At 36.2% G+C, this 72,089-nt stretch overlaps 5 protein-coding genes across 5 annotated transcripts; 3 read left to right on the top strand and 2 right to left on the bottom strand.

The window, feature by feature from the left end:
- Positions 1-6,917: 6,917 nt before the first annotated feature.
- On the top strand, positions 6,918-15,056 carry LOC135155063 (ficolin-1-like). The gene is made up of 3 exons (XM_064103598.1): positions 6,918-7,068; positions 7,694-7,958; positions 8,399-15,056. The coding sequence occupies exons 1-3, from the start codon at positions 6,973-6,975 to the stop codon at positions 8,662-8,664; spliced, it is 627 nt and encodes a 208-aa protein (XP_063959668.1). The 5' UTR covers positions 6,918-6,972; the 3' UTR covers positions 8,665-15,056.
- A 3,011-nt stretch (positions 15,057-18,067) lies between these two features.
- LOC135155214 (histamine N-methyltransferase-like) lies at positions 18,068-22,145 on the top strand. The gene is made up of 3 exons (XM_064104112.1): positions 18,068-18,266; positions 18,615-18,938; positions 21,793-22,145. The coding sequence occupies exons 1-3, from the start codon at positions 18,068-18,070 to the stop codon at positions 22,143-22,145; spliced, it is 876 nt and encodes a 291-aa protein (XP_063960182.1).
- A 1,753-nt stretch (positions 22,146-23,898) lies between these two features.
- Positions 23,899-56,940, bottom strand: LOC129266783 (limbic system-associated membrane protein-like). Its single transcript, XM_064103599.1, has 12 exons — positions 56,555-56,940; positions 51,660-51,741; positions 50,258-50,383; positions 46,854-47,060; positions 39,911-40,114; positions 38,188-38,310; positions 36,981-37,143; positions 31,097-31,197; positions 30,536-30,699; positions 27,833-28,016; positions 27,260-27,313; positions 23,899-26,542 (listed from the first exon to the last, which is right to left on the bottom strand). The coding sequence occupies exons 2-12, from the start codon at positions 51,730-51,732 to the stop codon at positions 26,433-26,435; spliced, it is 1,509 nt and encodes a 502-aa protein (XP_063959669.1). The 5' UTR covers positions 51,733-51,741; positions 56,555-56,940; the 3' UTR covers positions 23,899-26,432.
- Positions 56,941-64,255: 7,315 nt separating this feature from the next.
- Positions 64,256-65,815, bottom strand: LOC129267158 (uncharacterized). The gene has a single exon (XM_054904895.2). It carries the CDS (start codon positions 65,813-65,815, stop codon positions 64,256-64,258), a length of 1,560 nt encoding a protein of 519 aa, XP_054760870.2.
- Positions 65,816-66,949: 1,134 nt separating this feature from the next.
- On the top strand, positions 66,950-67,687 carry LOC135155215 (uncharacterized). Its single transcript, XM_064104113.1, has one exon. It carries the CDS (start codon positions 66,950-66,952, stop codon positions 67,685-67,687), a length of 738 nt encoding a protein of 245 aa, XP_063960183.1.
- Positions 67,688-72,089: the final 4,402 nt, after the last annotated feature.

Genomic DNA, 72,089 nt, shown 5'->3' on the forward strand with positions numbered 1-72,089 from the left:
GAGGCCGGCGTCGGAGGCGGCATAAAACCCGACGCATGTGTATCTTGGGCCTTCTTTTTTTCTGAGATAATTGTCAAATAAAAACTAGGGCCTATAAAAATGAAGTAAGGACAGACGGTCCAATGACCAATGCACGTCTTTGTTTACAAAATCATTATACAAATCGTGTTGATTCAAAATAAATCACACGAAATATCGTATATTAAATAAAACAATGAATCTGTATACTCTTTACATATCCAATCATTGTTGCACTAAACCGTTAATGGCTGAGAGAAAACAATGTTTTGTGCCGCATAATTATTAAGTCATGAAAAATGGTTCGCATTTATTTACTATTTATTTATATTTATTTATTTTGTTTTATTTATTTTATACTGCAGGGTAGGCCTGTTCAGTTCTTAAAACTGCTTTACAAAGGCGCCCTGCAGTTTAAAATACATGTCAAGATAACTATGAACAACAACAACAACAACAAACAACATCAAAAATACAAAATACAAAATATCTAACATCAGAAACAATTAACACCAAAATATAGATTGGGAAGTGACAATTTAAACATACATATAGCATTGTAAATCAATGGAATATCATTTCGCTCTTTATCAATTCGTATGAAAGGCTTTGCATATTTTTTTAAAAACTAACAAGGAGGTACAAACTTGTAAATTTGAAGGAAGTGCATTAAATAATTTGGGTCCGACATATGCGAAAGATTTTCTTTTATGTTCAATTCTAGCTTTGTGAAGCTGAAGGGGGCATCGTAAAGAATACCGTGTCCTGTATTTCACGGGCCGTTTACATACTAAAGGTTTTAAATAATTTGGAACTAAATCATTCATTATTTTATATACAAGAACACAATACTGATATTTTATACGCTGATCTACTGATTGCCACTTCAGTGACTGCAACAAAGAAATTTGTGATGTATTATAATCTTTTTTCAAAAGCATTCTGGCATATTTATTTTGAAGTTTTTGTATCTTATCTAAATGTATTTTTGCACTGCTTCCCCAAGATGTAATACAGTAATCAATGTAAGGTAAAATCATAGAAAAGTACAGCTTCTTCATAATATCAAAGGACAGTAAGTGCTTAATCCGCCTTACACAACCTATTGCCCGATATATTTAACAAACGATATTAGTAATATGTTCGCACCAAGTCAAGCCCGTATCGAGCATGACACCTAAGTTTTTAATCTTTTTTACATTTTCTAATTGTATGTTCCTGAATTTCACTGACAAATGAGCACCCCTCAACTTTTTCTTTTGACCAAATACCATGGCTTTTGTTTTTTGCGGGTGTAAATGCATATTATTTAAGTCTAGCCATTTACTTATTGAATCAAAATCATCTTGCAAATACTTTTGTACCTCCTTAATTGATTCACCGTGATTAAAAATGGCGGTATCATCAGCATCAAGAGACATTTTAGAATGTACATGCAATTTCAAATTACACATGTCATTGATAAAAATACAAAATATCAATGGACCCAGTATAGATCCTTGTGGGACACCTGATTTTATCTTCAAAAATTCACTGCGACAACTGTTAATCATTACAAATTGCCTTCTGTCTGTTAAATACGATTCCATCCAGTTGGCCTACTTATAATGTTGCCAATTTATTAGATTCAATTATTGAATTAAAGGCCCTATTCTAAAAAATAAAGACAATCTTATACACTTATCGCACACTTGAAGGAATCGTGTAATGTCTATCGATTCGTTTTCCCTTCATTTTTCTGTGTTAAAAATCGAATTTTGGCAACACCACTGGACCAATCTCCATTTTGCATGCAGATGATGATATGGACAAATGCAAAGCAGTCATTCTGGACTTAAAAGGTAAGTGTAGGCTAACTGGAAAAAAAATCAATTGAGGGAAAGTCAACATGCTAAGTTGGACGTAAAGTCTTTAGTAAAGAATTGAAAAATTTGCAAGAACATAACTTTTCACTTTCCTTAAATGAAGATCGAACTGATCAACACTTTGTGTGGCCTCTCATTCATGGGACTCCAAGTGTAAAGCGTATGTTGTTACAAAATCAATGATTTGTATCGAAAACACCCTGCAATTCCTTTTTTTTTTACAAAATCAAACGACAGCAATTATTTTGTTACAAATTAAACCGACAGTAATGATTTTGTCACAACATTAATCCACGGGAATGATTTTTTTTACAAAATCAATTGGCAGTAATGATTTTGTTACAAAATCAATTTACAGGAATGATTTTGTAACAAAATCAATTGACAGAAATGATTTTCTTACAATATAAATCTGCTGATTTCCCGCGCAGGCGCTGGCCTGGAGGCTCAACTATCATGCATGTATATCACAATGTGTGCCATCATGTGGCTGAAAATGGTTTAATGACGCCCCTGATTTCGGGTTTAAAGGGTTAATATTATTTATTCATTCAGTCTTATTTAAAAACAGGGTAATCCTTTCAGAGCCAAGAGGCCTTTTTTGAAAAGAGCCCTGTTACATACATATTACATACAAATGAGAACTTATAATGTACAAAACCATAGAGATAGAACTACACAAAATAATACAACACATATGTAATTAAACTAAATTGAACTAAAATAAAGTAAACTGAACAAAACTGAACTACACTAAAAGCATAACAAAACAAGACATGAAAAAAGAAAAGGAAACCGGTAACCAGCACGACATAAAAAGTTTGGCGTCTATTAGTACGATTATAACAGAAAATGACCCAGGAATTTCCTGCATTATTTTAACAATGACAGGTTGATTGTGCGTATTTGGGTCTTAAAAGAATTGAGTGTAGTTGCCGTACGAATATAGGTTGGTAGTTTGTTGTAGATACTGGGGGCTACGAATGAAAATGACAGTTTTTTAAATTTAGTACTGGGTTTTGGTATGAACAGTGGATTTAATGTAGAATGGCGGGTGCCATAATAGATTTTGTAGCAAGACCATTCAAGTAATAGGGTGCTAATTCATTAAGTATTTTAAAGACAGAAATACAATACTGATAGTTAATTCTACTGTCAACGCTTTGCCATCCGATACTATTAAGTAGAGTTTCTTTGGTAGTTGTGTTGTCTGCGTTAAGAACTAGTCTTGTATATCTGTTCTGGGTGCGTTGCAGTTTTATCAAGTCCGTTTGTTACATTTAGAAGAAGAAGAAAAAAAAACTACCACACCAATTGTTATGGGCGTTACACTTTTCAGAACTCAATTTCCTTGAAATTGGTATTTAATTTCAACAAGATATAATTTTTATGAGTAAGTCATACCCTTGCAAAGCCCAAGGTTTATTGTTTATTCTCTTTGTGTAGCGCTGGTATTTGTGCTTAAACTGTGGAAAAAAGTGAAGTGTCCTCTACTCAAAAATAAATCACAGACATCTTGAACCAATTCTAAAGTTAGAATAGATCTATATTTCAGGTAGAATTATTGCCTAAAATCTGGCTAATTTCATAACATATTCTGAAGCAACAATTTTGGAAGGCATACCACGTGGGGCTAAATAACCAGATTTAGGCGTGAACTTTTGGATGTCTCCTGTAACGTATTTTCGCAATCATTACCTAGACACCTTCTACAACGCACCAATTCCATTGAAAATGCAAGTTAGATCACGATAAATGGGCAGCTGAGAGGTTTTTGTCAAAAGTTGATTGGCAGGGATAGCAGATCGCAAGAAAAATCGCAAATATATGGTTTGTCCAGAGTCCAGTATGCCACTGCTGTTATAGTTCACCGATTTTCGACCAGGGGTTTTGTCATTGAGTGATTTTGAAAAGAATATTCTTTGCATTTATAGAAAGCATCTGCGTAGTTATTGCGAAAATGCCCTAATAACAATACTTAAAGGACAAGTCCACTCCAACAAATAGTTGATTTGTATAAAAAGAGAAAAATCCAACAAGCAAAACACTGAAAATTTTATAAAAATCGGATGTAAAATAAGAAAGTTATGACAGTTTTAAGTTACGATTAATTTCACAAAACAGTTATATGCACATCCCGGTCGGTATGCAAATGAGGGAACTGATGACATCACGCACTCAATATTTCTTTTGTATTTTATCGTATGAAATATTCGAATTTTCCTCCCATTGTCCTGTGAAACAAAGGTTTATTTCTCCCTGAACATGTGAAATTACCATTGTTTAACATTTAATGGTTCAGTCATGTTGGTCCTTATTTTCAAATCTGTAAAAATTGATATATTGCATAATTCAAACAATAAAAAACAAAAGAAATAGTGAGTGAGGGACATCATCGATTCTCTCATTTGCATGTGACTAAAATGTGCATATAACTATTTTGTGAAAAATAAGAAAATTTCAAAATGTCATAACTGTCTCATTTTACATTCGATTTTGATGAAATTTTCATCATTATTCTGATTCTGATTTTCTTCTATTGATTTAAATCAACGCTTTTCTGAGGTTGACTTGACCTTTAACATCAGGGTCCCGTAACACAAAGGTTAGCGAGTAATCGTATGCTTGATTTTTACGATTGATTGTACATTTTTAGTCAATGCAATCAATCGTAGTAAAATGTTCTATGATCATTACTAAGCTTTGTGTTACGGGCGTATAATGATGATGATAATAGTAATAATGATTATAAAGATTTACCAGAAATCTAACCTCACACTTCCCTGATGTTACTACTACTGCTACTACCACTACTACTAACTATACTACTACTACTACTACTGGGCGTTGTGGCGTGCGCCTGTAATCCAAGCTGTGGGGAAGTTACAAATTGATGCAGAGGTTCGAGGTTCGAGCCCTGGTCACGTCTTTCGGATGGTGACGTTAAAGGTCGGTCCCAGACGTAAATAATCATATCTGATTGATACACGTCTGACAAAACTCAAATACACACACACACTACTACTACTACTTCTACTGTACTACTTCTACTGTACTACTTCTACTACTAATACTACTGCTCCTACTAATCGGATCTAAATGAGAAATCAAGAAACACAATTTTAGATATGTACTGTTAAACACCAGCCTTATGTTTTTATGAAATTATCAATGCGAATAAAGCGTGACTCCAGCCATGGTTCTGTAAAACGGAAAGTTGCAACCCAAGTGAATTTCTATATAGGCGGCAATGCGAGTATTAGCTGAATCATAAGTTTTCAGCACTGAAATGATTTGTTTCCATTGTTTTAGATTTATGATGACAGGGACTCTTCACACATTCAACTTGACATTTAAGAAATCAATACGTGTATTAGGGACTTGCAATTGTTGTTTTATTTTCAGTTGTAATTAACGACACCGCCTTCTTGCAACGGACCCCCAAGATACAAAACTTCTCCAGAGTTTTTCGCAATGTCCCCAATTAGAGATTAAAGGTAGACGCTTTACTATTATCCAAACGAAAATAAATTCTGCATTAAAAAAAAACTCTTTTCAGATCCGAAGCTTCCCCTTGCTAGTATCAGGCAGATGACTTCTTACTCTGTACCCGACAAATACTCCGATACAGAACGTCAAAATGTTTCTCATCAGGGGCTACATAACTGCAGTAGGCCAACCCTTTGCATGGAAATGACTCCATCAGGTAAACCGATATTTTTTTTTAAAAAAGAAGTCTTTCATTGTAAAACCAAAGCAACAAAGCCACTTTAGCTTTGCCTGAGCATGTATTAAACTAGCTTACATGTATATCCTAGGCCTATCATACGAACTCTTATAGGAGTTACGCGAGGTATGGAGAGTTTAAAAAGACAGCAAATATTTGGAAAATGTCCGTCAAATGACATAAAAAAAGATGGAGGTCTTTGTCGAAAATTGCTAAACCAGAACAGCAGTTTCCTCCTAAGTTCTGGAGCTGATGAAAAATTGCACTTATTTCGTTTGTCTAGAGTCAAGGACGATAGTGCTGTTTTGATTTCCCATGCAATTTTCGAAAAAGTATTCTTGGTTGTTCTTTGTCATAGTATTAAGGCATTTGACAATGCATTTACTCAGCTCTTGAACCCGCCGTACATCGCGGAGTAAAAAAAAACCTTTCATCAAGGTTCTTGTAACGCCCACCAGACTTTTTTCTTCGATCTTGCCGAGTAAAAGCTAACCTGGCGGCCAAAAAAATATATTGAATGGTCTGGGAAGATTCATTTAATATGTAGTACACAATATTTTTTTTCCCTTTTTTTTCTACAAAGTAGAAGAAGAAATAATCATAATATATCCATATCCAGTCTGAGAAAAAAAGGTATGACCCAATACATAACAAGTTAAATATCAGACACATTTGCATTCATTCAATTTTTACTATTCTCAAGTTTCATACAATTGAACCAAAATGCAAGACAACCTTAAAAAAGAACCTTAGTAAAAATGCATAGTATATTCTATCCTATCTATTGTTTCTGGAGCAAGTCGGGCATTGTTTACACAATCTACCTAGGACGGGGTCAGTCAAACTCAATTGGACGGCGTCAATCTCGATACTTCGTTTGCACTAAGAATGTTGGCTGATCCAGATTGTCATGCTGAGAAAAGAGTTTCGATCAAGTTGATCTGTTCGGCGCTAGTTCTAATATTATAGGGCTTCGTTTTTCTAGTTCGGCAGGTAGGCTTATACGCATTCTTTGGTCAAATACCCTCTTCGAAGTAATTCTACAATTTATTACTATAGAAGAGAGTCTACATTGAGGTATGTCTTTTTCCGCACCGATTTGCTTGTCCTTATCATTATTTTCTTTTTACTTATTGTAATGTTACCATTACGGTCGCATTAAGGAAATCAGCTCCAGACTGACCAAATGTACTTCGTTATTTCCAATGGCATTCCTTTGATCGAATTGCGTTCGGTTCCACCGTGTGACTTGGCACAACCATTCATGCATACCTGTATATTGCATTTTTACAAGGTCCAAGAAGATATCACCTAGTGTTTTCCAAGGCTCTAGTGGATTGTGCCGATGTCCAGGCAAATGGGATGAATGCCAGTGGAATCTACAGTATCCATCCTAATGGGATCAAAGAACCTCTAAAGGTCTACTGTGATATGACCACTGCTGGAGGTGGCTGGACGGTAAGTAGATCCTATAGCATGTATAAGGTGGTATTACAGAGTTTTTGCATTTCCTACGGAGCCGCCCTCTACAACGCACCAATTCCTTTGAAAATGCAAGTCAAATCACAATGGAGAGCTGAGGGGCTTTTGTCGAATGTCGGTGGACTGGGACAGCAGCGTAGTCTCTTAATTGATTCTGGACGACATATTTGCAATTGTTCGTCCGGTGTAGATCATCGGATGATCCGCTGTCCCGGTCCATCAACTTAATTTCGGCAAAAGCCTCTCAGCTCCCCACTGTGATTGGACTTGCATTTCCAAGGAATTGGTGCGTTGTAGAGAGCTGCTCCGTAGTAAATGTGGAAACTCTCTATTGTTTTGTGCGTCCCAGAAAAAAGGAAGCCAATCTTTAAAGACAAATATCATCATCATGAAATATGTCTTGATTTGTATGTTAAACAGTGGAGCTTTATGTTTGAAAAATCATGAAATTACTGGGTATAATGTGCGGAACATTTTTCTGAATGTACGTTGCACCAGTAATGTGGACGATATTATGTCCGATTTTATTTTATGTATAGGCTCGATAATAAGGATAGGATATCTCCAACAAACTGAAACAAATATTTTATTCAAACTGTAGGTCTTCCAAAGGCGGATGAACGGGTCAGTTGATTTCAATGCAAATTGGTCACTCTATAAGGATGGTTTTGGGAGTGTTTGGGGAGAACATTGGTTAGGAAACCAGAATGTATATCACCTGACGAATCAGCGCCCTTGCGAGCTTCGGATCGACCTCTACGACTTCAAAGGGAACACGATGCATGCGACCTACAGTCACTTCAGCATTTCCAACGAGACCATGAAATATGAATTGAGGCTTGGTTTATTTTCTGGAGGAGGGGCAGGTAAAACAGCCTTCTCTTCTTTCCATTTTCTTTTTTCCCCACCATTCTGATGCGATAATGTGTCACAAACGAACGTTTGGTATCTATATCTATTTTCTATAAGATGGATAGAGCTGTAACTTCCTCGTTTGAGCTCCCCACCCCCTCCCCCCCAAAAAATACCCAAAAGGTGAAAGGTCAAGCGTTGCATGAAGTTCCCTATGGACGTTTCACAATTTTTTTTCTATTGCGTGTGTGCGTGCGAGTGCGTACGTGGAGTACTTTACGCGTTGGTACAGCCTCATATATCTTTAATTGTGTCATGAAGTACTTTCTTTCCCTAATTTGCCTCAAAGTCGTACGTGCAGCATCGCACAAAAAGCTTTATCCAGCTTATGAATATCCATATCGATGCTTTAAGTCGAGTTCTTACGATCTCGACCCTCGATTTTATCCTCCAGGAGACTGCCTTACACAACACAACGGACACAAATTCAGCACCAGAGATCAAGACAATGATTTGTATGACGAATTCAACTGCGCTGAGGTTTACCAAGCTGGATGGTGGTATAAAAATACGTCGGAACGGATGTGCAGACTGAATGGGATTTACATTAATGAAGACGCTACAATTATAAAATTTAATAAAGGCATACTTTGGTCTTGTTGGAGTATGAACTCTCTTAAAGGAAGTGAAATGAAGCTCCGTCCGTTTTCGGAGGCTTAAACGTCACAAGCGAAAGCCAACCTAGTTAGGGCCAATTACATAAAGTTATATGTTGACTACTAATTCGGCCTCATTAAAATTTTCAAAGGGGAGGATAGCTCTGGGGAACTTCGATTTAAGCTACGCACATCCCCATCTCTATCCCAATTTCTTTCTTTACACACACACACAAATACACACGCACGCACACTTACATTTAAATGCTGTCGAGAGTAGATGGAGAAACAATAACATTGGTAATAATCCGTGACAGCGGCGGAAACACATTTATAGACCTTAAATTCATTTACGCAATCACGCAGCAGCTAATTGCCTTACGTTGACCTGCAGCTAGCCTCTTGTCGAGTCCCTGGCGGCTGCTTCCCGAGCGAAGCGAGGGATTTCCTAATTCGCGAAGCGAATTAGGCCTGGCGAGCGCAGCGAGCCAGGGCCTCTTGACATCTGAGCTGAATTATATATTCATGAGGAACATCTTCCTAATGAATATACATGAGTCATGAATATTACCGGTCACCTAGTAAACCATGTCAAAGCTGTTTCGTCCGGGGTTCGGAATACTAGTAGTCCACTATTCTGCAGGGGATTCATTTAATTGCGGGACCCTAAACGGGATTTAACCAGCAAAATGCTACATGTAGTGGTACTACTACTACTACTACTAGTACTAGCCGTAACAGACCCATCACCGCCCCGAAACTTCCCGGGAGATTGGCCTGGTCAGATTCGAGTCAAGGGGAAGCACCACTAACTGCAAAACCCGACTTCAGCATTCCCTCACTGCACCGCGGAGATCGATAATCGACGCAGAGTGGAATCGCATGAAAGATTACATTTTTCCATATCTTGTTGGGTAGATTTACAAAAACATCTCGTCCTTTCAGTGCAGATTTAATTTCATCGACTTGCAAATCCTTAAATCGGTCAATATTCAGCATTTTAGAGGCATATTCAATGCTCTTTGATATTTCGTCGTCACTCTTCGCCAAGAATACACTGGTCGCCATTCAAGATGAGCTCATGAATATTCAATATGTCGTCATAGCAGCCCGCGCTCTCATTGGATAATTTTCACCGACCAGTTTTTGGTCGGAATATTGGTAAAAACAATAAAAAACTAAATAAAGTCGGTCAAGAGGCTAACCTGCAGCTGGTGCATCTCTGACAAACTTCCGTTTACGTGTCCTCTCAGCATGGATCCTCTCCGGGAGGGCGCAACGATATTTCGACCTCAAAGGCATTACTCTCTATAGTGAGTCACAGAAAAAGGGGAAACCGAGACTCCCATGTTTCTTCCTTCACAGGCAAATAAATTATGATGTTTTAATTTACATCATCATACAATTTAATTATTCCTATATAATTTTGATACCTAACATGAGACGAACACGTCACGCGTCAATGAGCAAAACGAGTTTAAAATTCGAGTTGCGCAGTAAAATTGGACAAGATTGGTTCATAATACGACGACCGTGGTAATTCGATGATATTCATGATATTTGTTAAGTTTCTCTCACTGATCCATGAAAAGAGAGTGGATTCAGATTCACACATGATTTTCAGCTGCAATCGTTTCTGCGTGCCTCATCTGTCAATGCGTGAACGATTTGCAAAGCTGTTGGTCCAGATAAGATTCCACTCTTTTCGTTAAAACCAAATTTATAGCAAAAACACATTTAACAATTGTGAAATCTATCACTGAAAACGGATTTCCCTGATTTGTGGGACGCACTGTATTTCGAACTTGCTTCTTGGGATGTTTGTGCCTGTATGTGACAATTAACCTGAAATCGAGGACGTTAGGGGGAAATGCAAATTTATTTATTTTTCTTCAAATTATTATATTTGCAGCCAGTTGGGTGTCTGTAAGTTACTTATGCTGCAATCTCACCAGCTAATAGCTGCAAATAGCTTTTGCAGGTCTGGGCCCCGTCTTACAGAGAGTTACGATTGACCGTAACCCTATGGAAATCAATCGCTGTCATTTTTTTGGTACAGGAAATTTGCAAACTGTCCTTTGTAAAAACAGAGGCGAACACACCAAAATGTCAAGAAATCACTGAATTTATAAATATACATCAAATCTAGAATTATTTTTATGGAACAAACATGCATTTTTAGTTGTGGGCGTTGCTGGCGTTCCATAGTTGAGGTTGATCAGATTAATCTCAACTCTTCGTTAGACGGTGCCAGGTGTGTGGAATGTGATTGCGAGGTTACCGATTACATCGTACGTGAAGTTCCATAACAAACAAACAGATAAACAAAATGTACTCAATTACCAATGTGCAGCCTACTCATGCCTTGTGTACTGAAAGCTCTCTCTCCTGTATCGGAACAGCAAGTTTTGTATGTGCTAGTCTTTTGCTAGTCTTTTGCTATATACAAAACATGAATGACGATGCTCTCCTCCTGTGGCTGTGATCTTTTAGATTTGTGTTTATAAAAAATCTGATTATCAAAGACTGGATTGTTACCAAGAGCCCTTTCATCTTATGGAATATACTGGCTATCGAAATTAGGAAAGATCGGTGCAGGATGACAAGTTTTTGAACTTGATTTCCATTTTCCTGTGTCTTAGCAGTACTATGCTATTTTACAGTACAGTCCCTCTCATTCCTTTTTGTGTGAAGTGGATTTTACTTATGGCATTAGCCCTCATACTTGACTGTGTTGGCTGGTTATCCTTGATCTGTCATCATGGCAGGTGGCAGCAACCTTGTTGCGCCTGAAGTGTTTAAAGGGGCAGATGGAGCTGTGTTTATCATAGATGAACTGTTATGTTTTCTTTCTAATAAGCTGAATACGATCACGACTGATGAACTAGTCAGACTGATTTCTTCTTCCTTTAAATCTGAGGAGATTGAGGAGTAAAAAAAAAGGCCCTATTTGATTCGTGTGGTGATTTTGGTTCTCAGAGGAATGTACAGCATAAGGGCCCTTCAAAGGACATTAATAACATTAAGCAATGATCAAATTGCTTCTTGAATGTGGTGACAGGGCTCCCACGTTTGTTGCCCTGGATTTGAATAGGCTTCCACCTGTGAGCTTTGATAGTTTGGATGTGTCTGCCTTACTTGGTAGACTCCAAAAGTTAGAGGGAGAGATGTCAGCTCTGAAACAATCTGTGTTGTGTCAGGCAAAAGTTCCAGAAGATCTGCAGCTAGTTGCTTCACAAATGGATTTGCGAGTGTCTTCGTTCAGTGCAGCACCAAAAGCTAAATTCACGTCTACGAAGTCTGATGTTCCTGATGTACCGGTGCCGAATATACCGGTGCCACAAGAAGACCAAATATATGATTCTTGGAGCCAGGTAGTACGACGACGTGGTGGGAGGCGTAGAGCTTCACCTGAAGAGTCCGTCGACAGGCAAACCACAAACGTTCGGGTGACGAAACAGCCGGAAAAGAAGCCCGGTATTGTGGGGACTGCCTCTGTTGGGGGAATACTGGCAGCCAAGACCAAAGAGGTTAATGTGTTTGCCACGAGATTCGACCCTGAGCCGGATTCCTCCACTCTCCAGGGATATCTCCGTGAGAAGATAAACGATTCTATTACGTGTCGAAAAATAGTTAAAGAGAATGACCGTTTTTCCTCATTCCATACCACTGTCTTATGCAATGATGTGAATGACATGTATGCGCCTGATATCTGGCCAGATGGTATTTTTGTCAGGAGGTATTTTGAACCTCGAAAGCAGAGACCTGGCGTGCATGATGCAGGGTCCTCTGGGCCTGGCAGAGAGAACTGAAACAGACCTAGCTAGGTTTTTGCTTTTTTTGCTCCTTTTTTTCTTCCTTAGATCCAAATTCAAAGTTATCAGTTATAATTGTCGGGGAATGCGTCTTGGGCAGAGTACTGCTGACAAAAGCCGTCATTTTGTCATTGAACTTTTTTCAATGAAGATGTAGATATCATATGTCTTCAAGAAACGTGGCTAGCTAAGCAAGATTTAAATAAAATTAACTCTCTACATCCTTCATATCATGGTATTGGGGAATCTACCACAGATCTTAGAAATGGTTTTGTCCAAGGTCGAATACCTGGAGGAGTTGCTATCCTTTGGAATACTAGATATGAACACCTAATAAGTGAAATCAGATTTAATACTGATTGGGCTGTAGGTATTAAAATTACTTGAGATGATAAAAAAATTGTTATTATTAATGTATACACCCCTTTTGAAAGTCTAGATAATGAAAGTCTTTTTCTTGAGAAATTAGGCTACATTTCTTCTGCTGTGGCAGAGTTGGATACCACAAGTGTTTTTATAGTTGGTAATTGGAATGCGGACATCTCTGATCATGGTTCGCTTTTTGCAAATCACTTGAAGGCATTTTGTAATTATAATAATAATGTTTTATCAAGTCTTGATTTTTTACCAGGTGGAAGTTATACATATGTTAGTGAAACTTGGTATACTACTTCTTGGTTAGATCAATGTATTAGTACAGCAGATGCTCATGACTCCATCGAGGATATTAAGATAGAATACAAATTTGCTACCCCAGATCATATTCCAAATAGTATATCAATTGATTTTGGGCACTTGCCAGGTCAAATGAAGACTGGTTCGAATAATATTAGAAAGGGGAAGATAGATTGGATGAGGATTAATGATAGTCTCAAAGATGAATATTGCCGCCGAACTGAGTTAGGGTTAAATGAAATAAATTTGGTGTCTGATGCCTTTTCTTGTAATGATCCTAATTGTACAACTTGTGGTCACATAGGTGAATTATGTAATTTGTATAACAGTATTGTAGATGTTTTATGTGATGCAAGTGATTGCTTGTATAAGTTTAAAAGGGTCCAGGGACATTCAAAGCCTGGCTGGAATGAACATGTTGCACAGCTTCACTCACAGGCTCGAGAAGCTCTTTTGCGTTGGTAGAGGATGGACAAATTATAAATGGCCCTCTCTTTGAGTTGAAAAATAAGGCGAATGCGCGTTTTAAATATGCTTTACGTTTTGTTAAAAATAATGAAAACACTATGTGTGCAGATTCAATTGCTAGTAAACTGCAAATTAAGAGTTATGATGATTTTTGGAAAGAAATCAGGTATATGAATAATAGTAAGTCACCCTCACCTACAAACATTGAAGGTGTCACAGGAGATAATGAAACATGTGAACTATGAAGAAAGCACTATAAGGATCTGCTAAATTGTGTTAGAAGTGAAATGCTTTTAGTTAAATATGTTTCTTTTCATGATGATATGATTGTTTCCCCGGAAGAAATTGTAAAAGCCATTAAGAAGCTTGATGGCAATAAGTCATGCGGGTTAGACGGTATAACTGCAGAGCATTTAAAGTATGCTTACTCCAAATTAGGTCCTTGCTGTATGCTTTTCTGGTTTTTTAATTCATGGAATACTACCCGATAGTATGCTATCTGTTATTTTGGTCCCTGTGTTGAAGGACAAAGCGGGCCGAATTGCTAGCAAAGATAACTATAGACCCATTGCGTTAGCAAGTGTAATTTCTATAGTCTTGGAGAAGATAATTCTGTGTAGGTTAGAAAAATATATTTCAATATGTGATAATCAATTTGGCTTTAAAGCGAAACATGGAACTGATATGTTTTTTTTTTTTCTAAAAAAGATCATTGCGAGCTATCAAAAGAGAAATTCCTCGGTGTTTTTATGTTTTATTGATGCCTCCAAAGCATTTGATATATAGAGTCAATCATGGAAAACTCTTCCAAAAATGTATGATAGTTATTTGATCAGGATATTGATATATTAGTATGGTAACCAAACTATGATGATTAGATGGGGTAGCTGCCTATCCTACTCGTTTACTGTTGTTAATGGTGTTCGACAAGGAGGTATATTGTCTCCATACCTTTTTAACTTGTACATGGATGACTTATCTGTGAAATTGAATTATTGTAGTACTGGCTGTTTAGTTGGTTGTACCAAGATTAATTACTTGATGTATGCTGACGATCTTGTAATTTTTAGTCCGTCAAATACCGTGTTGCAGAGTCTGTTAAATGTTTGCACTCAGTTTGGTATGGATAATGATGTCAAATTTAATGCGAAAAAAGTCATGCTATGTTTGTAACTTGTAAAGATCATAATAGATTAGTGTTTCCAGATTTCTATCTGTGTGGCGCCAAACTTGGAGACCAGATATCTTGGTCATTTTTTTACAGAGGACCTATGTGATTATAGAGATATTTATAGACAGTGTCGCAAACTTTATGCACAAGGAAACACACTGTGCAGGAAATTCCATATGTGCTCCCATGGAGTAAGGATTGCATTATTTCGAGCATATTGTACACCGTTGTATACTGCAAATTTGTGGTGCAAAAATAAAAAGAGCAGTTTAAAGGAAAATGAAACCTTTGGAACAAGATAGCTTGTGTGAAAATAGAAAAATCAAATAAACAGATCAACGAAAGTTTGAGAAAAATTGAATGAATAATAAGAAAGTTATGAGCATTTGAAGTTTAGATCATTGTTTTAATGTAGATCCTCCTATTGGCAATGCGACAAAGATGTAAGATAGCCATAGAGATAATTAGTATACATCTCTATGAAGATAGCACATGTGAACAACTTTCCCATTGCTTTTGTATATATTTCACTTAAAATGCCTCTTTATCACATCTATCAGTAGATAATTAGTTCTTTCTATAGGAGGGCTTGTAATACATATTTTCAAAGAATATATTATGGACAAAGAGTTTGTATCACCATAAGAAAGAGCAAAAATATAAATTTTGGGGGTATTTTATAGTCCATCAAAGGGAAAGTTGTTCACATGTGACATCACACATATCTGTCGCATTGCCAATAGGAGGATCTCCATAGCATTAGTGATCGAAATATTCAAATGCTCATAACTTTCTCATTATTTGTCCGATTTTTCTCAAACTTTCTTTGATCTTATTCTTTGATTTGTCTCTTTCCACACAAGCCCACTTGTTCCAAGGGTTTTCATTCCCCTTTAAGGAATCTTATGGTAGCCTATAACGGTGCTATGAGAATGCTTCTTCAGTTACCTAGGCACTCTAGTGCTAGTAGAATGTTCGCTGACGCTCATGTACCTTCATGTCAAGCCGTTCTTAGAAACCTCACTTTTAAGTTTATTGAGAGAATTGACATTTCTGAAAATGCTATTGTAAATATACTGGTTAACCCTTTACAGAGCTGTACGAGGTACACCTCGGAACTGTGGAAGCGTTGGTATGACAATTTGTTAGCAGAGTCATAAGTAACTAGTGGTCTACTAATATTAGTCTGTATCTTTGTCTTTTTCGAGACAAGTTACTCATTTTGCCATATGTAAATATTTCCATTGTACTATTCACTTATTGCTTAACCACTTAGTGTGATTTGTTTTTCTCCTTTCCGACTGTTTATACTTTATTTGTTCTTTGTTTATTCCAGTATTATCTTTGTATGTTTGTCTTGATGTATATTACATGTATGTTATTTGTTGATATGGACCTCTGCATATGCAGCTGTGTCTGGAATAAAGCTTTTGAATTGAATTGAATTGAAATAAGAAACAACTATCAGATCATTTTCATATTGAATTAATAATAATGATAATCCGCTTTTATAAATGTATAGCGCTTAATACATCGGAACAACGTGTCTAAGCGGTTAACAGATATATCATTATCCCGGTCATCGGATTCAATCAGTAATTCCCGCACGTAATGTGTGCACATACTCCACTCCCTGGGGAGTATTCTAGTCAGTCGCCGGTGAGACGCACACAGTACTGGACAATACCTTTGAATTTAGAAATATATTCTTCAATGACTATGGAATACGATTTCCATTCGGCACATAGAACAGTTACGTCGGCTACTTAATAATGAACCTATCCATTAAGTATATTTTAGATATGAATAAATTTTAATTGAAGTAGAAAGAAAAAATGATACAAACTCAACGACTTACACTAATAATGATTATGATCAATTCATCAATCTCATACAAAATAACATCCAACTACATCTACAATAGGAATCTACGAGGAATATGAAAAAGAGGTAAATAAAAGAAAAGAGAAGTGATTATTGAAAGATAGAGAAATAAGATCTGAATGAAGAGGGAAAGGAGGACAAGAACAAAGAAGAGGAGAAAAATATAGAAAATGAAATCAAACGGGAAGAATAAATAGCAAAAGAAAGTAAAGATGAGTAAAAAAAAAATCAAGGGGCACGTTTCATGAAAAGCATTGTCTGTAATTTCAAGAAAAAACTACTGTTAATACTTGCATGTGATTGACTGGGGGAAACTTGTAAGCGAAAATCCCCGACAAAACTGTCCATGAAATACTCCCGAGTTACATGTAATTTTTGTTGAAGGTAAACGACAAGTTTAAAACACTACAAATATATACGTTACGAGGAAGAAGACAATTCAGAATATAATTACCCAATGACATTATACACCATAATATTCACAAAAAAGAATATGATACGCATATTTCGTGTGAAATGTTTATGATTCATGTATATACAAAATTCCAATAATGCTAGATTATTAGCTTATTTCATTATTCAAATGTTTCAGTTTGATAAAACCACTAAGAAGCAGTTTAAACTGCAAGCATAATCTAAAAACCCTTTCTCTGGTAAGAAATTAATTAAAACTACTACTACCACTACTACTACTACTACTACTACTACTACTACTTCTACTACTACTACTACTACTACTACTACTACTACTACTACTACTACTACCACCACCACTACTACTACTACTACTACTACTACAACTACTACTACTACTACTACTACTACTACTACTACTACTACTACTACTACTACTACTACTACTACTACTATAATATACTACAACTACTACTACCACTTTTAGTACTACTACTAATATAACTACTACTACTAGTACTACTACCATTTCTACTACTACTACTACTACTACTACTACTACTACTACTACTACTACTACTACTACTACTAATTCTACTACATCCAAATCCCTGGTCCTAACATATCAAAACCGATACTTTGTGTATTTAAAGGTTTGGCCATCACAATTCAGCAAAATCAATTAATCCCTTCTTCATAATCAAGAAGAATGGTTCATAAACCTTTCGTGGCTTGAAAATATGACTATGATTATTTGCATGGTTGAGTGATCACATGGCTTATAGGTTCATCATGCTCGATCGCACTCATTGTACATTGTTTTTGCTTCTTTGGTGGCAAAAGTGTTGGCCTTTCAAAAACCTAGCTTTTTTAGTACACCTTTGTGGAGTGTAATAAAAGAGAATAGGCCCATGATAGCTGCATATATAGCAGAGCCCGAAAAACATATTTACAGCTTCATTTGCTGCTGAATCCGGCAGAAGTAGCCAACAAACTATTCTACTTAAATTAGAAAAAAAGTTTAACTTTCAATTACTAACATGTCTCGTCTGACACTTCTCGATGACGATCTTGATCGTTATCACGACGTTTATCGGAATGGCTTCTCGAAGATCGCGAAGAAAGACATTGTTTTGAAGGAAGTCGCTCAACATTTCGACAACATCGTTTTGAAGAAGATGACTGACGTATTCCAAGCAGAAGATCAATTTAATCTTCTAGGTGTCGGTGTTGGTGAAGGCACGTAATATTATTCTGTTTCTCCTCGTTTTTCTGGTTCGATTTGAAAAGTTGTATGGGTCTCTGGCTAGGGGCGGATTCCTAATTCACATAGGGTGGGGGAGGGGCAATCCCGGGGAGGGGGGGGGGGCAATGGAGACCCACCCCTTTCTGCTCATCGCATTTTCGAGGACGTGTATAGAATATTGTTTAAATAACATAATCAGAAAAGTTTAGAATATCATAATTTTGACATTCCTTGTCCGATGTTGATGACATGATCAGTTCTATTTGTCTGTTTCTCTATTCCAATCATAATTTCATCCTAGTGTACCCTTTAAATAAAGCATTCTAATATTTCCTTAACAGGTCATTGTGAGTTTCACTTCTTGAAGCGTCTTGGATCTCACTTCAGATCGATTAAAAATGTAGCGGTGGAACCTAATGAAAGCTTATTCAAAGTATTTAAAGCCGAAACGCAGTCTTGGAGTTCCGATACAGAATCAAATTGTGAATCGCATTACTTCGTTAGCTCTCTCACGCAATTCTTTGATGAAAGCCCCCTGGTGGATCGCAAGTACAACTTAATTAGCGCCGTGCATTCGCTCTACTATACCGGCGACTTAGAAGCGACCTTCATACGACTGATGTCAATGCTTAAAGATAATGGAGTTATGGTCATTGTCTTATCAGGTAGGTTCGAACACAGCATGTATATGTACAGTTATATGCCAATAACGACGGTAATCAAAATTTGCCAAATATCCAAAGGAGAACTCCTCATTTGTGTATCCATGAGATACTCCCATTAAAAAAAAAAAAAAAAAAATAGTGTGCCTCTCAAGGGGGGGGGGGGGGGGCGGATGTGCCATTACCTCGATCTGCCTCTGTATCGTGTTTTGTTTTTTCAAATTTGAAAAAAAATGCACAGTATTAAGCGTTGTTTTAGCAAAAACACACGTCCTGAATACGTTTCATTTTAACTCAAAATAGGATATTCCCTTTATAGTATAAATCATGAAGCGAAGTAAGCTAGGACAAACCTCTCACAGAATGTTACATACTGTATTTTTAATGATATCTGATGATTATTTTTATTTGTAATTCATGTTTATTTCGTTTTGGACTGCATGTTATTTTTAATAAAATCCACCTTTTCCAATCAAGGTACTGTTAGAAATTCGTATTTCTGATTTCGAAACGGAAAAAGCAAAACCGAAATGATGAGTAAAAATATATTTTTTTCGAGATTTAAAACAGAAAACGGTCATATTTCAATATTTTGCTTGAAGAATGAAAAATGTAAAAACGGGAAAACTGAAGACTGCTGGAGTTTTGCAAAAGGGGCAAAAAATCAATAAAACGAGCTTAAAATATCTGATATTCCAATCTGAAAAAGGGTCAAGTTAAGCTCTATATTTCAAGCACTTTTTAGGAAAAGTGTGAGGTGGATATGGATCGCACTTAATAAATAGCTGATATTTTTCATTATTATTACTTTGAGTTTTGACATAGGACTGGGACATTCAAATGATATTATGTCATCATGTGAAAATAATGACTATCTTCCTATTCCTCTTCCTATGCGCGAGATGAAACTTGTCGATATTCCATTCTGAAAATTTGACAATACAATTATTCAATTAATATCTTATTTATTAATCTAATAAGCCTAATGAGAGCGCAAAATATGTTAATATTATGACTTGAAATCTGGATATTCCAAGTACCATTGTAATTATGAATGGGATGCATTAGTTAATACATTTTTAAACGATTAATGCGAGCGCAAATCGCGAGCCGAAATATTTGATAAACTGTCATGAATTAATATTGAGATATACATAGCTCACCAATCAAAATGCGAGCGTGCAGCGTTAGCTGATACGTTTTGACAATCGGATCTGACTAGGGATATTTTGAGAACTTTATGGAATACACGAACATAATAATAGGGACCGGACAAATCAAATTTTGTGAGCGCGCTGCGCGAGCAGAAAATGTTGATTTTCAGGCTATAAAACTGACATTCTTACAGAGGACTCTTTAAAAATCAATTTCTAATTCAAACAAAATAATGAAAGTTCGATTTCCGAGCTAAAATATGTTTTGTATATTGATCTCCAAACTTGATATTTTAAGCTTCACATTAAGCAAGATATGTAAATCACCTAACAGGCAATGTGAGCACGAAGCGGGAGCGAAAATTTTATATAGTGACATGAAAGATTGTTTTTATTTTCAAAGTCTTCCCCTCATCTTATTTTATTCACTCGTTTTCCTCCTCTTCTTGTTTCTCTTCTCTTTTACCTCTCCCCCCTTTTTTTTTGTGATCTGCCAATAGGGGATGGGGGGCGGGCCCCTCGCCCCCTGGATCCGCCTATGATGAACACATTATTATTATTATATATGGCATGAAAGAGTGTCTTTTCCCAAATAATTTGATACCATATTTATGTGGTATGTGTTACGCTTTGATGACCAGAAGGTATTCTTTGCTGCGATGTAAATTTTGATTTGCGCCAAAGTAAGGCATGACTGCAATTAATGAATCAAGATGTCAACGATGTCATAATCCTAGAATGGTTGCATTGAAATCCATTTCAAAACACCTTTTCAGTAATTTACATGTTTAATTGTTAAATAAACACATTTAACTATCGATTCTCAAGTTAATTTCATTGAAAAGGGATTTGAAGATATATTCTTATCTCATTAGGATTATGGCATCTTTGGTATCTGAATTTCCAATGCTATCAAACTATTTTCTGTTAGATAAATAATTACTAATTAAGTCATTTGCAATACACCGGAAGCCATAGAAACATAATTTCCGAATTAAAATACGGCAATCCATACAGTCGAAAGCCCTTTAAAGGTCTTAAAAAGTCCAATCAAAAAGTTATTGTTATTTCTGTAAGATCTAAAAGGGCATGGTGAGTCCTGTGTCTCTTTCTAAACCCACATTGTATTTCATATGGTATATTATTCTTCTCAATATATGTCATCATTAAATTTGATCACAAATTATTTTTTCAAAGATCTTGCTAAAAACAATTAAAGCAGAAATGGGTCTATACTTATTCAAATGAGTTTTATATCCCTTTTTAAAGACAGGTAAAAGTTTCAAAGAATCTGGAACAGTACCATGTTCAATTGAAAGGTGAACAATATTGCAGTGGTTGGGCTATGGCAAATGCAGAATACTGTTACTACTTTAGGATGTTTACCACCATGACCTAATTGACTCTTACTCGCATCTGGTTCTTTAATAATTCTAATAATGATAAGTTTTAACTGGACAAAAGAACATAGACGAATGGTAATTATCCTTTAATCAGCGACTTATGTCTATGTTAGGATCTGGACGTCCACCTTGTGTGCTATCTTTAACCTTTGTCCCAAAACTAACAAAACTATTATTATAAATATATTGTTTTTTGGGTAAAAATCATGAAAAGCAGCCACACAAAAAAACAACAGCAACAAGATAACACCTTGCTTATTTTTTTTTTGGTCATATTTATTTATTTTTCTTGTTATAAAGGACCGAACTTGATTTATCGAACACACGACAATAACCCGTGGTTACCAGCATTCGACCGCTATTCTGCCACACCAGAAAGTCTTAAAGTCGTTCAGCTGGCCGAAAGAGAAGGATACAAAGTGACCGAATTCGAACTGAATACCAAGTGGGACGTCACGGCTTTATTTGACGAGAAATCGGAGTTGGGAGACAAACTTGCCGACTTCTTGACCATGACGGCTTATTTTCGTAAATCGGCACCGGCAGGAAAGCTTGAAGAATTCATGAAGTTTTGGCGAGCGTCCTGCTCAGAAGATGGAAATGGACGTCTCCATACTGAACCCGGGGAGAAGCTTTTTTTCATCACTAAGTAGGTGGTGTTTTTACCACATTGTTAAAACTAGATTCGTAAAGGCTAAGTGCACCCTAACAAAAAGCTGGTTTGAATAAAAAGATAAAAATCAAACAGGCATGACAATGACAATTTCATCAAAATCGGGTGTTTATGACATTTCAAAGTTTCGCTTTAGTTCAAAACAAACAAGATTTTTTTTCATAAAAAAGGCACCCTTCAATGATAGCGTGACCTGTACGCATTTCTATGAATAGATTTTATCAAAAGTCTTTCATCGGAATTTGATCGGAATGTGTATACACTTGCAAGTAGCTCCCATTGCTTTAACAGTGAGATATGCAGCGAAAGATAATTTGATAACGCTCCAAAACTCAGACCGACTATTTGTAACACTTAAAAAGAAAATCTGATTCGGCAATTTGACTTGGGAAAAACTTGCCATTTGAAATGAAACAATCACAATCTCTTTCAATTTCTAAACGAAACTGAAAGTTTATTTTTATTTTGTCCAATCCCTCTGTCTTTTTACTGGCCCATTCGTTTTAATTGTAAATGTAAATCATTGTTTTTAGTTGACGGAAAAAAGTACAATACAATGTCATTTAAAACTTTAAGCTTTATTGTTGCTTGATAAATAATATTGAAATCAATCATTTATGCCAATCTACTTTATTTGTTTTAATCATCTAATGCTTTATATGTGATTTTGATTATTCATTATAGTTTGTATTAATAAGAATGATGTCGTACAATGTATAATAATGCACTATTAAATGGAAAGCTAATTTAGCACTTACAGAACTTGTATAGTGACTGCACTTCTGATTGCTGATTTTTCTAGTTTAAATTTGAATTACTATATCAGCATTCCGAGGTGCAGTCACTATACAAGCTCTGAAGGTGTAGGTACTAAATTAGCAATTCCTTTTTAGAGTGTATATAATCATCGCCGTTTTGCAGTTTTGTCGTATGGTATCACGAGTTTAGTTTTTAGGTCAAAATTTTGTATATTTGCATATATGTATTTTCACTTCGTTTATACATTTTATCATGTATTCCAGGGGCAAGATTCGTTCGTGAGAAGATCGACGACCGTGCTTATTCGACTATTGGCTCATTAGCATTTATTTTTGTATTATTTGTTAAGTTTCGCTCACTGATTCCTGAACAAAAATTCGATTCAGATTCACAAGTGAGTTTCTGCGGAAATCGTTTCTGATATGCCTCAATATTTCTTGTTTGTAATATTTTCCATGCGTGAACGATGCTAAGTTGTTGGTCTCAAATTAAAGATAAAATTCCACTCTTACTGTTAGTATCAAATTTATAGTAAAAACACATCTAACAATTGTGAAATGTATCTCTGAATACGGGTTACCTTTTTTGTGGTACGCACGGCATATCTAACTTTTATCTTGGGCGTTTGTGTCTGTATGTGACAATTCACCTGCAATCGAGGACGTTAGGGGGAAATGTCAATTCAATCCAATTTTTCCTTCAAATTATTCCATTTGCAGCCAGTTGGGTACCTTTAGGTTAGTTCGGAGAGAATGTTTTATGATCCTTTCTAAATCTTCTCTATGCCGAATTAAAACAGCGAAAAATGCCAGAATCCGACCGATATTACGTCATATTAGCTTTTGAAGGTCTGGAGTAGTTATCGCGGATGTGATTGCGAGGTTACCGGTGACATCAAGAGACGAAGTTCCATAACATTCTAGTACAAACAAACACATAATGTACACAATCAGAAACAGTAATCCGATCATTTTCATATTGAATTCCTTTGAATTCAGAAATATATTCTTCAATAAATGACTATGACATCGATTCCCAGTTGGCACATAAAGCAGTTAACGTCGGCTACATTATGAGCCTATCCGTAAAGTATATTTATGACATAAATAGATTTTAACTGAAATATTGAAAACTGATACATTCTCGATATTAACAATCTACACTAATAAAATTATTACGTTCATTTTTATCATTCTTATGCAAAAAAAATCCAATCGAATATGAAAAACAGGAAATAAAAGAAAAGAGAAAGAAAAGGATTATTTGAACAAAAACAAATAAAGAGGGAAAGAAGAGCAAAGAAGAAGAAAGAAAAAAACACAAAAGAAAATGGGAAGAATAAATACCAAATAAAGTAAAGAAGAGTAAAAAACCGGGGGCGTGTTTCATAAAAGGCTTTGACAGTGACTTAAAAAAAAATCCGTTAACATTCTGATTGACTGGGAGCAACCTGTGAGTAAAAATCACCAACGAAACTCTTCATCAAATGCTCCAAAGATACATGTAACTTTTCCTTGACGGTAAACAAGTGTAATACACCACAAATATATAGGTTAGGAGGAAAAAGACAATACAGAATATAATTACGTAATGATATTATACACCATAATATTCACAAAAAGAATATAGCACGCATATTTCGTGTGAAATTTGTATGATTTACGTCTATACAAAATTCCAGTAGATCTTTTCTATATTTACAAAATCCAGTAAGGCCTAAAATTTATTACAAAGGACCCATAAATATACACGTATTTACAGTGACATAGTTTCCATAGAATGTATTCTAAGGCAGATGACATAATATCATATCACATATTTACACACTGCAGGTATATATTTTTTCCAATATTGCTAGATTATTAGATTATTGTATTTTTCAAATATTTTCGGTATTGATAAAACTACTAGAAGCAGTTTCAAATGCAAAAAAATATCTAAAAATGCTTTATCTTGGAAAAAATGAATTACAAATTTGTGGTGGGGGGAGTAATGATATGCTATCTTTAATCAGATTTCTTACGCCTTTACGTTTTAAAAAAAGTATAAAAAAGGTAGGGGAATACTACTACAAATGTATTACTACTTCTACCACTTCTGCTGCAGTTACTGCTACTACTGCTGCTACTTTTACTTTTACTACTACTACTACTACTACTATTACTACTACTACTACTACTACTACTACCACTACTACCACTGCTACTAGTGCTACTTGTACTACTACTACTACTACTACTACTACTACTACTACTACTACTACTACTATTACTACTACTACTACTACTACTACTACTTCTACTACTTCTACTACTACTACAACTACTACTCATTCTACTATTATATACTACTAGTACTTTTACTACTATACTACTACTACTTCTTTTTGTTCTTCTACTACTACTTCTACGACTACTACTATAACTTCTTAATGCGTCTGCTTTTACCAGTGCTTTAACTTCAATTACACTACTGCTTTCATTGTTTCTCTTATGTACATGTAACTGTATAGAGCGACGGTTTGTACATTTTATTGACAATCTCAAACGGTGCTGCGTACTTTCGTTTTGAATTGAATTGAATGTATTGTCCAATCAAATGGAAATTTGGTGCTCGATGGTTACCAACAAATTTACAAATACAAATACAATGTATACCAATAAATGATAATTGACAGTATATAACAGCAAAATGGCGTTATGACTAAATAAATATTTGAATGATTATTAAACATGAATTAAATAAGTAACATGCTGTTCTCAGGGGACTGATCCCCAACCCCTCCCATCTAAGATACATCAGCCTACAAGGCAGTTTGACCTCGTCTTGCCCTACTGTTAAATATGTGAATTGAGTCTGGTACAAATGGGAATCGACTTCGCTTAGTGCGATGGACGCACAAACGAATTCCCGATCGATGTGTAGTTGTAATAAATAAACAAGGGGTGTGTAGGGATCATAGGAGCATTTGTCACTGAAAACTAATATAAGCTACTGAAATCCTTGTATCTGACTAAAATGTTTCATGAAATGCTCTTTAGTCCAGGGGCCATATGCGAATCTTCCAGTATTTTCTAGCACCACCATCCACGCGCTAATTTTTCTTGATTTTTTCATGCTCAAAATATATATTTTTTTGTTCTCTTTCCCCTTTCATGTCTTTACCATAAGATACATTGGTGCAAGTTCCAATTCTTTTCTAGGACACTATGTACTTGGAATTCGTCATTCAGTTTACATAGAAACAATGTGGTCTATTGCGTTAAAATGATAACCATTAAATAGAGCAAAGTATTACATGATGAACTAAATGCCATTCTTAATGCCTTGAGGATGTTTTTCCGTTTGGGGTTAAAAGAACCATTTAGAAAAAACTTTTCTTTACTCGTTGGTCTAAAAATAGAAAAAAAGGTCAACCCCATGTGCTGAAAATTATATAATTCTCAACACAAACACGATATAGTAGATCATGAAAATGAGTCTAATGGAAAAAAAAATGTACAGATGATTATGACATCAATAGACAGGATATGGTTGTTGCTGTTGCCATGGTAATTATTGAAAATCTCTCGACACTCGATGAGGAGGGTGTCCACGTCTCAATGCAAGAATCAGAATCTGAAGAAGAAATTATATGAATATTTTATTTCAAAAGTTATGTTTTTAACAGTTTACTGATTGCTAGAAATTGACAGTTGTATGCGTAAAAAGCATATCAAGATTATGACAAAATAATTTTTTTTTATCAAAGTGTATAAGCATGACACTGTGGGTTGCTTCATAAAACTGTTAATTTGACTTTACAGTGTGCTCTCAGGGCTGGTGACCGATGTTGCACGCAGTGCTTTGGGGTTAAATAAGGTGCCAAAAATAAATTACAGTCATGACAGTGCATGCAGTTTCAAAAATTCCTGAATTCCCAAAAGATTTGCGGGGAGGACTTTGTCGAAAATTGGTGAACCGGAACAGCTGTTTCGTCCATAATAAAAGTTTCGGGGCTGAGGGAAAATGACAAATTTGACTTTTCCCCAAAATCCAATTTCTGATACACCCTAAAAATGAATTGCTAATTAAGTAGCTAAAGAGCTTGTATAGTGACTGCACCTCAGATTGCTGATATAGTCATTCAAATTTGAACAAGAAAAATCAGCACTCCGAAGTGCATACACTATACAAGCTCTATAAGGGCTAAATTAGCTCTTCATTTTTGGAGTGCAAAGACTTCCTCTGGTTGTTTTTGTCATGAAGGGCATTCTACAATGCATTTTCTGTGCTCATGAATTCGTCGTTCAGCGTGGAGCGAAAACTAACTATTGCCTCGGTTTAGACACCTACCTGAGCAACTGACCGCATAGGCAGTCTTAGGTGTAGCAGGGGATTGAAGGTCAACTGAAAAGAATAAAGAAATATGAATTTAATCATGTTATTGAATACATATTAACTTATTGTTTGTTTACTTGTATGAATTTTCCGTTTTGGCAATCATGATAATAGAAAAATTTAGAGTGCAGTTTTGGTGTACACTACTACTACTACTACTAATACAACTACCATATATCTACTACTGCATCCATGACTAGCACGTCAATCACAAAATAAAACTAGGAATAGGTCAAAATGTAATTTTCGGTTTTTCTTTCTTTTCACATATATTTATTTAAATTTCCACTTGAACAACAAAATAAATACAGTTTTTACATATTAATATTAATATGGAAAAATACAATTCAAAATCTTTTTGAAATAAAAAAATATGATACTAATGCCAATGTAGTCGAAAAATATAATAGATCGACTGTCTTGTGGAGATAACTTTGTAAAAGCTAGTAGATGAATTATGTTCCATACTAAACAACGCACGCACACACACACACCCTCACACACACACACACGCACTGCGCAACTTACCCGAGGACGTTGTAAATGTGTACGATACACAATCTCCCATGCCATAGTCACTCTGCGGACACACGCGTCCTACGTATGAGCTATTCTCCTTCAAGTCACGGAGTATTATATATTGTTTGCCTTGGACAGTCTCCGATAAGGCCTCGTTGGGCCATAGGACGGGAACCATTTTCCCTGATGTATACTGAGGTAAAAACAAAATAATAATAAAAACATAAGCATACACAAGTTAATGCAAATGCCGTAAACATAAAATTTTGATTTTGTCACGAAACTTTTGCAATATGCTTTGATATTAAGAGTTAAACATCATGTTTATGATCATTCGCCTGCCAAGAACAGCTACATCCTGTCGTGTGAGTGTGCTAAACACCATCTTTTCCAATTCAGGGGCGTATTTCATAATCAAACAAGGTATATACAGTGCGTCCCAGAAAAAACAAAACCGGGATTTAGCGATGATTTATCATAACTTAATCAAAAATAAAATAGACAAATGACCTACCAATGTAAAGCTTAGAATCTCCTCTTTCATCTGATATTACTTAGATTATTCCCCATTCACGCATGAGTGAGCAAAAACAATTTGAAGGAAGGATAACAAAAACTCATTTGGCGGGGGGGCATATGAATTTCAAAAAGAAAATCACATGTCTTAAAGGTTCAATATGTGCTCTTTAATTTGATACCTCAATTACAGAAAATGGTCAAGAAATAACAAAGTTCTGGTTATTTGAAAAAAGGCTTGAATTTCCATAATTTCATTAAATAAACTGTTTTCACCGGTTTCCCACAGAAGCTATCGTATGGTTAACAAAAGACTTAATGCACGGCTGATCGTAAACAAAACGGAGTTTCGAGTGAGTTTGAACGCTAGCCTGTAAAACCTCTTCATTTTATGAAATTATTGAAATTCAAGCCTTATTTCAAATAACCAGGACTTTGTTATTTCTTGACCATGTTCTGTAATTGAGGTATCAAATCAAAGAGCAGATATTGAACTTTTTAAAAATGTAGTTTTCCTTTTGAAAGCTAGATACAACCCGCCAAATGACTTTTTGGTATCCCCTCTTCAAAATGCGTGAAGGAGAAATAATTTAATTAATATCAGATGAAAGAGGAGATTCTAAGCTTTACATTGGTAGGTCATTTGTCTATTTTATATTTTGATTAAGTTATGATAAATCATCGCTAAATCTCGGTTTAATTTTTTCTGGGACGCACTGTATAGTCCTCTGATGGTAACAACCATGGAAATCTTTATTTTGATGTGGCTGCTGGGCCATGTTACCATAATAATTACAAAATTAAAAGCGTACAGATGGGTGGCCTTGGGGTCATGGACCACCAAAATCTTCATGACCAAGAAAAAAGGGGGAAAATAAAGAAAAGGAAAAGCTATAATATCATGTTTTAAGAATATTATGCAAAAAAAATTGTCACAAAATTATTTTATATTACAAGGGTAAAAAATGTCGCTAGAATCGCTCACTCGCAGCATTTTAGAAATCTTACACCGTATGTCATGACTGATCCTTTATTTTTTTATTGGTTCGTTACGCTACTGGTAATTACCATAATGACGATGGCGATGCTACCCTAACGGATTTTTTTAAACACGCCCCAGAGCGTCACAGGAGGGACGAACAATGATTAATACTAGTTTAGAAAACGACTGTGACAACTTAGACTTTCACGTTTAACAATTTTAGAGAAAAGATTTCAGAACCCTTTTTTACTCGAGGACCACTTTGTCAATTTTTTTTCGAAGCCCACCTACCCAAATTTTAGGAAAACGCCCATTTCGGTGAAAAAATATTTTGTGGAATTTAACACAAAGCTCTGACTGAACAACATTCGAAACAAACAGTTTGAGAACTAATCTGCATTCGAAAATGTCGACAAAATGGAGAATTACATAAACAATAGAGTACCAAAATGATGACGTCACTTTTTTGCATTTCAGCATTTTTTATACCATATTCTGGTAGAGCATGATGAAAACCCCTCCTTCCAAAATTTGGTGAGAATCGGTCCTTGGAGGCCTGACTTTTAGAACCAGGCAAATGATACTTTGACTTCAATGGGCTAATTAAGTTTTCATGAGGTCATATCTTGGGCACCACGGAACGATTCCCACCATATTTGGGTAATATGGTATCAAAACGCTGAAATGCAAAAAGTGAAAATTGATAATGTCACACTTCAGTTCTCTCTATAAGCATGCACACGAGGTTCACATCAAAGTTAGATCGAAGCCATCATAATGTGCATTTTCACGTTTTGCAACATGCATGATACCTAAAATAAAGCGTGCTTTAGTTTTGTTTGACCAACGTAGACCGATCGGACAAAACATGTTCGGACAGGTCTGTGAAGCATAGTTCGCTATAGTTTCCCCCTATTTTTTTTCTCCGTCTGGAGCTTCTCGCGGCCCACCTGAGAGAACTTCGCGGCCCACCGGTTGAGAAGCGCTGGGTTAAGTCATGTGCATTGCATTCATGATAGTATATATAAACATAAGTGGAATTAGAAACTCCATCATTTCACATCGGATTTCGATGAATTTCCCTGTATTATACTTGTTTGATTTTTCTCGTTTTCTTAAAAATGAATTCACCCCGACATTATGTCAAGGTCGGCTTGACCTTGAAATGAACAATAAACAAATCATTAAACTCCTTTTAAATCATATATTCTTACTTGAATGTCTTTTCTTTGATACTTGATGATATATCGAGCGACAGGGATATTGTCGATTCGGACACCATTCCGTCTCCTGTTAGAAGATGCCCACGTAAGATTGTAGGTGTGACGAAATCTACCTCGTGGATTAGTGTTGGTTATAATTGGCGCTAGAGGGCGCCCTGCAAATGAAGGATAAGAAAACACCTCTTCATTTAGAACATCACCTATAACATTCCACTTCCATGTAGGACTTAATATATCGGAACGACGGGAGGCCTTTAGGCGTTTGATATGGATGTTACTGGATTCTGCCTTGCCCGCACACAATAGAAACACTTTTCCCTGGGGAGCATACGATCAGAACTTTATAGAACATAGGACCAACTATAAAATAAAAATCACCTCAGTTTTGTTTCTATCATTATTTTATTGATAAAGTACTGAAGTTCGATAAGCACTTGTATAGACGTTCATTCTATTGTTACTAACTTTTAAGTAGGATCTGTAAATGTTGAATAAAAATCGAACGCAAGTTGTGTGCATGCAACGCCCCATTAGTTAAGAGGACCAACTCACCGCTTACAACTATCGTGGCTGATGACGTTCCGACTTGATTTGTCACCACGCAGGTGTAATTTCCATAGTCTGTTTCTGGGTTGAGCTTCAAAATAACAAACCTTTAAGGATATCAAGAATTATCATCACTATTTATATATCCAAAGGTGTGACAACAGCTCAAGCGTCTGGTTATATTGTCATACCAATGCATGTCTGCAGCCTTGGTTTAATAAGTTGTTTAAATGATCATAATTATACATTATTACTATGTAAAATCTAATGTATTTAATGTTGTGATGGTCACACTATGTACATTGTCATGACATGCAGAAACGAATAAATAAATAAATAAATAAATTAGGCGCAGAGTAATTGTTATTTTCTTTACTCAGATGAATAAAAATAGCGCAATAAGGTTGCACAACTTAGACCTCCACGTCTTATACTTTTCTTTCCCCCTTTTCCCTTCTAAACGAAATTTCTCCTTGTTTTTGCACTAACTGAAAATTATAAAGGGGGTTCTACTGCCCCCTGTGGAACTCCCTGATGTTTTTATATAAAGAGGGTACCTATATAAATATATAAAATTGGACGACCAAATGGGGCAGTCTTTCAGGAAGCATTTTATCAGTAATTTTCACTAACAACTTTGCCCTGAGCAAATCAGATGCAAGGATTTAAGAAGCTAATAGAAATAATAAGCAAAGTTTATGGAAATGCTCCACCATATGAGACAGGAGCACAAAATACCTGAATGTTCGTGTTGTTCAAGAATTCGCACGAGCGAAGCGAATGAACTGATCTTTTTTAGTTTGCTTTAGTATTATCAAATTAAAGTTTAAGTGACTGTTTCCCCATCTCCCCTGCCCTAAAAGCAATTAGCTTTTGGAATAAGGAGCTGTGGATCTTATCCCATTTTTAAATTTGGGACAAACAACAGCAGTATACATGGTATAGCATTAGACTTAGCATTATGTCATGATGATTGCACTGTTTAATTCATGTCACAATTTATTTTATCGGCAGTTATTATCGTTTGCTGCAATTACCTCAAGAACCTTTGCAGCTTGATAAAAAACATTTTTTTGAACCTTGTAGAAGTCAAGCGTAACTTCACCATCAATCCCGCCAAGTCCAAGTTCGAAGTAACATAACGGATGGTGACATATATATTCGACTAAAAATCCGTCTCTCTCGCAAACTCACATCAGCATCTTTACACACACAAATACCCACGCACATTGTAGGCAATAATGTCTACGTTTAAAGGGCTAGAATGAGAATATTGTAAAGTACTAAGTGATATTTGCAGCAAATTAATTATAAGCAGCATCTGATAATATGATTTTGATGTTAAAATGGCATAAGCTGGTACATGCTCTGTTTGGCGTTAATTTGTTTGTTGGTTGTATCACAGAAACAGACACATATATTGTATAAGTACGGAAGGTAAATAAGTTTTGATTTTAAAACATGTCAGTTCTATCAAGCTTGCAATGCAAGTTAGTCATTTCACAAAGCGAAGCAATATCTATATACTGTACATGAAAAGTATTAATGGGTTTTCTTCAAATGCTACTTCGAAATGAAATATACATGCAACAGACAGATATTATGTAATTGTGACAAAGATCATAAGACGGAAAGAGGAAAAATTAGTAAAGGAGAAAAAGGTGAAATGGGAAAAATTGATTGGAAAGGAAAAGTTGGAAGAGGACATTAATCAGGACATAATCAGGAAAAAATAATAAAGATAGCAGAAGAGAAAGAAAAGAGAATTAAAGGAGAAGACGATGAAAATGAAGAAGTAGAATAATAATAAGAAGAAGGATGAGAAGAAGAAGAAAGGTGGAGAAGACGAACAATAAGGAAAATAAGAAGAAGGAGAAGAATCAGTAGACAAGAACAAATGGCAGAACGGAGAAGAAAAAAAAGGGAAGGGAAAAGAAGAGTGATATATTGGTTTAAAGAACTGCTACACATACATGACATACTGGATAATTGTTATGGTAGTATATCACACGATATGTAAACACAATTAGGAAATCAATTTCACTCAGAACTATTTGTTTATACTAAAATATCAGATTGCAGAAAAAGTGTTGGGTAAATGCCTATCTTGCAAAAATGAATATCCCCCAAAAAATAAAGTACATACGGATACATTAGCTTTCCACGTAATTCATAGTGTGCGAAGAAACGTAAAAAAAGAAGACTTTACACCTAAAACAGATAAGATGCATGATAATCTACTATTATAAATCATTCATAAAAATATAATAAGCATCTGTTTAGATTTTACATTCTTTGACTTATTTTTAGTTCGAAAAATTAGAACAATGAATAAGGTTCTAAAGCCATTCTAATTCATGCGCCTTCCGATATCTTATTTTTAAAGAAATCGTATATGGATTACATTAAATTAAATTAATTAGATTAATTAAATTGATTAAATTAATACAATAAAAAGTGATGATATCCGAAATATTAAAACAAGAATCATGTGTACAAGTTCAGTGTCTAAATCATAATCTGACAATACTTATTTTTGCCGAGAAATAATGACAAATAACAAAAAGTAAAATGAAAGGTTTGTGCTATTTTAATGCGAATAACACAAATTTGAATTAATATATGGATATAAATGTAGATACAATGAACAAAAACATTCATTTTTGAACAAAAAAAGTATATGTAAATTTATAACAAAACATTCTTAGACTAGTGATGCATTCTACTCGGGCTAAGCAAATCTAAATATATATAAAAAAAATGATGTTAAGAGTGAACGACGAGCGAAATTAAACTTGCCTAGTGAAATTCGAGAAACACGTAAGGGGGATCCTGATGATATTAGTATATAAAAACAAAAACACCAATAACAACATGAAAATACACTAATGGGGGCAAATGGACGGAATGGGAACACGAACATTGATAATTAATGTCATGAATGTTATCTGAAATATTTCACGTTGTTGAAAGAGCTGTTCTAGTGTACGGGAAATCATCTTAGAATGGGTGATTGTGCGTGTGCGTGTATATCTGTGGGGGTGGGTAAGGGTGTGTGTGTCGTGTGGGAGGGGGTGATCATGCATATGTACATCACAAATAAATGGTATTATTTTCCCGTGTGTGTGCATCTTCAATATATATATATATATATATATATATATATATATATATATATATATATATATATATATATATATATATTGTGTAAGGTTGTGTGTGTGTACGTAGGGGAGGGGGAGTAAATCATTCAAATCAAAGTTAAAATTCACCCCATTTCTAATTCCATGGCCCTGCATTATTGTGTCCTTTTAGAATGTAACACGCAGAAACACAGAAGTTAAAGTGTAAATCGGCTTAAAGAGTTGTGATGAGCGAGAAATCATCTTCATGCTATCATCTATCATCTTAAAGTAAAATTTTGAAATGAAATATAGAATGAAGTAAAAGTGAAATGAAACAGTCGACTCAATGATTAAAAAGAAAGGATGCTTTTTATAGACCTAACAAATTAAACAACGTAAAAATAAGTAATGTATTAATGCCGTTTTGTGTTATATTTTCATCCGACTCCAATGAGGTATACAATGGTTACACCTCCATTTACATTGTTTACCCGTATTCCTATATCCTCTATAAGGGAGGGCGCTATGATGACGCCATACATGCCACATGCACAAGGTCTATACATCAGAAAAGATGACAAGGCGCAGATCATGTCCAAACCTATACACAAGTAGGTATGCATTAACATACATGCAAAAGAACAATTAATTGCAAACAGTGGAAAATTCCGTAGATTATATTGACAAAAGAAGAACAAATATCATATTTCACTATGGGGTTGCATCAAATGCATTTCACGCAAAGGGATTATAAATGGATGACGACCATGCCTTTTATTTTTCATTCAGAATCATTTCCAGTCCGAAGCACACTCCATGCATGTAACTCATATATCTGGCGCATAATGCTTGCGTTTGAAAAGTGATAATTTATTTTGCTTCATTCCCACATGACATTGCTCAAAATAAACACCCGAGACCCTTCGCTTAAAAAGTTACTTTTTAAGCAAATTTGCCATCAAACGGTAATTTCGAATGGAAGCGTTGATTTCGATTAGCAATTGAGCAATCTTAGCATGGTAGCTGGCTAGCTGCAATTAGTTTTGGGATGTTACTATAATCGTATTTTTATGCATCGAGTCCCAGGTCTGCAGGAAACTATCGGCACGTTTTTCATCAAGGAATTTGACTATTGAGACATGAAGATGTCTCTAATTGATTTCTAGATTGCTAATTGAATTTGCAGATCATCAGAGTATTCTTTGCCAAATTGTTCTGGTAAAAATCGAATATTAAATCATCAAAGTGAATACAAAGCAGGTGATTATTACATTAATTTACGTCCCACAATGCTCCGTCCATAATGATAGTTGTTCACACATTTTAAATTCAGAGTCGCACTGCCCTTTAATATAGAGTATGTCATGCGTATCGCATGATCAATGTGTGGATGGTAATCAACTGATTAACTAAAAATATTTCAATTACTTATATTTTGTTTTCAAATATATATATATTTCCTAATCTAAAATATTATTTTCATCCAATATTCACCGGCGGTAAGCTACCAGTGATGGATGTAGATAGAAGGAAAATTACACGTTTAAAGGTGGACCATGGTAAAGTCGGAAAATTCCAAGACCGTTGGGTTCCGAGTGCGAGCCCCTGATAGTGTTTTGGTGTAAAATATGGGTCTGTGTCATCACATTGCATGGGTTCACTCGAACAAATATTGGGTACAAATGCCCCATGAGGGTAATCATGTGTCCATCCCCACATTGGGCATTTGTTTTGGGCATTTTTATTTATCCAGTGTGATGAAAATTTTGCGCATTCTGAAGTAATTGCTGTTCAATTTTTTTTAAAAACCTTACTGGACAATATGCTTCCCGCATTGGGTAAAATACTGCCCCAAATTGGTTGGACACATTATTACCCTCGTGCTGGTTAAAATTATACCCAATATTTTTTACAGTGTTGTCGCGTCGGGTCGTGTATTCGCGAAACTCGACCATCCGAGAAAAGGGTACCCTAAATTCCAGAAACGTCTGGGCCAGTTTACCGCATTTTTGTGAAAATTATAGCGAAATTCCCGAAAGGTCGCGTAAACTGGACGTTTCAGGAATTTAGGTGGCCCTTTTTTTTTCTTCAAATGGTCGGGTATACGCGATTACCCGACCCGACGCAATAACCCGATGCGATAGCACAAGCCGAAATATGTATCCATGTTTGCCACTCCTTACATGGGTACACATTACCCCGTGAATTATTTCAGTATATTCTCAGCGCCAAAGTTCTTTGCTAAAAATCCCCAAGAAGTGGAGAATGTGAATTGAAGTAGACAGGTCAGTACTCGCTGAGCACCAAAATTCGGTAAAGAGACACTGTCAATCTAGCATTCTACGTGCTATAAAGAACTCCTAGAAATATAACAACAGTAAGCATGCATAAATGAACAACATGAACAAGATGCTTACCAAAATGCTGGACGGGGTAAGGGTATTTGAAAAAGGGATTTCATACATAAACACTTTTAATTGCCAAAAACATGCCAACTGATGTAAAGACTGTAAAGACAAATTCATATCCGCAGCTAACAATACTTATATTCATGCACGGTACCACTGCCTAGATGCAAAGAGGCTTACAAGTGAGCATTTATGCATATTGAGTAAAAGAATCCCGTTTCAGCTATCACACTTACATGTTATGACCAAATTTTACCGTTTGAAAATTCATATGAAATGAAAATGTAAATGGATATACAAATTAACCCCCTATATTTCCTATGAAGAAATATTTATGATGTAAAATAAAATACATACGTGTTTGGTGTGGGATCTGCATCGTCTTCACTTATCCTTGCGCCATCTTTGGTCCAATAGAAATCGAATGGTTCAGGATTTGCGCTCACGTTACACCCGAAAGTCACCGATCTGCCCGGAGCAGCACGAATGTCTGGTTGTACGACCTTCACTTCCGGTTCATCTGAACAATAACAACAACATGAATTGAAGCTTAATTATGAATGGTCGAAAAAAATTATTCACTGACGTCTGTTATCAGCTACTGAAAATCACCTTCGAGATGCTTCATGCAACACGTCCGTGGTCCTGTGATACCTGAATGAAAACCATTAAAAAAAAAATCAATTTACGGCACTACTGGTAATAAATTCGAATATTTAACGAAAAATATGTTTTTAATAAAATTTATGATTATAAAAACACAATTGTCTTACATGCAAAATATTTTTTTCTCACTGCCATGGATCCGCTCAAGATCACAGTGTGGCAACAGTGTGTGACATTGTGAAATTGTGTGAAATAATATTTATATATATATACATTTGAGCATTTGAAAAGTGTAAACGCATTTCACATATTCCACTATGTGAACACACTGTGGACACTCACCTTGTCGACGTGTTCACAGTGTGAAATCAAATCTACACTGCTGAATTTGAATATTTTAATAGTTTGAATCATATTTTCACATTGCCATTGCCAGTCGCTGTGTCGAGGTATCGACAGTGTGAAATTGTGGATACACGCTATCTAATTTGAACATTTAAAAGTATGAATCATATTTTCAAAATGCCCACTATGTCAAAACACTGTGAACAATCGCTGTATCAAGGTATCCACAGTGTAAAATTGTGGATAGACGCTATCTAATTCGAACATTTTAATAGTATGAATCACATTTTCACATTGCCCACTATGTGAACACACTGTGAACTGTCACAATGTCGAGGTATCCACAGTGTGAAATTATCCCCACACTGCTGAATTTGAGCATTAATAGTTTAAATCATATTGTCACATTGCCCAATATGTGAACACACTATGAACTGTCGCAGTGTCGAGGTATCCACAGTGTGAAATTATCCCCACACGCTCTCTAATTTGAGCATTTTAATAATGTGAAATACACTTTGCATGTTTTTACAAAGTTCACTATGTGAACACACTGTGATCACTCATACAGTTGAGGTATATATCCACATTGTGAAATGCACTGCACACTTACATTGCACGACCAATGCCACGGTTTCGAAGGTGTGACCGATCCGATTCGTAGCCTGGCAGCGATAGTCCCCACTCTGGAATCTTGACACATTATTGATTGTGAAGAATCCGTGTTTTGTCTCTTCTGAAACGACATGAACGAAGAACAGGCCGTAAAGGGAAGAACACATTGGTATGTGAGTTAACAGGGCATTGGGACATTCAATGGTTTATAATCACATGGTCTACAAGCAGTTGGCTTATTTCTCAGGTAGTTGGTTACACCCATCTAACCCCATTTAATCTACGAAGTCTTTGGTCTAATCGTCCTTGAGTCCGGTTTAATACACACTAAATATAATTCCTAGATGGTCTAGCTACCACTTTGCTTACTTATTTTTCTGATTTAAACTCTACACCCTCAAAAAAGTATATGAAATGGAATACCATTTCCATATGATTGATACTGGTATTATTACTGATACTGATACTAATACTAATTTCGATACAACCTCTGATTGCCGCTAGCTCATATTTTAACAATTCATATTCCTGTGGTTCGTGATAAGAACTGTAACGCAACAAACGTGAAGCTTACTGAAGTACTCCCCCTATGTAAAGTTAATTGGACCGCTGATTCTTCTAGCATGTCTATTCTATTTTTGTAATTTTTGCTAGGGAAGGAGGGGGGGGGGGTCAAAATAGTCTCTGATATACATCTACAAACACTAAGGTGCTGAAGTCGATGCAAATTTGGACAACGTATTTTGTGAGACGTGATCTCGTCACGAAATCTTCCGGATTCTGCATTTAATAGTATTGGTGGCAGCGGTGGGATTTCATAATATTTCTTGCAAGTAACAGGCGACAGTGGGTGTGTGCGGGGAGCACGTGTATCAACTCCTTGAAGACCCATTTGCACTACGTGAACCTAACTAATACACTCTTCGAATTTAAAGGAAGACTTTACTCAGAAAATATAAGAAAAATAAAAGGCGGATATCGAGACGAAACAGTTGAAAACGTGAATAGTAAATCTAAAGATTGGCTTCAAGAAAATGTTTATTATGTTTATTGGTTTAAACTATATAAGGTAGTCTTCCTGATCAATATCAAGGGAACTCTGACGCAGTACTTTATTCTTTAACTGATACAGAAGAGGGCATTTCTTAATTTAGAACAGAGGGCAATTACTTGAGCTGTTTGGAATTTATTTATTAGTAAGAGATGCGGATTTTTGAAGATAGGCGTTACTTATAAACTGAATTACTTCAAATTTCACAGACCTTTTTTCTTCCATATAGTTTCTTTTTAAGTTCAGTTATTTTTTTCGAAAAAATATTATGCCATTGGTAACTTTTATAATGGTTTCTTTGCTTCTCTACCAATATTATCTTTACAATAAAAAGGGCCTACCTTGAAATCAGTGTAAAGTTGTGTTTAAAAGTAACATAAAACAAAGGTGTGTGGGTGTATGAGGGGGGGGGGCTTAGGGACCATATAGACCCCAATAATTTTCATGACCCCCAAAGAGAGAGAGAGAGAGCGAAAGACAAAGGAGAAGTAGTGAAATATGATACTATTTTCTGATTATTTCAAAATTTGTCACAAAATATTAGATTTTGTATAAAGAATGTCATTTATTTTTACTCGCTCACAGCTTTTTAGGATTTTTGCCCCATGCGCGATGTCTGACCCCCTCCCGTGTCTCATTAGACTACTAAGATAAACAATCGGTAATTCACCTGTTCCTGGTGACAGTTCCTCAGTATTTTCTCCATCTGGTAGGCCTGGTATCATTTTAACCCAGGTAATGAAGGCGGAGGGTCGAGCGCTGGTGTTGCATATCAAAGTAATGTTGTCTGTTTCGTTCACGTAGATAACTTCCGGTTTGTAGCTCACCCAGTATGGCGGCTGACGGGGTCCAATGTGGCGTATTACCGGCTCATCTACAGATGAAGGGGAGAAAACATTAAAAAAAATCTTTATTTAAAGCGCAACTCGGGTCTGAGCAATGAGTAGCCTAAATAAATTTGATTAAAAGTTGAAAACTGAAAGGTTACTGTAGGTTTCAAATAGGGCCTAGGGCCATAATAAGTTTTTATTGTTGTATACACACACACACACATATATATATAAAGGGTGTGTGTGTGTAATTTTCTCAAGTCCCCAAGTTAAGACAGCCCCCACTGTTGATTCATCGTTAAACAGTTGAAAAAAAAATACTCCAAAATTTAAAACTTTATGTCATTGGAAATATCTAGAAACGTAAAGAAAAGTAGCTAAATTTGCACAGTGGAAGCCAACATAACCTTTTATGTGCGAGTTTGCAGGTGCTATCTTTGCGCGTAAAATTCATTGAGCAATAATCGAAGAATCTGTTTTGAGTAAGATGAAATTGTCTCCAGGAAAGTAGCTAAACTGTAATCATTATTCACCCTGCTTCATGCTGGAAATGTCAGGCCGTGTCCGCCATTTTGATTCCCATCACGTGTCTGCCATCCCCACCGGGGCGTCATATAAACATGAGATGAAACGTGTAGAGAACACCCCCAGCGTCGAATAAGTCACCAGAACCTTAACTGCTGGCATATATCAACCTCTTTTGAGGGACTTAATGCATCAGTGCTTATGCAAGAAGACGGCATATCTAAGAAAGAGCGTTCCCAAATGGTATATAGAAAATAATCTCTTCATTGAATATTTCATGGAAAGTTAATTAGGTATGTATTGTAGAATTGCTAAAATGAGAAGTTAACGAGTTTTAAATCAAGGAGAAACTGTCCAGAATATCAAAGCTTCTGGGGTTCGATACACCTTTCAAGAGAGGGACAAAACCAATTCTCAGAAAAGTCGAAGGCACTTCGATTCGTTATGACGTTATTTGGAATTATTAATATATTAGCAGTTTATTGCCCCTGTTATAGGAGAAATAACCGAGCTATGGATTACATAAAAACTTTTTAGATTGCTAGCATCCAGGTATCAGGATGGCTAAACCTTCATTAGAGAGAAGGAAGTGAATTTTTTTTTGCATATGTGATTTCAAATCGATTTGTTGCGAAGTTATTTTATCACTGTTTAAGTAATCATATTAAAGGATGGCTTCATTTTCATTGCAATGTGTAGTGTCATTGTGTTAATTAGAGAAGACAAAAATCATAGATAATTTGATTTACCGGGATCTTTTCATGGTTTCACAAAATAGAAAGCAGAAGAAAACACAAACAGGAACAATCACTAACAAAGACACAAGAAATCACAACGACGAAAATAATAAAACAAAAGTAGTCTTAAAAATGTAAAATTACCCTTTCATGTTTTTAAAGAAAGCCAGATACGTCTCCGTTAAACCAATGTGAACCACCGCAAAAGAACTTTGAACGATTTGGATATGTCATATTAAAATTCCCAAAATGACAATGCTGCATTCGAAAATACACCAGGCCAGTGTGATGTTTCCCGCTTTTGCATTTTCTGTTCAAGTTCTTATAGCTGAATAACAACTTGAATTTGAATTGGACTTGGAACTGAATTCGAATATGAATTTAGGTTTGGAATTGAATTTGAAAATGGATTCAACCGATTTGTTGGCTTAGTTAAAGCGTCCGTCTCACAATAGGGAGGTTGTGAGTTCAATCCACCGGCCGCGTCAGACCTAAATACGTTAAAAGATAGGAGTTGTTGCTACCCTGTTCGTGTTCAACGATTTTAAGGGATTGAGCTACGTCGGTCTGGCGCTGCACAGTAGCTGCCGGGCCCACGATCAATTGGGAAAAAACAAATTCTGAGTATTTATATTTTAAATTTCATTTCGAACCATAAAATAGATTTTGATTTTCATTTAAACATGATCCTAATATCCGACTTTATCATTGTTGGGGGAGGGAGTGAATATCAGATGCACAGAGGTCTGAAATTTATGCACGAGTTGAGAGACAAGGTAAATATAACTTGACGATCTTTAAAGAGCCAATTTACATTTACCCAATGTAACGTCTGGATATACACAAATATACACATCAACAATGATGTAGTTATCACATGTCTACCTTGGCACCTTTTGGATATCAATTATACGTGTTATCCTGCTCATCGATCGTTAAACTTTAAAGCACTTTCCTCTGTTGGGACATACCTGACGTCACAATGGTGTCTATTCGTAGCCAGTCATTTAAGTCAAAAGACTGACGTCATCATCAGGTTAGAAATATGATCCTGTGGGGTATCGAATGTAATGATGTAAACTGTGTCAATGGATATGTGGAGGGAATGATTATCCCTGTTACATTATGTATAGATAATCAAAATAAACCCGAGCAAAGTTTACATTTTATGTTTTGTTCTTAAAAAAAAAAAATCTGCCTCGTATAATTGTTTACTTCAGTTTTCAACACACTGATACAGAATCGTCCATATACACCATGTACATGTACAAGTGTACTAAGCTTACTTGTATGTTCGTCACAATCATGACATAACAATATCATACATATACATATAAGTCTATATGTAAGCTTGCATAATTATAATGCTAACGTAAAAAAAAGGAGAGATCAAGTTTAATATATATATTTGGTCGGTGTGAGTTTATATAGAATATATATATTCAATTCAAACGATGATTTGAAATTTAGAAAAAAATCCCGCAAGATGTATTTTTTTATTTTCAAAATCAATTTAATACACGAGTTTTAATACAACTTCAAACAGGTTCCTTTTTTTTTTAACATACACAAGAATACTCAAGCTTTTAAGAATGTTAAGTTTTATAAAATGAGGATATATAAGTATCGTATTTTGTTCGTATAATTACCAAATCTTTGCAAATGTATAAGGTCGTTACTTATGTTCATTTTTGTAATTGTATTTATGTATTTGTATTTATGTATTTTTGACTTGTATGTGAAAAATGGAAAGAAAAGAAATGAAATAAATCAATAAATCTACCTAAATCTACCTAAATTATACCCCTTTTAAATTCCACGATGCCGACATACATTACATTTGTCCTAAATCACACCCATGTCCGCAACTCGGGAAAATGAAATATGATGTTATGGACCGGTATCACATGGAAGAACTATCAGCTGAAATATTTATTGGGTGTGGCGAGGAGTAGTTCCATGTCTAACGGTATTCCCGAATGGTTACTCTAATATCTGGCATCCACACTGCCAAGGAAGTATAGGGTATTCGAAGAAAATTCCCGGAAAGGAAAGAAAACCAAGGACGATTTCGGTAGGACGAAAGTATTAACGTGTGTACTTCTTTTGATGAGGTAGCAATTACATTCACAACTTCAAAACGTGATATATATCTATTATACATATATATTATATATATATATATATATATGTATAAAATATGACCGCGTGAATATCAATTTCACCTTCAATGACATATATCCTCATAACTTTGTGAGATAAAACCAATTTTGGGTAAGTTGATACAACATTAATTATGATTATAATAATAATAATAAAGTGTTTATTTAATTTTTTAAATGGTGTCTCATAAAAAATATGACTTTCGATTCTTTCGATGTGATAAAAGTGCATGTGTTACACATGATGAACTGCATTATCAAGGCCATGATGGCATTAAAAAATATACAATTGATATATTGCTGAAATCTCGAAATAGCAAGTGTATTCCTTGAAACGGGCTTGACGCACAAACAATGCTACCCAACTTTGGCAAAAGGAAGCAAGTGACACATCAGTCAAATTTGAGTTATCGTTGTTTCTGAAACACCCTTTGTATGTTGCACGTTCAGGCAAAACTTGGGGAAGAAAATATCGTTCTATAGAAAGATATTGAAATGCTGTTAAATCGCATCGACGCATATGTAAATGACGAACACACATGATCATTTACAACAAATTATACTTTTGTAACTTCCTTCCTTTTGCCAAAGTACTGCAGAATGACTGTCATGCGCTCTACTTCTTCGGACCAATCAGTTCAGGGATTATACCTGCATGCTTTTTAGTGCTTGTCAAACCTATTTTTTTTTACTGGGACACCATGTACACTCCTACTCGGCCTAATCGGCTATTAATGGAGGGACAAACCGCGACCGATTGCTTGGGACGGTAGATTGAATTTCATTATTCATAGATGGCAAAATTAATTTCTGGCATCAATGCAATGACGAGCACACCTTTCATACGTCTATGGCTTGAAAGGCGTGTAAGTCGGATGTATTTTCAAGATCGAATCGGGAAAAAAAATTGAAGACGGGTGTCGTGAATATGGTGTCGTCACGTTTCTAAGGGCGGTGTGCATTGTGGGACCATTAAGTCAATTAACTAAATCTGACACCGGGAGCATTTTTATATGTGCGATTTTCCACTGGACATAGTGTCACACAGTGTGATCCACACTCATAAAATGATCAAATTTATTTAAAAGTGTGAAAAGTTTGCTACTCCCTCACATCCCATTCATGACCTTACGCATTTTGTTATTTATCTGGTCTTTTTTTACAATTGTAATTTTTTTTTTTCTAATTTATTATGGAATTATTTTATTGATTTCATCTCGATGTATTGTATTTTTTTAGAGATGTGATATAATGAAATTTGAATTTGAATATTTCACACTTTGACGGGGATGCTGCACAGTCAAGCTAGGCTTAAAGTGGCAACCTCGGCAACCTTCTTCAATCGTGTTATAGAAAATAGAACCTTTCTTATTGTTAGATATATTTTCTTTGTTATTTTGTATTTGAATAATTGCAGAAACAGTAAATGAAACGATAAATGAATTTTGCACCGTTGACACCTCGACACTGTGTGGTCGCATGGTTTGATCACATGGTCACAGAGTGGATTGTTTAAAGTTGCGATTCGTCCTGTTAAAATGTTCACATTTAAGTGTGAAAGAGCGTGTTCCACACTGTGAACACAATACGAACATTATGTGGAACACTGTTTACATTCCAGTAGGAAGTCTTGTACCAGTCTCATCTGGTTTAAAGGACAGGTCCACCCAATATAAAGTGGATTTGAATAAAAGGAGAAACATCTAAGAAGCATAACACTGAAAATGTCATCAAATTCTGATGTAAAATAAGAAAGTTATGGCGTTTTTAAATGTCGCTAAATAAAAAAAAAAAGGTTAAATGCACATCATGGTCTGTATGCACACAAGGGGACTGAAAATGTCACCCACTACTGTTTTTTGTATATCATTATAAGAATTATTCTAATTTCATCCACATTTCTGTGTGAAACGAAGATGTATTCCTTCCTTAACATGCGGAATATTAATGATTTAACGTATTCTGACTCTGTCAAGTTGGTCCTTATTATCAAGCCTGTTAATAAAAAATGAAATATTGTCTATTTCACACATTTAAAAAGAAGAAAAATAGTGAGTGAGGGACACCATGGACTCTCTCATTTAGATGTCACTGAGTTGTGCATATAACTGTTTTGTTAAAAAGGGAAAAGCAATGAGGAAAGAGCGCAATAGACGTATGAAACGTACAATGTGAACCAAAATTGAAATTTTCGGATTCCCATAATTCTAGTTTAGGGCTAGACCATGGTATAGGTTAATCTGGACCTCAGATAAACAAAGCTATTAACCTGTTAATTATTTTGCTTTTGAAACGTTTTGTATTGATCAGGTGGCTCATTAGAATAATAAAATTCCCCTCTTTGTATCATGTTCTTTTAAGATGTTAAAATGGTAAAAAAATGATAATAAAAAAAAAGGCCCGATTTATGCTTTGATAGAAAATGATTTATTTCAAAAGTAGACTTCCCCTTTAATATAAAAAAAAAACACTTTATCAGACCGAGGCACATAATATCAATAGCGCCTTGTCTGTTAAGAACATATTGTAATTACCGAACTGTTACTGAATGACGTCGTTTACAAAGCGGCTGGTGATTAGGCTATCCCTCGGAGGCACTTACCCCGTAGTCTCACCAAGTTCTGTCTATTACATATTTCATAACCAATCCAGATCACTTTAAGGTTGCAGGAGACATATAATGGAAAACACATGCCATACAGATGTAGTGTATTTATTTTTATCGTTCATATAGATTAAATATGTGACCAGTCACCAAAAACCCACACTAAGTCGTAGAGAAAGTCCTCTGTAAATAGCTAAAAAAAGGAAAAAAGGTCTTAAAAAAGTAAAAGAATCATAAATTTAGCTCAACTGAAAGAATAACTCTTCTCCAGCTTTTCCGGAAACTTGGAAGTTTCATATAAATTGAACAGGGAACACATTTCGTGCTTGAATGTACCCCGAACTTCAAACCTTTTGTTTTCTCCTTTGAACCTGTCTCTATTTTGTTTTTATATTCAATCAAAGTGTACGTTATTTTTATAAGTTACATATCATTTAGACATTGGATGCGCTTTATCAAGCGCAATAAAATCGCTAAATTCATTGGGCGACTTCTTATTGTTTTTCTGCGTGGTAGATAATGATTCAGGTACTTATTTCGCATTGATGACTCAAATGCATTGTAGAGGGGATCAAGAGAAAAAGATGTGGCAAGGGGGGGGGGGGTTGTGATAGGGGATGGGGACACAGGGGTACGTAGTCCCATACGGAGAATATGATCACCTTGTGAGTGGTGGTAACAATTTTTTTTCTTCTACAGACACTTTTTAAGGACTCCCCGGTATCTGCCCCTGTACCTGGATATGCATACTCACAATTTACATTAACATTGAATTCGGCTTGGACCCTGCAAATCCTCTTTGATGAACTCGCCCGGCAAAGATAAGTCATTGAATCAGATGTGCTGACACCTCTGATGGTCAAATTTGAACTTCTCGTTGAATTGGTTTTATTGTAGGCGATCGCGTAATTATCCGCAGCAGTCTGGGCGTTATTGTTCCAGAATATGTCTTCTTTTCCGGCTTAGAGATTTGAAAGGCAGTGAGAAAACAAAGAAAGAGAGAGAGAGGGGAAGGGGGCGTGGGGCAGAGAAAGGGGGAGGTAGAGAGAGGGTAAAATGAGAGGGGAGAGAGAGAGAGAGAGAGTGTGTGTATGTGCGCGCGCGAGTGGTGTTTCAGGGTGTGCGCGTGTATGTGGGTGTGTGAGATAGAGAAAGAGAGGGCGAGATAGGGTTGTAAGTGACAGGTTGGGGAAAAATATATCAAGTGGGACAGATTGAGAGAAAGAAGTAGACAAAATGAGAAAGAACGATAAAAAAAGTCAAATAACTTATTGAATGTGAACGCGTAAAAATTTACGTTTATTAAACGGAAATGTTGAAAGAGGCTGCTCGAGCTAAACCCATATCCGCCATAATAATAGATGCACCTTCTATCCTCTGGAAAAGGCGCTATATAAGTCAAAATATTACTTTAAAAAATATCATTTTTGTTACCATGGTTATTGCTGTAGCTGATGTTTTTCATCTTCTCCTTCTTTCTCTTCTTCTTCTACTTCTTCTTCTCCTTCGTTGTCTATTTCTTCTTCTCCTTTCTCTTCCTTTTCTTCTATTAATACTTCTTGTTCTTTTTAATATTTTTTTTCTTCTTCTTCTTCTTCGTTTTCTTCTTTTTCTTTTTCTTCTTCTTCTCCTCATTATTATCATTACTATATATTGCTATTACGAACGTCCCCAAAAGTGTGTGCACATAATACACAGGCACTATTATCTTTATCACATCGTGTTTCCGATAAGCTGTTTATTCAAAATTAAAGTGAGTATATATATATATTTAAATGCGAGAAATTATACATGTACAACAGCTTTGGCAACTCTTGTATCAAATTTGTGAAAGAAATTAATGAAGAGAACAATGTTCTTTTCATTAATTTCTTTCACATATAAATATATATATATATATATATATATATATGTGAAGAGTAGAGTAGAATCAAGGATGAATCAAGGATGAAGCAAAGTATACACTATGTTGTAAAGCTTTCGGCCCTGGCCTTCTTCAGTTTTTATTTGCTAAACAAAACAAATAAAGCAAATCATAGAATAAGCAACATAACAAACATAATGTAAATAATAGCAAATTAAAGCAAAAGCAAAACAAAACAATAGGAGAAATCATATGGTAATACACGGAATAACAAAGGATCATACTCAACAGAAATAAAAAGTAAGGTGAATTAGTACCTGACATGGGTCATAGCAAATTCTTCTGAATTAGGGTTGTGTTGTGTACCGTGCGTGTGTTATTTACAAAGTAAAACGTATTAAAAGCGAAGATGGCGTACTCAGAAAATTGTGTGCATTTGAGCAGAACTAAGAACAATACAAAGGTGGAAAGGAGTGGCTTAACGTGGGACATGTAGTATATAAGGTAAAAAAAATATATTACTCTTTATTCATATTTCGATATTTTTACAAAATGGCGTAGATACACATGTATGAGATACATGGACGGAAAAAAAAAAAAATATATATATATATATAATTGTGATGAGCAAGGACCTAAACATTGCGTGGGTGCTTCAGTGAGTAATATATTGGCGAAGAAGCTCAAAAAGCATTGAAGCTATAGACGTAGCCTGGATTTCTTCAACTTTTATTAGTAAAAGCTTTCGGCCATTTAGTTGGGCCTTCTTCAGGTATCTGAAGATGTAAAAGACATAATGGCTTTACAATTACTATGCATATATTTGGATTAATTTACTAAATATAGGTATACCTTAAAAGAAAATGTTTTACATCGGTAATGTTTAATTAGGATTATCCAATAGCTATTAAAATCAATTAAGTTTACGCAGATTTTTATTACAAATTTTTTTTTGAAAGTTATGTGTGCTGTATAATACATATATCACAAAATGTATAATAATACATATATCTCAAAATAGTATATATCTCAAAAGAAGTTGTATTGCATTGGTAATGCTTAATTAAGATTATCCAAAAGCTATTAAAATATATTAAGTTTGCACAGATTTTTATTACAAATATTTTATGAAAGTATATAGACATATTGTGGTGTGTGTACTGTATAATATATATTGAGTACATATTAAGGAAAGGTATTGGTTCATATACATTCGCGTCTAAGCACGTGAACTTATGTATGTAAGTAATCACACTCGCAGTCACATACACTCACACATACGCGCAGACACCCAAACAAATCCTACTCCTATATATCCTTGGTAGTGCTAGTAATTACACAAAGTATTATATAAGGTAGAGGTAACAATAATATATATGGTTCTGCGATAAATAAGTGATGTATACAATATTTTTGTTTTATAAATATCTTATTTCATACCTTCAAGTTTTACGGTAAGTGCTTAACCAGGTGGGTGATGTGTAGGATGGCACTTTCACATTCACTGATACACACACAAAACCACACATCACCCACCTGGTTAAGCACTTACCGTAAAACTTGAAGGTAAGAAATCAGATATTTATAATGTATTTTTATTGTATACACCACTTATTTATCGCAGAACCACATATATTACTGTATATGAATAAATACCTTTCCTTAATATGTACTCAATATATATTATACAGTACACACACCACAATATGTCTATATACTTTCATAATATATTTGTATTAAAAATCTGTGCAAACTTAATCTATTTTAATAGCTTTTGGATAATCTTAATTAAGCATTACCAATGCAATACAACTTCTTTTGAGATATATACTATTTTGAGATATATGTATTATTATACATTTTGGGATATATGTATTATACAGCACACATAACTTTCAAAAAAATGTTTGTAATAAAAATCTGCGTAAACTTAATTGATTTGAATAGCTATTGGATAATCCTAATTAAACATTACCGATGTAAAACATTTTCTTTTAAGATATACCTATATTTAGTAAATTAATCCAAATATATGCATGGTAATTGTAAAGCCATTATGTCTTTTACATCTTCAGATACCTGAAGAAGGCCCAACTAAATGGCCAAAAGCTTGTACTAATAAAAGTTGAAGAAATCCAGGCTACGTCTCTAGCTTCAATGCTTTTTGAGCTTCTTCGCCAATATATATATATATATATATATATATATATATATATATATATATATATATATATATATATATATATATAGGTATATGTATATATAATATATTGTAGAGTGTAGGTTTAACTTACCATACCAGTAGATCTGGAAATCACTTGTAATATTATAGAATACACATGGTAAAGTTATTGTTGATCCCTCGTCCGCTTCGATTTCAAGTTCAGTAGACATGAAGACTGGTTTAGGGTTCTCTGCGCCTGGGGGAAACAAAATGATCAGATACTGATTCATATTGAATCTACTTCTACAATTATAATAATAATAACAATAATAATAATGATAATGTACAACATTTATATAGCGCTTAATACAAATGTTTCTAAGCGCTGCATACTACATGTATTACCCTGGCTTTAGCACGGCTACCCTGATCGGGCGCATCGAGCGTTCGAGCAATTCCTTCCTACTGGGTACCCATTTACTACACTTGGTTGATGAGTGGCAAATGTAGATAAATGCCTTGCCAAAGGGATTTGAACCCCGGACGTTGTGGTTCAAAGTCCGAAGACTTATCAACTGAGTCACAACACCTCTACTATACTATACTACTGCTACTGATGTTGCTATTTCTACTGCTACAACTTGTACTACCACCACCACCACTACTACTATTTCTAGTACGACAGCTCATTCTTCTACTAATTCTATACTAGTACTTCTTCTACTACTGCTACTTCTTCTTCGACCACTACTTCTACTACTACTACTACTACTACTACTACTACTACTACTACTACTACCACTACTAAATAAGTAAGTAAATGAATGAACGAATAAATAAATGAACATGAAAAAATAAACTTATATTATCCAATTGAGCAAATTTATTACCAAATTATTACTTTTTATTGCCCAATTTGGGCAGATTTTAACCAATAGTCGTGTGGACAGTATGTTGCCAATTAAGGGTTAGTTAAAAGTTGGGCATTTTTTGCCCAACTATTTTAAAAGTGTAATACGGCAAAATCACAGTTGGCCCTCTGGATGATAAGATAGTAGAAATGTCATCATAACCATCATCATTAGCTTCATTATCATGGCTGATGTCATCGAATTTATCAACACATTTTCAGCAATGTATATAGAATGGTAATGCCACAGTCAGACCAACGAAACCGACTCCAAATGAATGAGGGCTAATCTACCAAGTATACCAAGCAAGTAAGTAAGTAAGAACAATGGTATTTAATTGGTAATAACGTAATACATTCAGTGGGTCTCGGCGGTGTGACCGTGGCATAACATTAACAGCAAAAATATTGTATGAATTCAAAAGGCGATACACTCTAATACTACTACTACTACTTAACCCAACCTGTAATTAAGAACAGTGGCAGGACTTTGGCGAATAATTTCGCTCTCAAGCAATCAAATTGCTTTATTCGAGTATTTTAGAACAGTTGCATTTCAATTGCGAAGGAGAATACATATGAATAAAACGCCAGAAGTGGTAATTCTCATGATACTACTTACACGTAAGCTGTCCTGTTATCACATCAACAAGGAGAGAGAACGCAACACAGACGTAAAAGAAATAAGCCGCCATCTTGAAAACCTGCGAACAGAATACATACAATTTGACTACTTTTTTTTTACATAATAAAAGCCCCCTTTTTACATAGAAAGTTTATAGCCAATGCGTAATGGGTAAACTGAAGGATCTCCATCGAAATTGATTTTTTTTTCATTTGAACGTAAATGAAAACGCAATAGGATCGTACACAGGAAAAAAATACATAAAAAGTCTATGGTGGTAGGTTATAGTGATGATTGTTTTAAATAATAATCAATAAGTTGGGAGGACCAAACACGAAGAACAAACACCATCACTGTAGATGATTTGCCAAGCAAAAACGTTGAAACGCAATGAAATGTTAGAATGACGTCATTAGGGACGTACTGAGATCATGGGATGTAAAACGTATCGTTCACTATATGCGCGGAGATCAAACACTTTTATTGCAATCAAGAATGTTATGGCGAAAGAAGGGTCTTCCAATTACACTCTTCACGCTTCTACTGCCATACCTAACACCTCGGATTCGAAATGTTCCACTATTTGAAATGTATTTATTCGTGAACATGGTGAAAGGTGGTGGAAACAGAATTCCGGAAAGTGAAAAACGTAAAATTTTAATGGAATAAAGCAGAAGGTAGTCGAGAAGGGATATAAGATTAATGAATTAAGGTGCGTTAAGGATGTGGAAAGCTTTTTTGAATGGTCGATTTTTTTTTATTAATCGAGTCTGTTGTAAAGGGGTACACTCTGATAAGTAAACACAGGTATGTGCATGTGGGAGATCGGGTATGTGCGTGTAAGGGCTGTGTGTGTGTGTGAGGCTGATGGCTGATGCGTGCACGCACATGTGGGTGCTTTTATGTGTTTTGGAGCGGTGGCGTGTGTGAGGGTGTGTGTAAGTAGGTAAGCATGGGTGTTCAGTGGTTTAATTGTGGGTGAGGGAGTGTGCGTGTGTGTGTTACTGCAAGACGATTAAAAAACCACAGGGAAAAAAGTTTATCGACAAAAGGAATTTCGCATTGTCTTATTTTTGTAGCGCCCTTTACAGAAGTGCAAAGTGCCTATTATTACGTGAGTGTGTTTTCAAATGCTTTTGAAAATAATTCCTGTTTTTCATAAATGTTATTATGATTACCTTTCTGTCTATCATCATTATCACAAACACTATTGCTATCATCATCTTCATTAGATGACGACAATAACAGTGATGGTAATGATAATGATAATAATCACGATATTGATAATCCAAATAATTACGATTATAATGAATAATTATAAAGTAATTTCCCTTTTAATAGTAAATTTCAGATTAAATACGTTCTAAATACTATATAGTAGAGCGGATAAGCCGAACAATTGTGCAAATTATGACTAAAGCATGAAACTTTCACAAGTATTAGTATATGCCGTAAGATTTATTTTAAAGATGGGAGGTAAATTTATAAATGCCATTTTCGGCCGTTGCCATGGCAACGGATTAATTTCTCCAAAATAACGTACATTCCCATGTAAACGGTAAATGAACATGATATAGATGACCAAAATGATAATTTTCAGGCTCCCAATTGAATACATATGAAATTTAGAAATATTCAAGATCACCAAGACAGTTCCACTTGGTCCGTTGCCATGGCAACAGCTTGTTTTTTTCCCAGAAAAAAAATTGATTAAAATAACGTTTTAGCATATGATTTATCTTTAATTTCCCCTAATTTTACAGTTTTAAACAAAGATATTTTGGTTGCTAAATGAAAACATTACATCTCAAGCCATTGCCATGGCAACCAAATAACATCTAATTAACAAAAATAACATGGTTGCCAAGACAATGGACAGGTGGAAAATACAATTGGAATTGACTTAATCTGTATGCTTAAGTTTTGACCCCCTCATTTGAAAAAAAAATACAGAAAGTGTTCTGCAGGAGTTCTTTATAGAGATACAAAATTATGTTGCTTTGGTAATGCTTGAATTAAATTTGAAGAAAAAAAAATAGTTGCAAAGGGTCCGTTGCCATGGCAACAGCTTATTTCCCTCTAGAAAGGTAAAAATATTGAAAAAAATGTAGAATACATGTATGATCATCATTCAATTTTCAATAATTTTAAGGTACTAATCGAGATATGTTTGTGACTAAGTTTATAAATATAACATCTTAAGCCATTGCCATGGCAACCAGATAACATCTAATTTAAAAAACAACAACATGGATGACAAGGTTATGGATAGGTGAAAAATACAATGATAATTAACTTAATGTACATGCATAAATTTACCTCCCATCTTTAAAATAAATCTTACGGCATATACTAATACTTGTGAAAGTTTCATGCTTTAGTCAAAATTTGCACAATTGTTGTGATTTTAGGAGCTTATCCGCTTTACTAATACTAAGTGTTTAACAAAAGTTTACCGATGACTCTACAATAGTATGACATATTAGCCCTATTCAAACTTTCTTGTAACATGTATGTAATTGCTTTTGATAATTCTGAAGGAAAGAAATCATTTAGATTTTAACCATCTCGATAGTCAGGGGTGGTATTCTGAAAATCGTGTTAACTTTGATGTTAAATATCTCTCTGATTTAACACTCCCCCAACATACCCCAAATCGGTATTCTGAAAACGGTGTTTTCTGCGTACTATCTCATTTCGTCGGGGAGGGGTAATTGTGGCAATTAAGAATGGATTATTTCAGACATAATGGGTACGAAAGTATAGGAGACAGAGGCCCCGATCGATTGTGGAGGGGGAATGGGGGATCACCTCATGAAAATATGGGGGACAAACATATCTAAGGTAAAGAAAATGGATTTTCACTCTTGGTAACCTTCTTCGTATACTGATGTGTTGGGTCATTTTGCAGTCAATCGCTCAAACTTTGAGTTCTCTCTGGCAGTGCACCTAAACCATTTACCCCCTCCCATGGGATTTGTACGGGGGACACCCAGTTCTACTAAACGATTTGTTAATATATTTCACTAGTACTTTTTATCTATGATTAATGCCAAGGTCGCTCATTCATTCCTGTAGAAAATGAATGTTTATAAGGAAAACAATGAAATAATTTTACTCCGCTTTTGTTCGAAATAAGGAAATATATCGTAGGCCTACAGGTATAATAACTTTTGTCGGCCTAGATTTTGATTTGGCCGCTATGACTGTGGCTTCTTTTGCACTACCAGCTGCTCCGAATGCCACAACGTTTGCATTTCCAGTCACTTAATTTCAATTCATTTCAATTTAATCAAATCAATTTCATTTCATTCCATTTGTTTTCATAAAATTTCATTTTATTTCATTCCATTTCAACCCATTATATTTCTTTTCATTTCATGTCATTCCTATTCAAATAAATTATGCTTATTTATATTCTAGGTTAAAAGGAAATTATCAGTTATTATATAAACAGTGCAATGTCACAAAAACAGACAAAATATGGATATTAAAATGAAGGGTAAAAAATAAAACAAGAATCCGTACAAAACGTTGATCCTAAAACTTAGAACATAATTACACATGTTAATTATCCAAAGACACATGATATTAGTAAAACACCAACGTTAATTACATACATTTAAGAAAGCGTACAAATAAAATTGCGGATCCGTAGAAACATGAAATATTGATTAAACAAACCTTAGTACATATATTTACTAAAGCTTTAAAATAAATTTTTCAATACAAACTTAGAAGATGCCTTTTATTGCTCGTTTAAGTGAAAAAAGAGATGGGCAGGCTTTAAATGGTTAAGCAAGGCCAGTGCAACCGAACACCTTTGAATTACAAGCATCCTTTCAATGATTGCTTTTCCTGACATTTATGAATGAATTATTAATCATGACCTTGAACTCATTAGAAAGGATGGTTAAATTATTATCACATGAATTCAAGGATAAGTAGCACGTTCATCGATGATCATTCTATTTTTTTTTCGTGAAAACGTTGGCTACCGAGGCTGATTAAAAACAATATCATTTAATAGTAAACCTTACATGTTATACATTTGAGGCGTCCAAAATCAATTTTTTTCGTGTTTAGTTTTGTTTTATAAAACGTCTTCTCATTTACCAAATTATGATATTCAATGAAAAATGAGCCCCAAACTGATGCAGTCAGTGTTTCCATTATCTTTAAACAGTCTCTGAGTCATAATTAAAACACGAAACACAACAATACTAGACTGAAATACCATAAATCACAATACGATAAAAAGCGAAGTAAAGGAATTCAGGAAATGAAAGTATGTTTCGCAATTATTGTGACCTGTAAGAATTTTAAAAAGATTGTTCACTGATTCGTGACGGAAAATGATAAAAAAAACATCCAACAATCTTCCAAACAAAAATGACAACAGGAGTTGGCCTATTCATTAAAAATACCGAATCGATATAAAGTCAACAAAATGAAACAATAAAATGTGACGTCAAGGAATTCAGTCTTTTTTACGTCAAAATCTTAAATAAATAAATCGTAAATAAAAAATAGAAATAGACATTATGTAAATCTTGTACAAGAAAAATAGACTCTGTTTTACAAGAGTAATAAGTAAGAAGTTTAATAGTCGAACAAAAACACGACAATTCAACAAGTGAAATCTACATCATCCAAATAAAACTCACCATACTCCTAGTCGACATGGAATCAACAAAAGTTAGTTCCTAGACGTCACGGAATAAATAACGTACAAGGAAAACACACAAACATACACCAACACTGTTTTGCAATCATAATCCGTAAGCTGTTTGAAAATGTTAAAAGATTGATCCATGATCGGTAATAAGAAAAACGTCGAACGAAACCACTGAACGATTCCCAATTATAAAAAAATTATCAGGAATACTCACCTTGATACCCAGAAGCGATTTAAAGTTATTAGACGTCACGAATTCCAGAAAAAGGAATATTTGCTTAACAATGGTAATCCGTAGAAGTAAATGATTGATGGTTACAATAACCACGGCGCTTCAGCAAGTCCCTACCATCAAGCAGAAAACAGACATTGAGCAACGATTTGATAAATGCCTAAGACAGCATCCGAGTCAGACTTGAGTGAGATGTATTATTTAGTCACCCTTCAATCCCGGCGTGGGATCGTTACCAGGTACGCACCAGTATTACCTAACATCCGAACCGAGTCCGTAAGTCATGAATGATGTGTGTGCACCCGCAGAAAGACAGTCAGCCTACACATTCAGATTGATGCATTAAGTAGAACACACTGATGAAGAATGAGCGTGCAAGGTAAGCTAAAGGCAGGTTTTGGCGCCGTTTTGTTGGTGGCATAGCATTCGCGCGCTCTATGAAATGGATCCGCCCCACAGCCCCCACTCATAGGCTTATACTATACTTAGCTCCAGAGTTTGAAAAGGTCGTTATATGGAAGTACGCTCTAACTAAGTAATGAAGGCTAAGTTTTGTACCTTTAGTAAAACAGTGGCTTTACTGGGGTGTAATCATGCACCATTAATGATAAGAGGGGCGAAAATTTACTTGTTATTGTTTACACCCAGAACTCGATCGTTTGCAACCTAAAAGTTGCAACTGTGCACCGTCTATGGTAATTATATATATGGAATAATTACGCTTAAAAAAGTTCCAATGAGTATCTTCCTTTAAAGGTCAATTCATATTTGATCAAATTTTCAATATTATGTTTTTGATTTTTCTCTTTTAATTCAAATCAACTTTTTGTTGGGATGGACTTGTCCTTTAAAGGGTTTTCTGTAATATTTAGGGTGCATAAATCACTTTTTAGGATATTATTTTCTATGGAGGAGGGGGTGTCCTGAAGACTTCCAGTTTAAATTTTCGAGACAAGATCGTAAGGCTTGTTATTTGCGAGCGCGAAGCGCGTGTTGAATATTTTTACTTACTTTCAGGATACTGCCTAACTCCCCCCAAAAGTGGTCAAACGGGCAGGATATTTTGGATATACCTGAAAATGAAGATTTTAAAAACCTTTCTAATTCTACACAATTTCCATGTGTCGCCCTTTGATTCTGTGTTAAACAACTGTATGCCAATTCCGATCTGGAAAAAAAGGCTGTATTACTTCCTCATATAGGTTACACCAATCAAATATTCATTGGTACTCATATCACATCACGGCTTGGGCGGAGAGTTGCCATTATAATTGGAAAGGCATGTAGGTGCGTGATTGAGACACGCTCGAACGGCATATCGGCAAGCAACTCCCCCTAAACTCCCCGGACGGGTCTCCGGAGAGAGGCTCTCTGTAGTCCAACCGCATAACCCCCATAATTTGGTAATATCTAAATTCAAGTGCAGTCTGCAAATTATATCGTCTGCATATTAGGCAATGCATCCTAGAAGAGTAAATGAAGCAACTGCTTATGCTAAATTAAGATCAGAATTTGGAGTCGATTCAATTCATCCATTGCCTTGACTCATTTTCTAACAATAACATTACTGACAATTATGCTCCATTACTTGAGTGGCAGTGGCGCTGCGCTGGGGTCGATGAAGGACTCGAGCAGGAGGAGGGGAGAAGGTTTACTTCCCCATATATTTTTTTCCACAAAAGTGGTATTTTGAAGTTCGATTCATGTACTCTTTTCTATCAAAAACATTCAACGATATACATTCATGATATAAACAGACCAGGGCCCTGTCTTACAAAGAGTTACGATTGATCGAATCAATCGTAACTCTATGGAAATCCATCAATGTCATAATTTTGTCTACAAGAAATTTGCAAGATGTCCTTTGTAAACAAAGGAGAACATACCAAATTGCCAAGAAATTAATGAATGTATGGATATACATTCATATCTAGAAAAAAAATTGAGCAAACATACATGTTATATGTTGATTTTGCTTGCTTTCCATAATTGCGATTGATCGGATCAATCGCAACTCTTTGTAAGACGGGCCCCAGGTATACATGTATACAGATAAAATAAATGTAGAAAGCTTTAAAAGCATGTAAAGGACAGTTATCTAAAAATCAAGCTAAATACATTCTAATTACATACGATTAATAAATGGCGCATATATTTTGAATTCAACATCTTGCCCCCTTTCTTACTTCCTCCTCGCCCCCTATTTCTTTCTCAGTTAGAATAGCACCAATCAATTTAATCATAGGATTGCATTTTTCAACATTTTGTTTTGCATCGAATGATACTTTTTACTCCAAAAGAAGGCGTTTTTACATATATGATACCAGCATAGATCCCAGGAATTATATGGATTTTGGGGTCAGACAGTCAAAGGTGAAGTCGCCACCTTCCACTTTTCTTGCTTGACCAGTAACTCCATTTTCCGCGTTACAGGCGGGCGTATTATGTACTCGCCTTAGCGACACTCTTGTTAACGGAATGTACACGATTGTACACTTTTTGTTGTTCAGTAGGCCTATAACAAGACACACAATTTGATGTATCACTCGACACAATCGGACCATATTAAGAAATGGCCCCTATTGACCCAATTCTGACCCGTAACATGATCAACATGACCATTAGAAATTTGTCACCAAGTTGAAAGCTGTTCCTTGTGATATCACCAATCACATAATAGTGAAAAAGTAGACGGCATATGCTGCCGGACTATATTATGTACAACAATGGTACAACACACATCAACGATCATCGTTCGCGATTGTTTTATTAGGACCTTTATAATGTAATCCAATCATTTTAACCTGTCACGTTGGCCTGGGTAATTCCAGTGTTTGTTCATGTCTGCGTCAAATATGTTAGCCTAAATGTTTGACCATATTTGGTAATACAAATATTGGAAATAACGATGATGAATTTGTACATCGTACGATTGGCAAATACCGGGGCAATTACATTAATTGCGACGCCCCCTTTTAGTCAGGTAACAATAGCTAGATAGCCTTCCTACCCTGTATCACTCCGCACAATTTGAAAAAGATGAGTCTTAATTTTATTTAAAATAATCCTCTTCTTTAAAAAAATAGTTACAACGCCAAAACCTTTTAATGGTAAATAGTTATTTATATGGAAATAATCGAATATAAAAGTTTCAAATGACAGACACTTGATACATGCGTAATATCATCTTTTGAACTACTTTATTCTAAAGTGGAAGGATATATTTCCACCCCTATAAGTTTGGGCGCAGGGGACTTGATCCGCACACTCATAGCGAGAAATGCGTGGAGTGCAGGTGGATAACAACGCAGTGGATATGCGATTCAAGTAAGTAAACGTTTTTTTTTTTACATTTTCATATTCGAGTTCTATGCAGGTCTACATATAGCAGGTCTGTGTGGTGTTTTATTATATTTACCTGGTAATTTCGTTCACATTTATTGGGTTCCATAGGCCTGATCATTGGTTCATATCTCACTATTGGTAGAGAAGGGTGATACCAGTACTGAAAATAAAAAAGTCATGTGTTTTGTTTTCTGCTGGAAATCATTTCAAAACAAATTCCTAATGCGTTTATTCAGTTCAATTTTCTGTTTTATGTTTTGACTAACCGCCCTTTCACACGGTAAAAAATCGTAATTTGAGTGATGACTCCAAGTGAGACATAAATTAGTGACGAATTTTTAGCACGTGTGAAACCAAACTACAGTGCGCCCCCCCCAAAAAAAAATATATATATACACTTTTGAAATGGCTGCCAAATAAAAAAAAATCATTTCGGGGGGAAGCACCTACATGTATGGAAGCCAATAAAGTCAACTTTCAAATGACAGCAAAAAGTTGGAAAACTATTCATGCTTGAGCGAGCACTGCCCATTCAAACAAATGGTATGAAAATTAGGCTGGGCAGGAATTAGCCTTCCAATTTCTGTCAGTTTTTGAGAGGCAAATCCTTTGGAACTTGCAAAGTTAAAGGTGTTGTGATAAATTCATGATCAATCGTGAACAATTTTGGTTCTTTAAGCAAATTTCATAAATTATCAAATTGAACTTTAATGCATGAGTGAACACAAATTGTACTTTTTGGGGCAGCATTTTAACTTTTATCATGCGGATCTCAGCAATGAGTTCATGGGAGTCGGAAGAATAGGTGACATAGGACTTAAGTGGAAGAAGTAGGTTAATGGAATAAGGGTCAATAGAACATGTAGCCCCCCCCCCCTCCCGACCTCCCGCTCTCTTGCCCTCCCGTCCTGTCGAAAGACTGATTGCTATTACAGGTACACATGAAGTCTAGAGCAGAATGTTGATTTACTGGTAAATTCTGAAAATTGGGGCATCAACTTTTGCAGGTCTATCAATCATTTAATCAAACATTTATCAATAAATCAATGTGCAATGTGATCAAACATTAATTTTTCAATAAATTATTTCATAAATCATCATAATCAGGCAATTTCTTGGTAATCATTATGAAAAACTGACCATCTGCCACTGGTTACTTGGCGGTTAAGTTTTGAATAGGCTACCATCCAGACGAGAGACAGAGGGAGAGAGGGGGAGCCGGGGAAGTGGAGGTGGAGGGGGTACATGGCTTTTAATTTTTAAAATGACACAAAGCAACATAATGTCCTTTAACCAAGGCTTACCATATCTCACGCTCTTGCTTGTAACAGGTACAATCACATTACTCTGACCCTCACGAACACACTGCTGAGGTCCACAACATAAATATAAAATGCTACACTTAAATTACAATTCCTCCTGTTCACTCATGCATTAAATTTTAATTTAGTAACTGAAATTTGCATAAGAAACAAAAACTTATCACTCATTAATTTAGCATAACACACCCTTAGGTCTGCAAGTTCCAAAGGACTATAACTTCTCAACAAAAAAAAAACTGGAAGGCTAAATCCTGCCCAGCCTAGCCGAGCTTAGTCTCTCAGGAGGAGAGAAGTGGAGGGTAGAGATGGAGGGAGGGGTTGCTAAATGTTCTGTTGACCTTTATCCCATCAACGTAGTTCACCTACTTAAGTCCTATGATCTTATTAAATATTCTCCTGACTCTCATGAACACATTGCTGAGATCCACATGATAAAGTCAAAATGCGGCACTAAAAATTGCAATTCATGATCACTCATGCATTAAATTTCAATTTAGTAACACATGAAATTTTCTCAAACAACAAACTGATTACAATTGATCATTAATTTATCACGAAACCCTCAACCGTGCAAGTAAAAAAACAACAAAGGAAATTAAAAGGCTAATTCCTGACAAGCCTCATTTTCATACCCCATGTTTAAACGGGCAGAGTTCACTCAAGCATGAATAGATATCCAACTTTTTGGTGTATTTGAAATGTTATTTTATTACCTTTTCATATATATAAGTCGTTCACCCAAAGTGATATATTTTCTTATTTGGCAGCGATTTCAAAAGTGTATAGTTTTGGGGGAACGCACTGTAGAATCACGAACGCTAATCACAATCACGAATTCAAATTCTACTCTGGAGGTGAATTCAAGTTAAGTTTCACTCAAATTACGTTACGAATTTCACGTCTTTTTGGGACGGAGCATACGTGTCCTTTCAAGCACTTCCGTACAATTGCCATAAACTCATCGTATCGATGCAGTGCTTTGATTGGCATGTCATCAAGGACACATACCGCCTTCGCTCGTGAATTCGAATTCAATTTTTGCTTGTCAACAAATTTTGCTGGTCCCCCTACATTTTTTGGCTTCCGCCGCTATTGCCCATAGACTTGTGTGTTAATTGGCACTTTTGAAAAATTCATAAAAAATAAACGTGAAAATAGAGGGTCAAATGTTTACTACCATTAGATAGGATATATATCTTACATGACATATCTGGCCAGAGAAGGGTATCGTAGCCAGCTCATTTTAAAAATAAATCGCAATTTATAAAGATAACTATAATGGGATCAAATTTATCAACTGAAACAGTAAAATAGCCCTAATTCTTCCGCCAGCCAGAAAATAGTTCCAAAGCCATTTTATATCTTCCCAATTTGGGCAAAGGAAGTTCAGTAGTTACCATTTCTAGAATCAGTGTTAGGTTTTCAATTATATTCATACACTTTTGTCAATCAGCAATATCAAATTGGAAAAAAAAATCGAGTGGGTTGGGTCGAACGAATATCTTTAGCCCTCCTGTTGTAATTAGGCTCATGGAACCTCAAATCACAGTTTTTGAGTGAGCGTGTGAAAGGTCCGATGATTCTAAAAACGAATTGCAATCATCAATACAATGATGATTCAAGACTCACGTGTGGAAAGGCCCTAAGTCCAAGCAATCTCATATTCATTGTTTGTAGTGTGTTTCAATAATATACAGTATCTAACTACTTTATATCTTGTATAATTGAAATCTGGGACGTTGAAGCCACACGTTTGTATCTTTAGTAAAAAAAACATTCATCGATGATATAAAATCGTACCTCATTCAAAAGTCTATTAAGAAGCAGTAATAAAATTTGTATAATTGTAATTTTTATTTGTTATCCATCTTCAGGTGCTACAGGTCATCTTCGATGAGACAACATAAAACAATGGAAACCAAACTTTCTAGGATGTGGGATGTATTCAATGAGCGATATAAAATAATTGAAATGTACTACAAACAAGGAATATCAAAAAGCAATAAACAAAATAAAAATGAGTTATTGGTGAGATATTTTAAGCATGTTAATGAAATATATTACAGAATGTTGTCATAACGGGTTAGTATTGAAATAAGCATATGTTATTTTGTCAAATTTGTCGAGAATAGGCACACAAGGTTCCATTTGATATTGCTGGTAGAGAGTCTAGAGTTATCTGAATTTAAATCTAACAAGTTGAAACAAAATGCGTTATATAGTTCATGGAAAAGTGGAATGGAAAGTAGTAGCATATGTTATATTATAAGGACACAAGAAGTGACTAACATAAACATTTTTTATGAACTGTTGACAGAGTTCGTAATTTCATACAAATATAATGGTAAAGATATAAATTATGAAATAAGCAAATCCTTTTTCATGAAATTAGTCAAGTGTAATTGGGGAAAAAAATATAGAAACTATTAACATATTCAATAAAAATACAAACAGAGGACGACGAAAGATATCGATTTAACGATAAATGTTTTAATTCTGACTATACCAAGACTAAACAAGATACCCAAACCTCAGTAAGAATTTGAATTATCTGGTTTCAGAAACTGAAAATGAATTTATTAAATACAGACAGTGGACGTAGAAATATATCGATTTAACGATAAATGTTTTAGTTCTGACTATACCAAGACTAAAAAAAGATACCCAAACCTTAGTAAGAATTTGAATTATCTGGTTTCAGAAACTGAAAATGAATTTACTAAAATACAGACAGTGGACGTAGAAAGATATCAATTTGACGATAAATGTTTTAAGAATGACAATGACACGACTAAAAAATATACTCAAATCTCAGTAAGAATTTGAATTATCTGGTTTCAGAAATGAATGCCAGCTTTGATATTTATGCACCATTTATCAAATCAAGGTGGTATAATAATTTTGATGCACCATTTATGTTTTCATGGTGTTATATTTATTTTCATGCACCATTTATTATCATGGTGTTATAATAAGTCTTATTTATGGGTCTTAAAAGGTAATATTATTTTTCAATTTAATTTTCATTATCTTGTTGCGACAAAACAATCCAGGTGAAAAACCAGAGATGGTGGCCAAAATTACTCTGGAAAAACTGTGAGAGACCAAAGAGTGTTCGCTCGGCGTGCGGCGGTATTTGTGGAGTACGTGCGGACCTGGGGGAAAGCGCTGAGCCGGCAGTCACGGCGGGCTGAGTTCGTAGGTGGCGCTCTGTGCGTGGGTCGGCGGTTTTGGCGGGAAACGAGTGGGCGTTGGTATGCGGACGCGGTGTGTAGACGGCGGGTGAGTTGCGGCGGCGTGTGTGTGTCGGCGGCGTAGTAGATATATCAGTGATGGCGTTCTGTGCGTGTTGGTCGGCGGACTCGTCGGGTAGGCTTTGGCGGGAGTGAGTGGGTGGCCTGGTATATGGATGTGATGTTGGGTCGTCGGCGGAGGCTATAGCGAAGTGTGGGTGGCGGTGGTGTGTGCGTCGGCGAAGTCGCTGGTTGGTTAGGTGGACTGTTGTGCTGGGTAGGTTGGCTTGGTAGAGTGACGGTGAACGGCGGGTTGCTTGTGGAGTTGGTTGTGGATTGGTTGGTAGGATTGGGTGCCAGATGCTGTTGATGTGGAGGCCAGGGTCTTGAGGTACAGTGTTGTGTTGGTGTATCTCGATAGCTTCCCTAACCCTTCTGGTATTCCAGTGACGGCTGTTGGTGATTAGGTGGCTCTTGTCCCAGTCTATGCAGTGATTTTCTTGTTGTGCATGCTTGACGATTTCAGATCTGTCCCAGTCGCTGCGTCGGTGGTGGGTCTTGTGTTCCTTGAGTCTGGTGTCGAAGTCTCGGCCGGTTTCCCCGATGTAGACTTTGCCGCAGTCGCAGGGGATCTTGTAGACGCCTGGTTGCTTGTTGGATGGGTGCTTGTCCTTGTGAGAATGAAGGATGAAGTGTAGCTTGCGAGAGGATTGGTGTCTGACGAGGTTGTTGGCAGAGTGGAGGATACGTTGTAGTCGGTGTGAAGTCTTGCTGATGTAGGGAAGTACTATGGTGGCGATAGGCTTGGTTTTGGATGGGGTTTCGGTGATGTTGGTGCTGAGTTGGTAGCGGGAAGGTTGAGTGTTGATCCTTCTTCTGGGGTATTGGTTGATCGTGGTGAGTGCATGGGTGACGTGCTTGAGTTCCTGCTGAAGGTGTGCCTTGTCGCTGAGTTGGTGGGCTCGTCTGATGAGAGTGTCGGCGACTGATTGGTGGACGGATGGGTGGTGGTGCGAGCGGAAGTTGAGGTAGCGGTCGGTGTGGGTGGGTTTCTGGTACACTTGGTGAGACGGGAATCCAGATGGTGTCTTGGTGATGAGGACGTCTAGAAACGGAATTGAGTTGTCGCATTGGGTCTCCATGGTGAAATAGATGATGGGGTGCTGGTGGTTGAGGTGGTTAAGAAACTGGTGAAGGTCTGGTGTGCTGTGCGGCCAGATGACAAAGGTGTCGTCGACGTAGCGGAGCCAGAGTGATGGAGGTTTGTCGGCAGTCTTGAGTGCTTGGTGCTCGAAATGTTCCATAAAGATGTTAGCGATGATTGGTGAGAGAGGTGATCCCATGGCTGCTCCTTGTAGTTTTTTATAGAAGTTGTTGCGCCATTTGAAGGAGTTGGAGTGAAGACAGGTGAGGAGGAGGTCGTGGATCTGGTCTGGTGTGAGATTGGTTCTGGATGTGAGGTCTGGGTCGGAGATGAGGCGTTGCTTGATGGTGTCGCATGCTCGGTCTACAGGTACGCTGGTGAAGAGAGAGAGACGACGTCAAAGCTGATGAGTGTGTCGGAGGGCTGGATCTTGGTCTTGGAGATGACGTCAATGAAGTGCTTGGTTGTAGCAGGGTGACCCGCGGGTAGAGATGATAAGGCGGAGAGGAGTGTAAGGCTTGTGCATCTTGGGTTGTCCGTTATCATGGACCAAGACGTATACGAGGACAAGATCGAAGACATTCTCCAAGACGAGAACACCTACTCCGGCCAACGAAAGGAAAATCAACCAACAACTACTGACCCTACACCGATCCGACGCACTACCCAAGGCACTCTACTTTCAACTCAGATCTTCTTCAGCCAAGTCACCTATTCTATTCGGACAACCCAAGATACACAAGCCTAACACCCCTCTCCGCCCTATCATCTCTACCCGCAGGCCACCCTGCTACAACACAGCACGCCATCTCGCCAACATCCTCCAGCCACTCGTAGGCCAAACCCAGCACCACGTCACCAACTCCAAGCACTTCATTGACGTCATCTCCAAGACCAAGATCCAGCCCTCCGACACACTCATCAGCTTTGACGTCGTCTCTCTCTTCACCAGCGTACCTGTAGACCAAGCATGCGACATCATCAAGCAACGCCTCATCTCCGACCCAGACCTCACATCCAGAACCAATCTCACACCAGACCAGATCCACGACCTCCTCCTCACCTGTCTTTACCCCAACTCCTTCAAATGGCGCAACAACTTCTACAAAAAACTACATGTAAAGGAGCAGCCATGGGATCACCTCTCTCATCAATCATCGCTAACAGCTTATGGAACATTTCGAGCACCAAGCACTCAAGACTGCCGACAAACCTCCGTCACTCTGGCTCCGCTACGTCGACGACACCTTTGTCATCTGGCCGCACAGCACACCTGACCTTCACCAGTTCCTTAACCACCTCAACCACCAGCATCCCCGGAATAAAGTTCACCATGGAGACACAATGCGACAACTCAATTCCTTTTCTAGACGTTCTCATCACCAAGACACCATCAGAATTCCCGTCTCACCAGGTGTACCGGAAACCCACCCACACCGACCGCTACCTCAACTTCCACTCGCACCACCACCCATCCGTCCACCAATCAGTCGCCGACACTCTCATCAGACGAGCCCACCAACTCAGCGATAAGGCACACCTTCAGCAGGAACTCAAACACGTCACCCATGCACTCACCACGATCAACCAATACCCCAGGATAAGGATCAACACTCAACCTTCCCGCCACCAACTCAGCACCAACAGCACCGAAACCCCATCCAAAACCAAGCCTATCGCCACCATAGTACTTCCCTACATCGGCAAGACTTCACACCGACTACAACGTATCCTCCACTCTGCCAACATTCTCGTCAGACACCAATCCTCTCGCAAGCTACACTCCATCCTTCACTCTTACAAGGACAAGCACCCATCCAACAAGCAACCAGGCGTCTACAAGATCCCCTGCGACTGCGGCAAAGTCTACATCGGGGAAACCGGCCGAGACTTCGACATCAGACTCAGGGAACACAAGACCCACCACCGACGCAGCGACTGGGACAGATCTGCCATCGTCAAGCACGCACAACACGAAAATCACCGCATAGACTGGGACAAGAGCCACCTAATCACCAACATCCGTCACTGGAATACCAGAAGGGTTAGGGAAGCTATCGAGATACACTAACACAACACTGTACCTCAAGACCCTGGCCTCCACATCAACAGCATCTGGCACCCAATCCTACCAACCAATCCACAACCAACTCCACAAGCAACCCGCCGTTCACCGTCACTCTACCAAGCCAACCTACCCAGCACAACAGTCCACCTAACCAACCAGCGACTTCGCCGACGCACACACCACCGCCATCCACACCTTGTTATAACCTCCGCCGATGAATCAACACAACATCCGTATACCAGGCCACCCACTTACTCCCGCCAAAGCCTACCCGACGTGTCCGCCGAACAACACGCACAGAACGCCACCACTGGTCTATCTACTACGCCGCCGACACTCACACGCCGCCGCAACTCACCCCGCCGTCTACACATCGCGTCCGCATACCAACGCCCACTCGTTTCCCGCCAAAACCGCCGACCCACGCACAGAGCGCCACCTACGAACTCGGCCCGCCGTGACCGCTGGCCAAGCGCTTTCCTCCACGTCCGCACGTACTCCACATATACCGCCGCACGCCGAGCGAACACTCACTCCTGAAGACGGACAGTCAACCTGCCCGGAACGTCGAGTCTCTCTACTGCTTCTACTCGCCGACTCAAGCCAGCATCTCCTCATTCATCCTACTACTCAAGTTGTTTTCAACTCATCAATCTCTTTTGGTTTAAAGTCCTTTTCAGGACTACATTCAAGAAAGATTACTCAAATTTCCAAATTACAAATTTCCACTTTCTCGCCTATCTATTTATTTTTCTTCTTCTATCCACTGTTTCTATAATACTCCACATGGTGTACCGTAAACCACATCAGCGATTGTACATGCCACCATGCAAACCTTCAAACACTATCATACTGGTTATGTTTTGTTTGACTATTAGGTGCCATACTTTTTGAGTAGGCCTAAAGGTTTTAAACTGATGGAAAATTATTTAAAAAGATGGAAATAAAGGGTCAGGGTGGGTGCTCTTCAAAGCCTTTAGTGAGTATTAGAAGAGGAAAATTAATTTAAAAAAAAATTACCATTGTAAAAGGCATCCGCACAAATTAACTCTTATCATATATACTCTTACCTTTCAAGGCTTGGTATTAACCGATCAAAATATTTTTTCAGCTTAGGGTATTTCAGTGTGTCACATTATGTTTACAGTGTTGTCTCAATGTTTGCAGTTCATTTACGGTGTATTTGAAATGTGTTTACGGCGTGTTCATTGTGTGTTTGATGTGCGTTCATTGTATTTACGGTATTTTCATTGTGTTAACAGTGTGTTCATTGTGGACACAGCGTGTTTTTAGTGTGTTCATTATGTTTACAGTGTGTTCATTGTGTTCACAGTGTGTTCATTGTGTTAAAAGTGTGCTCATTGTGTTTGCAGTGTGTTTATTGTGTTCACAGTGTGTTCATTGTGTTCACAGCGTGTTTTCAATGTGTTCATTGTGTTTACAGTGGTGTTCATTGTGTTCAGTGTGTTTGCAGTGTGTTAGTAGTGTGTTGATTGTCTTCACATTGTAATCATTGCGTTCACAGTGTATTAACAGGGTGTTCATTGTGTTTTCAGTGTGTTCATTGTGTACACAGTGTGTTCATTGTGTTCATTGTGCTCACAGTGTGTTCATTGTGTTCAGTGTGTTCATTATGTTCACAGTATGTTTGCAGTGTGTTGATTGTGTTCACAGTATGTTGATTGTGTTCACAGTGTATTTAAAGTGTGGTCATTGTGTTTACAGTGTATTCATTGTGTTCACTGTGTTTGCAGTGTGTTGTATTCACAGCGTATTTTCAATGTGTTGATTGTGTTCAGTGAGTTTGCAGAGTGTTGATTGTGTTCAGTGTGTTCATTGTGTTCACATTGTGTTCATTGTGATCACAGTGTGTTTAGTGTGTTCACAGTGTGTTCATTGTGTTCTCAGCGCGTTTTCAGTGTGTTCATTGTGTTCGCAGTGTGTTCATTGTGTTCACAGTGTGTTCATTGTGTTCACAATGTGTTCATTGTGTTCACAGTGTGTTCATTGTGTTCAAAGTGTGTTTGCAGTGTGTTCATTGTGTTCACAGTGTGTTCATTATATTTGCAGTTTGTTCGCAGAATGGAAACTTGATCTGAACTAACCTTCAGTGTGATTGACATGTTAACATATTTATTCCGCACTGTGGACAAAATGTGTTACACTGCGTTCTTTCCAGCGGGGATATCATTTAGTGGTTGCCTGACTTGGTAAAAATTAATATTCCTGATCTCACAAGGAAGTCCTACCTGCACCTTCTCGTGGTGAAGAGTGTTAAGATATCATGATCCGTCACGTGACATCAGACATCTGATGAAATTTGTTAGAATAAATCAAGGGGACCATCTTAGCGTCTCAAAATGACGTTTCGCTGCTTCAAAAATATTTCTTGTGATTTCAAAATCGAAAGAGTAATTATGAAGCAAAATTTGTAAGGTTATTCCATTTCAAGTCTATCTCATAACGAAACGCACTTGTCCCAACTCAATATGAGTAACGTTGATGGCAACATGAATTCATGATATCAACCAACGTAGGAGGGCGCTTTATTTTCAGAGTAATTGATAAGAGAGACACACAGAGAGAGATAGTGAACAAAGAAATAGAAAACATATGAATATTATTGATCAGATCACAGTAGGGGGGGTCTATGATAAGCAGAACTGTCAATCTCAATGAGAAATATCCTATTTTTTAACTCTCTTTATCGTATTTTCAAACTGAAAATATTATTCGTATGACACACTGCATATTCTTACTGAAATTAACATTAAAGGGCTTACTCAATTATATCTTCTCTCTTGTAAATTGTATTTCTTCAAATAGATTTTTTTTACAGTACAGAGTACATCAGGGTGTATGATACTGAGGGCGAATGTCTGTGTTGATATGAAATAAAGTAAAACATGTGTATCAAAGGATCATTCGTACAAGTTTAAAAATCCTATTTCAATTGGACATTTCCCTCAATGAATTATACAACTTAGGAGCTCTGGAAGGGTAATCTGTTAATATAAATTGGGAATGTAAGCTCATTTAAAGAAATATAAGCTTCCAGGGTTAAAAAAGGCATAAAGTTATTATACATAAAATAAAAAGTGGAAGGGCATTGGATCATTCATAAACTCTCTTGATTTTTTGAGAAATTGTCATGTCTAAAGCGTTTTCAAATGCCGTTCTGTATTTTCCTATAATTGTCAATAAGGGCATATAATTTTGGTACTACACTCGACAGTCTTGCATTTTTTTCTAAAATTAATTTTGAAGTAGAGTTATTAAGTCATTAACATCAACTGAAAGAAGGAAACAGGAATCAATTTCTTCATTCAACATTTTCAAATATATCTTTTAATAATCATCTTTAAGATAATAATACTTAAACCGAGAAAAAAAAACAATTTTAGAGCAAATTGCAGCTTACCATCAATGTAGTGATTCAAGCTACATGCAGCACCATATATACACGATACAAGGGTGTCACCAGACTATTTGAATGGATGGGTGAGCAAGGTGACCTTACTTCGACATCATTTTTGTTTCGTGAAAAAATATGGATATTATAATAGTTACATAGCCAAGCACTTTCTATTCAATCCTTTTTTTGTTATTTTGCAATTCTTTATATTTCAATCAACTTTTTTCCCATTTTAATTGATTTTTTATTCCAGTTACTTGAAAATCACAAGAGCGGTTGCCTTATACACTCCTCCCCCATCTGTGATAAGAATTCAGTTGAAATACAGTAAGAATATTGAATTTGATAAATAATTCTTTTGAGTGGGCTAATCTAGATGAGAATGAACATAAATTATGCGAATAATTTTTGGTTCAACTTCGTGGGATATGTTTTAGCCCACACTACATTGTAATTAGATATATAAGGTAATATAAGAGTATTATACAGAGTTAAACGATTTTTTGGGGGCAAAAAGAAGTTGAGTTTGCGGATGATAAAACATTTGTGGAAATTTTGTTTGTGATATGGTATTTCCATGAAAGTTTTTCATTAATTATGACACCTACAAATTTTAAATGAGTTACACGTTTAATAATATGACTGTTCATTTTTATGTGTTTGTAGTCGAACAAATATCGGCGGCTCGCATTACTTGCTCACATGTATTCGTTCAATACAATTGCTGCTTTTCAGTAGGTACATGTATATGCATCATATTAAGTGGGTTAAATCGTAAAGATATGGAAAATATCACTATTCATACTATCTTAATAATGGCATTATTGTATTTATAGACTAATTAGCATCAGCGTGAGCTGAATTATGCAAAGCTTTTAAATATAACATCACACGAAAAATTAAATACAGCAATACTTTTCATATGTTCAGAGAAAAAAAAAGTTTATTTCATTAGATGAAAAATAAAAAAATATTACAAAAGATTATGTA

The sequence above is a fragment of the Lytechinus pictus genome, chromosome 8, assembly GCF_037042905.1.
Source record: "Lytechinus pictus isolate F3 Inbred chromosome 8, Lp3.0, whole genome shotgun sequence".
Taxonomy (NCBI): Eukaryota; Metazoa; Echinodermata; class Echinoidea; order Temnopleuroida; family Toxopneustidae; genus Lytechinus; species Lytechinus pictus.

What these genes read in the sequence shown, in the direction of transcription:
- LOC135155215 (XM_064104113.1), top strand. Translation starts at nt 66,950, where the DNA reads ATGGAGACACAATGCGACAACTCAATTCCTTTTCTAGACGTTCTCATC.
- LOC135155063 (XM_064103598.1), top strand. Translation starts at nt 6,973, where the DNA reads ATGAATGCCAGTGGAATCTACAGTATCCATCCTAATGGGATCAAAGAA. An exon ending in CTGCTGGAGGTGGCTGGACG is followed by an intron (nt 7,069 to 7,693) that starts GTAAGTAGATCC and finishes TTCAAACTGTAG; the next exon opens with GTCTTCCAAAGGCGGATGAA. An exon ending in ATTTTCTGGAGGAGGGGCAG is followed by an intron (nt 7,959 to 8,398) that starts GTAAAACAGCCT and finishes TTTATCCTCCAG; the next exon opens with GAGACTGCCTTACACAACAC.
- LOC129266783 (XM_064103599.1), bottom strand. Translation starts at nt 51,732, where the DNA reads ATGGCGGCTTATTTCTTTTACGTCTGTGTTGCGTTCTCTCTCCTTGTT. An exon ending in CGTGGCATTGGTCGTGCAAT is followed by an intron (nt 37,144 to 38,187) that starts GTAAGTGTGCAG and finishes GTTATTGTTCAG; the next exon opens with ATGAACCGGAAGTGAAGGTC. An exon ending in CACATTTACAACGTCCTCGG is followed by an intron (nt 27,314 to 27,832) that starts GTAAGTTGCGCA and finishes TATTCTTTTCAG; the next exon opens with TTGACCTTCAATCCCCTGCT.
- LOC135155214 (XM_064104112.1), top strand. Translation starts at nt 18,068, where the DNA reads ATGTCTCGTCTGACACTTCTCGATGACGATCTTGATCGTTATCACGAC. An exon ending in AGGTGTCGGTGTTGGTGAAG is followed by an intron (nt 18,267 to 18,614) that starts GCACGTAATATT and finishes TTTCCTTAACAG; the next exon opens with GTCATTGTGAGTTTCACTTC. An exon ending in TATGGTCATTGTCTTATCAG is followed by an intron (nt 18,939 to 21,792) that starts GTAGGTTCGAAC and finishes CTTGTTATAAAG; the next exon opens with GACCGAACTTGATTTATCGA.
- LOC129267158 (XM_054904895.2), bottom strand. Translation starts at nt 65,815, where the DNA reads ATGGGATCACCTCTCTCACCAATCATCGCTAACATCTTTATGGAACAT.